This window comes from Oryx dammah, unplaced genomic scaffold, assembly GCF_014754425.2.
Source record: "Oryx dammah isolate SB20612 unplaced genomic scaffold, SCBI_Odam_1.1 HiC_scaffold_19, whole genome shotgun sequence".
Taxonomy (NCBI): domain Eukaryota; kingdom Metazoa; phylum Chordata; class Mammalia; order Artiodactyla; family Bovidae; genus Oryx; species Oryx dammah.
Genome location: NW_024070203.1, coordinates 80792511 through 80864599, shown reverse-complemented (window position 1 = coordinate 80864599; position 72089 = coordinate 80792511). Strand labels below are relative to the sequence as shown.

Below are 72089 nucleotides of genomic sequence, written 5' to 3'. Positions count from 1 at the left end.
TATCACCCTGACAGCTGTATTTCTTTCTTTTTTAAAAAATTGAAGTATAATTGACTTGTAATACTGCATTATTTCAGACGTACAACATACTGATTCATATTTCTATACATTCCTAAACGATCACCACAAGAAGTCAGTTCCCGTCTGTCAGCAATTTACACTCCCACCAGCAGTGCATGGGGACTTCCTTCTCTCCACATCCTTGCCCACACTTGTTATTCCTTGTCTCTGTGATGATAGCCATTGTGACACGTGTGAGGTGTTGTGTCACTATGGTTTTGAGTTGCTTTATGGCTGGATCATGGAAAAAGCAAGAGAGTTCCAGAAAAACATCTATTTCTGCTTTATTGACTATGCCAAAGCCTTTGACTATGTGGATCACAATAAACTGTGGAAAATTCTGAAAGAGATAGGAATACCAGACCACTTGACCTGCCTCTTGAGAAATCTGTATGCAGGTCAGAAAGCAGCAGTTAGAACTGGTTCCAAAGAGGAAAAGGAGTACGTCAAGGCTGTATATTGTCACTCTGCTTATTTAACTTCTATGCAGAGTACATCATGAGAAACGCTGGACTGGAAGAAACACAAGCTGGAATCCAGATTGCCGGGAGAAATATCAATAACCTCAGATATACAGATGACACCACCCTTATGGCAGAAAGTGAAGAGGAGCTAAAAAGCCTCTTGATGAAAGTGAAAGTGGAGAGTGAAAAAGTTGGCCTAAAGCTCAACATTCAGAAAACAAAGATCATGGCATCCGGTCCCATCACTTCATGGGAAATAGATGGGGAAACAGTGGAAACAGTGTCAGACTTTATTTTTGGAGGCTCCAAAATCACTGCAGATGGTGATTGCAGCCATGAAATTAAAAGACACTTACTCCTTGGAAGAAAAGTTATGACCAATCTAGATAGTATATTCAAAAGCAGAGACATTACTTTGCCGACTAAGGTCTGTCTAGTCAAGGCTATGGTTTTTCCTGTGGTCATGTATGGATGCGAGAGTTGGACTGTGAAGAAGGCTGAGTGACTAAGAACTGATGCTTTTGAACTGTGGTGTTGGAGAAGACTCTTGAGAGTCCCTTGGACTGCAAGGAGATCCAGCCAGTCCATTCTGAAGGAGATCAATCCTGGGATTTCTTTGGAAGGAATGATGCTAAAGCTGAAACTCCAGTACTTTGGCTACCTCATGTGAAGAGTTGACTCATTGGAAAAGACTCTGATGCTGGGAGGGATTGGGGGCAGGAGGAGAAGGGGCCGACAGAGGATGAGATGGCTGGATGGCATCATGGACTCGATGGACATGAGTCTGAGTGAACTCCAGGAGATGGTGATGGACAGGGAGGCCTGGCATGCTGCGATTCATGGGGTCGCAAAGAGTCGGACATGACTGAGCGACTGAACTGAACTGAATGGGTTGGCCATCTGTATGTCTTCTTTGGATAAGTGTTTATTCAGGTCCTCTGTCTATTTTTTAATCATGTTGATTTTTTTTTAATGTTGGGTTGTATGAGTTATTTATGTATTTTGGGTATTAACTTCTTCTCAGATATATTGTTTGCAAATATCTTTTCTCACTCAGTAGGTGGACATTTTCATTTTGTTGATGTTTTCCTTTGCTGTACAAAAGCTCTTTAGTTTGATACAGCCTCACTTGTTTATCTTTGGTTTTGTTTCACCAGCCTAAGGAGACCAGAGCTGAAAAAAAATTACTAAGATTGATGTCAGAGAGTGTACTGCCAATGTTTTCTTCTAGGAGTTTTGTGGCTTCAGATTTTACTGTTAAGTCTTTAAGTCATTTTATTTTCGTATATGGTGTAAGAAAGTAGTTCATTTAGATTCTTTTGCATGTAGCTGTCCAGTTTCCTAACACCCTTTACTGAAGACACTGTCCTGTCCCTAGCGTATGTTTTTGCCACCTTTGTCATGGATTAATTGACCATATATGCTTGGGTTTGTTTCTGGGCCATTCTGTTACCTTCATCTGTGTGCCTGTTTTTGTGCCAGTACTATCCTGTTTTGATTATGGTAATATTGTGGTATAGTCTGAAATCGGGCAACATGATATTTCTAGCTCTGTTCCTCTTTCTCAAAATAGTTTTGGCTATTCAGGGACTTTTGCATTTCCATATAAATTTTAGAATTACTTTTTTCTAGTTCTGTGAAAAACGCCATTGGTATTTTAATAGGGACTGCACTGAATTTGTGGATTGCTTTGAGTTGTATGGACATTTTTAACAATATTAACTCTTCCAATCCAAAAACACAGGCTATCTTTTCATTTCTTTGTATCATCTTCAATTTCCTTCATCAGTGTTTTACAGTTTTCAGAGTTTAGGTCTTTCACCTCCTTGATTAAGTTTATTTCTGGGTATGTTATTCTTTTTAATGCAATTATAAATTGAATTGTTTTCTTGCTTTCTCTTTTTTTCTCTTTCTTCTTTTTAAATTACGAAAGCATTTTGATATTATTCTAAACTGTAAAAGCATTTATGATAACATTTTTATAGGAGACTTGGAAAATACAGAACAAAGTTACTATAGTTCCACTATATACTACAATTATTTTTAAGTAGGTAAATTAAGATTTTTGTTGAAGTTCCAGTATCAAACTCTCAAAAATTAATAGAATGAATATACGAAAAGTATAAGCATTTAGCAGACCTGAAAACACCATGAACCAATTCAACATTATTAAGATTTATACAATTTTCACACAACAGTAGGATACAAATTCTATTCAAGTTCTCTTAGACTATAAACGAGGAGATACTGGGACATATCCGGGGACATAAAAAAAAGGTACAAAAATTTCATGGTCTAAAGGTATTGAAATCATACAGAGTCTGTTCTCTTATCACTCTGAAATTATGTTAGAAATCATTATCAAAAGATATTTGAAAATAACCCACATATTTTCAAATGCAATGTGTCATTTACCAAGAGAGATCTTTGACTTAGCCATTGAAAGCCTCAATAAAGTTAAAAGACTGAAAAAACACAGAGGGTGATTGCAGAGAAGAAAGCATTTAAGTGAGAAGTTAATATCAAAGCTACTTTAAAAACCCCATGTATTTGGAAGTTAAATGTCCACTTTTACATAATGGTTATATCTAAGAAGCCATAATAAGTAAAACCAGAAAATATTTGTAACAGAATAAAAATGAAAAGAAAATTACAGAATTTGTTGCATGTAGCTGAAGCTGCTCAATGCAGCTAAATACAATGTGGAATTTTGAATAAAGGATAATGGACACTAGTAAAAAATTTTGTGAAATTTGAACAAAATCTGTACTTTAGTTAATAATACTATATCATGTGTTAATTTCTTATGGTTGTTTTTTTTTCTCTACAGCATAGTATTTCTTTATATTCTCAAAATTGGATTAGAAGTTTCAGGGGGCAGAGTAAATGGGATACTTCTTATTACAGATCCTCTAAGATAGACTTTCTAATAATGTGCTCTGTGAGATTCTGGGTGTTTCACATAAGAAATCATTTGGTCTTCCAGTAGGCTGATCTAAGTCACCATCTACACCTCCATCTCTTTGTTAGTAAGGAAACAGACACTGGTAAAATGAAAAGTGACTTATCCAATATTATGCATGTTTGTCTGTCTCTGCCTCTTTTTATGTGATATTTTGTCTCAGTTGCAAGCAATTCAAAGTTGTGTATCAACATGTTCTTATATGGATTCTTTTCCTATTTTCTTTGAATTATCCTTATCCAATCCCCTGGGTGGCGGTAAAATGCATTCTTATGTATTCAGAAATGGGATCCTAAAGACCTAACATATGTTGATTATGGCTGTGTCATTTCCCCAGTAAGGAGGTCACTAGCCCAATATTACCCAGTAATGGTGACCAGATGTCCTTCGGGCCAGTGGCTTATGCTTGAGAGATGGTTGGAGACTTCGCTTCTCTGCCCTGTGATCTCATTAGCATCTTGCTGCACCAACAAAGCATGCATCAGACAGAACACGCTTCAGTCCAGCTACCATCAGGAGGCCTTCGTGGAGCTTCTATCAGTAGATAAAACTGTAATGCTCTGTGAGCTTTGGTTCATGGGCACCACTTATTTGAGAAGCAAGATAGGTTATCTAAGCAGTTTTCCATGTCAGTGATATACAGTGTTGGATGTATTTCAGTAAAAATAATAATGGCTAACACACATTGAGTTCTTGATACATTCCAGGTACTGTTCTGAGTGCTTTTATATATTTACTCATTTACTCTTCAAAACAACCCAATAAAGTAAGGTACTATTATTATCTAGACTAAGAAGGTATAGAAACTAAGACAAAGAGTGGTTAAATCACTTGTTCAGAAGCATCAGTGACAGAGCTGGAGCTTGAGCTCAGAAAATCTGAGTTCAGGATGTTTGCGTTTTTGAATCTTTACACTATTCTGCCCTGCTCCCCAGTGCCAGGCTGTATGGTTTGATGCAATGGACAACTGTACATCACAACCATATTGTTGTCCTGTCTCCTGAAGGACCTTTTTGGCTTCTTGATGTTTGTTTCATTTTCCTCATCAAGGTGTCATCGGATAATATCCTTTCTGGATCCCAGCATTCAGTGTCAGCTCTAAGATTTGCGTTGCTATGAAAAATTTCTCACTGAGCACAATTTTTCTTATACTAGTTGGTAAATAACTTGTAACTTTTCCAGGCAATGTGTTTCTGGAAAGGAAGTATTATCTCGTCTCTCTGATCCCTACTTGGAGTTGAAACCTGCTGGCTGGCCTGGCTGGTCTGACTTTGAGTGACACGGGCAGGGAGCCTGCTCACCTGTATCTATGAAGGGCAAGCCAGGACTCCTGGACCAGCCAGTGGGCTCAGGAGCTTTATCCTAACAGGTCATCTAAACAAGGTAGAATGGAGGTTGTAGGAGGAATGGGATCAGAAACCAATGAAGAGAGGAGCAGGGAAAGCCAATTCTAAAGGAGCTTCTGGAAGGCATTCTGAGCAATTCTGAGCAAGATCAGAGACAGGAAGCTGTTGCCAGAAGCCCAGATGTGTTGGAATGAACCTCCCAAACTTTACAGAGAAGTTAAACCTTTATTAAAATTTTTAGTGATTTACATATTCCTTAAACACACATGTAATCCATACAAACAGTTCTGTGTACCCTTTGTACTTAGTGTTAATAAAGCATTTTTGGGAATCGACATGATCCACATTTCTGGATTTCTGAAAGTTTCGCAGCATTCCTTCCTATGGCTGTTTGACCATTTCCTTGTTCCTGAATTTGTTCTAGTATCTTTCTCTACGGGACAACACTTGGATAGGAAATCTTGTCTACTAAAACAGCATTACCCCAGGCACACATACACCTGGCCTACTCATCATGGGCATAGAATCTTGACCCAAATAGTCATCTGGTCCACCTTGTCCAGCTGTCCACCTATAATAATAACCAAAGGCATCCTGAGACTCGGGGCTTCACAAAAACTTCCAAAGATTGATTGAGAAAGACCCAAACCAGTTTTCCTACACATGGCCAGCTAGCTTATAAGTTTAAATGTGTTGTATAAGTTGCTTCTAAACTTTAAAACCCTCTGGCCATGGCTAGTCCGTTTGTCTCTGCTATTCAGTATGATTCTTCTGCTTGTATCACAGACTAGTTCTGCTAGTTTCAGTCCCTTCCTTGAAACCCACTGGGTCCTATTGCGCTTAGAATGAAACCCAAGTTCCCAACTCTGGTCAACAGAACAATAACCCCCCAAAATGTTCACATTCTAATCCCTGGAACCCAACTGTACAGAAAAGAAGCTTTGCAGATAAGATTAAATGAAGGCTTTTGTGATAGGGTGATTATCCTGGACTATCTGGGTGGACCCAATAAATCATAAGAATCCTTATCAAAGGGAAGCAGGAAGGTCAGAGTGAGAGAGAGAAGATGTGATGGTAAGTGGAGGAGGGAGTGATGCGAGGCCAGAATCCAAGGAATGCAGGTGGCTTCTAGAAGCTGGAAAAGATGAGGAGACAGATTCCCTGCTAGAGCAAAGCAGCATGCTTCTGGGGAGCATTTCTGGGTAGGCACCAAGGCTCCCACCTCACACTCTTCCATGTCATAGAATTACAGTCTTCTGAAAATTATCAACCACAATGAAGATATGTATCAGCTACAGTGTTCATTAAGTGCCATCTTTGTGCAAAGGCTTCTGCTTTTGTGTATAATTTCAGTGGGGTGATAGTAGAGAATAGTGGCCCCCTCCCAAAGATATGTTCAAGTTTTCACCCCCAGAACCTGTGAATTGAACTTATCTTGAGAAAAGGTCTTTGCAGATATAATTAAGGCTCTCAAAATGAGATCATCCTGGTTTAACTCCAGTGACAGATGTCCTTCCAAGAGAAAGGCCAAGGGAGATTTGAGACATAGAAACTCACCGAGCAAAGCCATGTGAAGAGGAAGGCAGAGATTGGTGTGATGCTGCCACAAGCCAAGGAACACTTGCAGCCACCAGAGGTTGGAAGAGGCAAGAAAGGAGGCTCTTCTAGAATCTTCAGAGGGAGCATGGCCCTGCCAAGACTTGCAGAGGCAGTTTGGACTTCTGACTTCCCAAACTGTAAGAGAATAAATTTCTTTTATTTTTAAGCCCAGTTCACGGTCATTCATAATGGTAGCCACAGAAGGTAATACAACAGTCTTCCTGAGCTTCTCTATTAGGCTGCAAGCCATTAAGATCCTGTTTGCCTATCACGGTGCAGACAAAAGCCACCTTACCATCTGCTCCCTCCCCTTTCCTCCCATTCCTTCTGCTTGCAATTCCTATCTCGCCTTGCCCACACATTAAAGACCCATTAGCACATACTTCTCTAGGTGACTAAGCTTTCGGTACTCACAGTACAACCAGCATGAAGACTGAAAATGTTTGGCAACCATGGATGGTTGCCAACTGATGGATGGTTGCCAAGGTGCCAACTGGTCAGAACAGTCACGAGCTGCAGTGATGGAGCAAAATCCAGGAGGCCCCTGCCATGCCAGGCATTATTCCTTTATGTGTGGGAGTGTGGCTACCAGATATTGGCAAGAGTTCTGGTGTTAATTCTTTTTGTTTTTATTTTTATTGCAGTATGGTTTCTTTACAATGTTTTGTTAGTTTCTGCTGTGCAGCAAAGTGAATCAGTTGTTCATATACATATATCCCCCCTCACCCACCCCTTTTAAAAGATGTCCTTCCCATTTAGGTCATCACAGAGCACTGAGTAGAGCTCCTTGCTGGTTAATTCGCTCAGTCGTGTCAAACTCTTTGCAGTCCCATGAACCATAGCACGCCAGGCCTCCCTGTCCATCACCAACTCCCGGAGTCCACCTAGACTCATGTCCATTGAGTCCATGATGCCATCCAGCCATCTCATCCTCTCCTCCTGCCCTCAATCTTTCCTGGCATCAGGGTCTTTTCAAATGAGTCAGCTCTTCACATCAGGTGGTCAGAGTATTGGAGTGTCAGCTTCAGCATCAGTCCTTCCAATGAACACCCAGGGCTGATCTCCTTTAGGATGGACTGGTTGAATCTCCTTGCAGTCCAAGGGACTCTCAAGAGTCTTCTCCAACACCACAGTTCAAAAGCATCAGTTCTTTGGTGCTCAGTCTTCTTTATAATCGTGTTCCAAAATCAGTGCTATGTGGACTATCTCTTTGAGACCTTACCACAGTTCCATGGGCAAGGAAACAGGCTTAAAGGGGTTCCATAGTGTGCCCGAGACCACGCAGGGAGCAAACCAGTGACAGAGTAAGGTCTGAAGACAGACCGCCTGACTGTGCTCTACTGTGAGCTGTGTGAGCAAAGGTCTGCAGAGAGTTGTTTTTCTATGGAGTAGGGAGTACATAGGAAGATGTATCCTTGGTCTGAGGACACCTTGGAAAAGTGAATTTTCAACTTCAGAAAATGATGTCAGAGGGGATACCAGTTGATTCCGTCATTCGGTCCTGACTGGAACTGCAGGCCCAGGAATGCATCAGCCCTGGGGAGAGGGGGCAGGAATGTGGGGCTCTCACCCGCCCCCCGCCCCACACCAGAGAGAGGTGAGCTCGGGCCTCCTGGCACTGGTCAGTGCCGAGGACTCAGGGTGTGCAGAGGCCGAGGGGTGTCCGGGGGAGCCAGGACTCCAGAGGTGGGGCCCTGGGAAGTTTTCCTGAGCGCTGAGGCGTCCCCACACTTGCTGTTCTTTCCCTGTCTGCTCCCTTGAACCAGTCCTCCGTGAAGCTTTGACTTGGGAAGGACGCGTGTGCTTCCGTGAGCAAGGAGCAGAGACCAGGTGAGACAAGCAGATGTGGACCCTCCGCCTCGAAGGAGCCAAATGGAGCCAGAGATGAAACACGCGGGGCTGGCTGGAAAGAGGAAAGGGCCCGGCGTGCAGGAGAGACGGAAGGAGAGTCCGGGAGGCCGCCCTCAGCCTCAGCAGGGACCCTGGGGCTCTGCCTCTGAACGCCCCGTGCTCGCCAGACGGGTAGGTGGAAGGCAAAGTGAGGGGGACCTCATTAAAGCAAGGGCATCCACCAGTGGGTGACCTCCCTCCCGTTCCCTCAGACGGAGCCATTTTTGCAGAAAGTCAGCGGCAGGTACTACATATGTAGGTGCCCTTGACAGGAGCTGTTAAATAAATCTAGCCCCAAATGATTCAGTGTTCTGTTACATTAGTTGGTTGTTGGCGGACGTGTCATACCACATACAAATGCTGAGCTATTTCAGTGCCTGTACTTATGAGTCATCTTGCCCACTTTCTGTGTATATTTTCCTCCACTGTTCTAGAATCGCCTTCTTTCATTTCATGTATACAGGTGAGGATTATGCTCTTTACCTACATTCTTTTCTTGCTGTGAGATCAAAATACCAATGACAACAAAAAAGGCAGATATGGCTTTCTTTGATAGTTCGTGGAGATTTATAAAACTAACCTTGACACTAGGGCTTCAACTTAGATCTGAAATTACCCAAAAGTTAATATAAATGCCCTTCTGAGATTTGCAGTAAGCAAAAGTGCGGAGATAAGCTTGCATTTGAAGGACCTATCAAATCATGTGCCCATCTTGCAAACTGCTAAGTCTTTAAAAATTCTTTTTTATATTTAATGGATCTGCTTTATCCATCATTACCACAGAAGCCTAGAAAGTTCTTCTTTTAATGTCTTAGTATTTGCCAACACCAAGAAGTAGGGAGGAAAAAAGAAAATATGGTGCTCCAAGAGAAGATGGGTTTGTATGACAAAGGAGACCACAAACCATGTGTTTCATTCACTCTGTAATCTCTGGAAGTTCTCCACTGACAATTTTTATGTTGTTACATCATCCTATCTTGGAGGCTTCTCCAGTTGCTCCAATGTGGTAAGAGGATAGGAGAATTAGAAATATGAATGAAAGGGAGAATAGACTTCATGGATTTAAAAATGTTTCTCCATTTCCCCTTTTTATGTTACCTTGAAGCCTCTAGGTTGATTCAGTCACACTGTTTGGAGCTGCATAGCACATACTCAGACTTCCCCATTCAAACCACATGGCAAGAAGTTAGAAGCCTCTGACTCCACAGGAGTTTTTCTGTCTGCCTGCTCTGGTGGGCTGCCGTCTATGAGGTCGCACAGAGTCGGACACGACTGAAGTGACTTAGCAGCAGCAGCAGCAGCATCTCTCCATTCAGGGGTGGCCAGACCTCGGATGAGGTTTTCACAAGACACCAAGGTTTCTTCTCAGTGGCGTCCAACCCGACTGAGAAAAGCTTGGAGTGCAGAGAGCTGCCCGTGGTCATTTGTCCCGGCAGATGCCAACCAGTCAACACTTGAGGAATGACATTCCTCAGCAGCTGGAAATCTGGAGTGTTCTCAGTTGTGAAAATGTTTTCTAGATGCTGTAGATGGTGATTTTGCTCAACTGCCAGCTGGGTTGTTCTTTTTATGGTGATTATGCTCTATACATTTTGAGTTCAGTTTAACTATATTTTGAAGTAAAACATATGTGTCTTTTTCACTTGAGGTGGCTGGGCCATTGTGTTGGTATTATTAATTAGGAGTCTTTTGGTTGAAAGCAACAGAAAACTCAGCTTCACTGACCTAAACAATGAAGGGGGAAGTCTCACCCATGAAGTGGACATTCTGCCTGGGCCCCCCGCCTTGGCCATTTTCCAAACTGGAACTCCAGATGTGCTGTGACAAGGGACTTCCCAACTCTGATTACGAGAGCTATGTGTCAGAGAAAGCAACAGAGCAAAAATGACAACAACCTTGGAAGAAACATTTTAAATTCTCAAGATGTTCCTTTCCTCTTTGATATATTTTTAAGAAGGCAGTGAAACAAGAATCGACTTATCCTGTTTACCCATAGGAACACAGTGGAAACTTTTTTGAAACTCAAGTTCTTCCTAATACCATTAAGGAAGGATTTTGGATGAAAGGTAACCTGGAACCAACACAGACCACACATGGAGAAATTGCTCACTCTTCTAAGGATCATAAATTTTCTGAATGGTCAGTTCTTTCCAGGTTTCCAGGTGACTTTGATGAGAGCCACTGGAGGAATCACTACTATGATAGTTTGGACACAGTGAAAATGTGGCTACGGGCAAATCAGGAAGAAAATCATCAGAAACAGGATCAACAAGCAACTTCCTCATGAACTTCTTAGCTTTCATAATTATGAGAAATAAATATTAAAGCCACACAGTTTAGGGCATTTTGTTATAGCAGTTTGAACTGAGACAATGTTCAAAACTCAACAATAAACCAATCAAGCAATTTGATGATAGACCAAAGACATGAAGAAATATCTTATTGAAGATGACAAACAAATGGCAAGTAAGCATATGAAATTATTCTCAATATCAATCACTAGGGAAATGCAGATGAAAATGACAATTAAATATCATAATACACATATTAGAGTGTCTACTTTTCTTAAAATGTGAGAGTATCAAACTCTCACAAGGACATGACAAAGCTGAATCACACATACATTGTGGAAAAAATGTAAAATGATGCAGCCCCGATGGAAAATAGGCAGTTTCTTGAAAACTAATACCATACAGCCCAGCAATTAGACTCCTAAGTCCTTATCCTACAGAAATAAAAATATGTTATCACATGAAAACAATGAAAGAATGTGAGATAAAATATACTCAAAATATCCATAAATATTATCCAAAACAAGAAAATATGTCTATTTGTTAAAAGTAAGAATTTTATGGAAATATATAAAAATATTATTAAAGCCCATAACAGAAACTATATATTATTAATATTTCTCCATGGATGTCTAATAAGAAGTAAAAGTCAGTACCATTAAGAGGTCAAGTGTTTCTAATTAAACCATAAATCAGAGTAATCAATCACATTCACAAATGAAATTCAAAAAACTTAACAATATGATTTTGAAATTATTATGGACGATCACTAGGCTATTAATAGCAGAAACTGATGTTTTAATAAAATTTTAAGTATGTTTAGTAATTAAAGCAACATTGTATTGGAAAAGAAAGGGACTAATAGTCACACAAAATAGAATAGAAACCCAGGAACTGTGGAAATTTGAAATTTCACAAAGACAGCATTAAAAAAAAAGTTGACTAGTTAGTTATTTAATTGTTCTAACTTAATCAATTATAAGTATTTGAAAAATAATACATCAGATATAAGTCTCAAAAAACAAACATGCACATACTTTAAGTAGGGTTAATACCTAAACATAAAATGAAAACTTAAAATCCTTTATTAAAAAAAAGTATAAGAATGTGTTTTAATTTTAGAACAGAATTGTTTTTAACCAATAAATAAGGTATTTGTTGAAATTAACAGCTTTGAGGCATTCTGAATAGTAATAAAATCTTATCATAGTCATATGAAGTGAAAATAAAGTGTCAGTCACTCTAAAAAAAAAAATAATAATAAATAAATAAATAAATAAACAATGAAGGGAATTCATTAACTCACCTACAGAGGCCAGAGGTGGTTCAGGCTGTAGATAAGGCTTGTCAGTATCAAGGTCTCATTTATCTTCCTCTCTCTGTCTGGCTTCCACTCTGTGATCTGCGTACTAGGGAGACTTCCTTCATGGTCCTATGATAGATACCAAAAGTCCTGAGGTTATGGGATTCCTTGTGCACGTTCCCAGGAGAAAGTACATCCTTTTTGCAATTATCAAATAAAATTCCTGGGCTTCATTCTTCTGTTGTTGTTCAGTCACTAAGTCTTGTCTGACTCTTGGCAACTCCATGGACTGCAGCACGCCAGGCTTCCCTGTCCTTCACTATCTCCCAGAGTTTGCTTAAACTCATGTCCATTGAGTTGGTGATACCATCCAACCATCTCATCCTCTGTTGCCCCCTTCTTCTGCCCTCAGTCTTTCCCAATATCAGGGTCTTTTCCAAAGAGTTAGCTCTCTGCATCAGTTAGCCAAAGTATTGGAACTATAGCTTCAATATCAGTCCTTCCAGTGAATATTCAGGGTTCATTTTCTTCAGGACTGATTGGTTTGATCTCCTTGTTATCCAAGGGACTCTCAAGAATCTTCTCCAGCACCACAGTTTGAAAGTATCAGTTCTTCAGTGCTCAACTTTCTTTAGGGTCCAACTCTTACATCCACACATGACTACTGGAAAAACTATGAAAGTGAAAGTGTTAGTTGCACAGTCCTGTCTGATTCTTTGTGACCCCTTAGCTGTTTTGTCCATGGAATTCTCCAGGCAAGGAAACTAGAGTGGGTTAGGCAAGGATACTAGAGTGGGTTGCCATTTCCTTCTTCAGGGGATCTTCCCAACCCAGGGATTGAACCTGGGTCTCCCGCATTGCGGGCAGATTCTTTACCATCTGATCCACCAGGGAAGCTTTGACTACATGCACCTTTGTTGACAAAGTGATGTCTCTGCTTTTTAACACACTGCTGTCTAGGTTTGTCATAGCTTTCCTTCCAAGAAACAAGTGTCTTTTAATTTCATGGCTGCAGTCGCTCTCTGCAGTGATTTTGGAGCCCAAGAAAATAAAACGTTTTATCGTTTCCACTGTTTCCCCATCTGTATGCAGGTCAAGAAGCAATAGTTAGAACTGGACGTAGAACAATGGATTGGTTCCAAATTGGGAAAGGAGTGTGTTAAGGCTGTATATTGTCACCCTGATTATTTAACTTACATGCAGAGTACATCATGCAAAATGCTAGACTGGATGAATCACAAGCTGGAATCAAGATTGCCAGGAGAAATATTAATAACCTTAGATATGCAGATGTCACTGTTCTAATGGCAGAAAGCAAAGAGGAACTAAAGAGCCTCCTGATGAAGGTGAAAGAGGAGAGTGCAAGTTCAGTTCAGTTCAGTTTCGTTGCTCAGTCATGTCTGACTCTGCGACCCCATGGACTGCGGCACTCCAGGCCTCTCTATCCATCATCAACTCCTGGAGTTTACTCACACTCATGTCCACTGAGTCAGTGATGCCATCCAGCACCTCATCCTCTGTCGTCCCCTTCTCCTCCCACCTTCAATCTTTCCCAGCCTCAGGGTCTTTTCAAATGAGTCAGCTTTTCACATCAGGTGGCCAAAATATTGGAGCTTCAGTTTCAGCATCAGTCCTTCCAATGAATATTCAGGATTGATTTCCTTTAAGATGGACTGGTTGGATCTCCTTGTAGTCCAAGGGACTCTCAAGAGTCTTCTCCAACACCACAGTTCAAAAGCATCAATTCTTTGGTGCTCAGCCTTCTTTATAGTCCAACTCTCACATCCATACATGACTACTGGAAAAACCATATCTTTGACTAGACAGAACTTTGTTGGCAAAGTAATGTCTCTGCCTTTTATTTTATTTTATTTATTTATTTTTTTTTTACTGAAAAGTTGAAAGCCTTTATTGTGTCTCTGCCTTTTAATATGCTGTCTAGGTTGGTCATAACTTTTCTTCCAAGGAGCAAACGTCTTTTAATTTCATGACTGCAGTCACCATCTGCAGTGATTATGGAGCTGCCCAAAATAAAGTTTCTCACTGTTTCTACTGTTTCCTCATCTATTTGGCATGAAGTGATGGGACCAGATGCCATGATCTTAGTTTTCTGAATATTGAGTTTTAAGCCAACTTTTTCCATTCTCCTCTTTCGCTTTCATCATGAGGCTCTTTAGTTCTTCTTCACATTCTGCCATAAGGGTGGTGTCATCTGTATATCTGAGGTTATTGATATTTCTCCTGGCAATCTTGATTCCAGCTTGTGTTTCATCCAGCACAGCGTTTCTCATAATATACTCTGCATGTAAGTTAAATAAGCAAGGTGACAATATATAGCCTTGATGTACTCCTTTCCCAATTTGGAACCAGTCTGTTCTACTGTTGCTTCTTGACCTGCATACAGATTTCTCAAGAGGCAGGTCAGGTGGTCTGGTATCCCTATCCAGTTTGTTGTGATCCTCACAGTCAAAGGTTTTGGCATAGTCAATAAAGAAGAAATAGATGTTTTTCTGGAGAAAGCTAGTTTAAAACTCAACATTAAAAAAACCAAGATCATGGCACCCAGTTCCATTATTTCTGGCAAATAGATGGGAAAAAAATGGAAACTGGCAGATTTTCTTTTCCTGGGCTACAAAATCACTGTGGATGTTGACTGCAGCAATGAAATTAAAAGACACTTGCTCCTTAGAAGGAAAGCTATGATGAACCTAGATATGTATTAAAAAGCAGAGATACTGGGACTTCCCTGGTGGTCCAGTGGGTAAGATGCCAAACTCCCAGGAAGGGGACTTGGGTTTGATCCCTGGTCAGGGAACTAGATCACACATGCTGCAAAGAAAGCCCATTTAATAAATAAAAAGCAGCCAAATAAATAAATATAAAAAAAGAAAAAAGTGGAGACACCACTTTGCTGATAAAGGTGCATATAGTCAAAGCTATGGTTTTTATGTACTCAAGTACATATGTGAGAGTTAGACCATAAAGAAGGCTGAGTGCCGAACAATTGACACTTTCAAACTGTGGTGCTGAAAAAGACTCTCGAGACTCCCTCTGATAGCAAGAAGATCAAACCAGTTCAATCCTAAAGGAAATCAACTCTGAATATTCATTGGAAGGACTGGTGCTGAAGCTGAAGTTCCAAAACTGTCCACTTGATATGAAGAGCTGACTCTTTGGAGAAGAGCCTGATGCTGGGAAAGATTGAGGGTAGGAGAAGAGGATGGCAGAGAATGAGATGGTTGGATGGCATCACTGATTCAATGGACATGAGTTTGAGCAAACTCTGGGACATAGTGAAGGACAGGGAAGCCTGGTGTGCTGCAGTCCATGGGGTTGCAAAGAGTCGTACATGACTTAGTGACTAAACAACAGCAATAAAGCTGATTAAAAGAATAGTAATTGCAGAAAATATTAGAAAGATTAAAGTAGAACAACAATTAACCTTTCGTAAATTTCCTTATTGTCTTCTGTCCCTAATTATATATAGTTATCATGGCATATAAACAAATTTAGTGTCTTCCTCACATTGTAATATATAGCTACCATCCTTGGGGTACCAAAAGAGTCAGACATGACTTAGCAACTAAACAACAACAACACACTCTCCTGCTTATCACCCTTCAGTTCAAGCCCTTCTGGTTCAGGTAAGAACTCTTATGGCCTTTGTCTACCTCACTAAGCTTGATACATCTGCTTCTCCCTGAGCTATACTGGGCTTCCCAGGTGGCACTAGTTGTAAAGAACCTGTCTGCCAATGCAGGAGACTCGAGAGACAGGTTCTATCCCTGGGTTGGGAAGATCCCCTGGAGGAGGAAATGGCAACCTGCTTAAGTATTCTTGCCTGGGAAATCCCATAGACAGAGGAGCCTGGCAGGCTACCGTCCTTGGGGTTGCAAAGAGTCGGACATGACTGAGCACACACATGCATTTGCCACACTGATCTTTTTTTCTAGCTCTTTCAAGAGCTACCTCTTTCTCATCCTTCAATGCAATTGTCATCTCCTTGCTGCTGCTGCAGCTGCCAAGTCACTTCAGTAGTGTCCAACTCTGTGTGACCCCATAGACGGCAGCCTGCCAGGCTCCCCTGTCCCTGAGATTCTCCAGGCAAGACATCTCCTTAGCGAGGCTGAATGAATCATCCTTTCTAAAATAGCCAATTATTTTCCATTAAAAACTCTATGATGGTTCCAAAATTTTTATAGAAGATTAGTTTAGGGGCACTAATCTGGTTGAGAGTATGTGATGGTGGGAGGAGTTGGTGATGGCTTTCGTCTAAGAAATTTGTCTTAAAGATGTATTTGCACAGTGACTTACATAATATTAAGATGCTTCCAATTGTCCTTTGCAAGGAAGAGTAATGGTGGTGGGGTTGATGAATATTATGAGGTTAAAGTATCCCCCACTGGGTTTCCCTGGTGGCTCACTGGTAAAGAATCTGTCTGCCAATGGAGGAGACATGGGTTCAATCCCTAGGTTGGGAAGATCCCTTGGAGGAGGAAATGGTAACCCAATCCAGTATTCCTGCCTTAGAAATCCCCTAGACAGAGGAACCTGGCGGGCTACAGTTCATGGGGTTGCAAAAGAGTCAGACACAACTTAGTGACTTAACAAGAACAACACTGTAAATAGTCCTGGGTGATGTCATGGTACTTCCCATGTGTATTTCTTTTATTACATTCTATCACTGTCTGCAATTATCATGTTTATTACCTGTCTTTTCTCCCCTTGCTGGAATGTACACGGTCCTTGTTTGTCTTCCCCATATACTCCATGCCATTTTCCACTCTAAGAACAATTCCTCACTTATAGCAGTCAAGAGTAGTTTTTGAGTAAATGAGTGAATTGCCATTTAAATAAATAAGGCTAATTCACTTCCCACCTGGACCATTTCCTCAAGTGGAAGATGTCTGTGGATTATTTTGGTCTTCAAATCTGTGATGATGTACATATTTGTGTTTCTATACATAGACATGGCTTCCCACATAGCTCAGTTGGTAAAGCATCTAACTGCAATGCAGGAGACCTGGATTCACTTCCTGGGTAGAGAAGTTCCCCTGGAGAAGGAAATGGCAACCCATCCCAGTATTGTTGCCTGGAGAATCCCATGGACAGAGGAGCCTGGAAGGCTACTTGTTCATGGGATCACAAGAGTCAGACGCGACTTAGCACTATCTTATACATAGACACAGGTGGCGCTGGTGGTAAAGAATCTGCCTACCCAGGCGGGAGACTTAAGAGATGTGGGTTCTGTCCCTAGGTTGGGAAGATCCCTTGGAGGAGGGCATGGCAACCCACTCCAGTATTCTTGCCTGGAGAATCCCATGGGCAGAGAAGCCTGGTGAGCTACAATCCATGGGATCACAAAGAGACGGACACGACTGTAGTGACTAAGCACGCATGTGTACATAGACAGTACTCGATTTCTGGGAAAGGAGACTGTACCAGGATCCTCCTACAGAAATTAGAGGCTGGGAGAAAAGAAAAAGTTATGCTAGAGATGCTATGGAGGAGAAGTAAGTGGAAAAAAGTTCAGCACTTGGAGGAAGTGAGAAGAAGGTACTGCGTGATGGGATGAGGCCATTCATAACTTCGCATTATCACCAAAAAGCTCTGCAGTGTTTTCCAGATCAAAACATCCTTTCCAACCCTTAGGAGTTTTGACCTCTGCACCAAGTTCTGCTCTGAGCCTGTATCTCTTGCTCTGTTCCCTGCCTCTTGGCTGCCTTGGTTGCCTTGGCACTCAGTTTTACTTCCTTATGCGTGAGTCGTAATGAAACGGGCACTGATTGTGTGTGCTGAGGCCCAGTTGCAGTGGAGCAAGGCAACTGTGCTGCGAGGAGTTTGGACCTTTCCTCTTGGTCCAGCCACCTTGCCTCTCTTCCAGAACCTGTTTCTGTCAGTCCTGCCTGTCCTGGTGCCTACCAGGCCTGGTGGCTGGACTTTAGCTAAGAAGTAAAGAAACCTGTGGGTGGCGTGGGCAGTAGAGGCTGCGAAAGAGTGTTGGGGGCGACTTCACAGAGTCAGAGGGAGACCAGGTGAGAAGCACAGTCTGGTGATTGCAGCTGAATGACCACTTGTCACATAAGATGTATGCTGCTTGTGAACTTTCCTTGTTTGTTCTCAGTTGTAAGTGTATAGAGAGGCACAAATATGGAGGAGCTCTCTTTGCATGTATTCGCCAGGGATCTGTGAATCAGGCATATCAAGGTTTAATATACTACTTCCTGCCTTTTCATGTAAGTGGTAACATTTTGACTTTGTTAATAATTTCAATAACAACTTGAAAATTCCCTTGTTGTCCTCAGTGCTCTCACTGCCAAGGGCCTGGGTTCCATCCCTGGTTGGGGAACTAAAATCTAACAAGCCACGTGGTAAGGTCCAAAAAAAAAAGGGAAAACATCTACTACTACAACTATTAACACCACATTCACAGTGTACTGAGCACCTGTTATTTGCTAAGTGCTTTACTCACATTACCCCTAATCTTTATAGTTCTAGGGAGCAGGGATTATTGTTTACATTTTACAAATTTTACTAATAAGAAAATTGAGGTGCAGAACAGTTAAGCCATTTACACAAGGTTATTTAGTTAATATGTTGCAGTATCAGAATCTGAACCCAGGTCTATCTAGCTCCAAATTGTAAAAGTTTTAATTTTTATTTGAAAATGAATTTTTAATGAATCATGCTTAAATTTTTTCTCTTTATATAAACTTATTGTAAACTATGTTCATGTAAACTATGAACCACCTATTTATACAAGTATTCTGGAAAAAATATATTGCTCTTTAAAGTAGATTCCCTTGATAATATATGGATTTAAACTTTCGGATGAATTTTTTGTTCCAACTTTGCACGTTCTATACTTATTTTGAGTTAGTTCTATAAATGGTAAGCTTACTCGATAACTGCGTGTTGAAGTTAATGTTTTATTTGCCACTTACAGATGTTAATGTTGAGAAATAAGGCATTCGTTATATAATTTCCCACCACTGGCAGAGAAGGTAATATGTAAATCATTTGGGAATTTTTCTATCAAAGAAAGCAGCCATTGTGTCTTTTTGTGTATGAGTATTTGAATATGATTCATACTTCATTCAAATACTTACCCATGACTATGCCTTGAGTGTTTTTTACAAAAATAAAACAATATGTACTTATTATAGAAGATTGGTAAATTACAGAGAAGAAGAAAAGAATCATGCATAATCCTACCTAAGATAGTTAAGTATTTTATATGGCTTTTTAATTAAAAAGTTTAAGTGTTTTACTTTGTAAGTCAGCTTGTGCATAACAGGTCATTTTCCCATAGCCAAGGAGCTGTGTCTTCTTTCCTTATCTTCTGCAAGGAAAGTAAATTTACTTTTTGTTCACTGGTGAATTACTAATAGAAAAAAAAGTATAAAATGCATTGTTTTTTAATTGTAGCTGTCAGTCTAGGCCTATTTTGAGATTGGATATTTAAGACAATTATTCTAGTTTGTCTTGCATTAATCAGTTTCAGTTCAGTTCAGTTGCTCAGTCGTGTCTGACTCTTTGAGACCCCATGAATTGCAGCACAGCAGGCCTCCCTGTCCACCAGCAACTCCCGGAGTTCACTCAGATTCACGTCCATCGAGTCGGTGATGCCATCCAGCCATCTCATCCTCTGTTGGCCCCTTCTCCTCCTGCCCCCAATCCCTCCCAGCATCAGGGTCTTTTCCAATGAGTCAACTCTTCACATGAGATGGCCAGAGCACTGGAGTTTCAGCTTTAGCATCATTCCTTCCAAAGAAATCCCAGGGCTGATCTCCTTTAGAATGGACTGGTTTAGTTTTTTTAATACTTCATCATATAGATATTTTAACTATTGTTTTTTTGGGGGAATAACTTCAAATTTACATTTTGCAAGAACAGAAATCATACCTATATATTCATATACTCTACACAAATTCACCTGCTAATATTTTACTCCATTTACTTTATCACTTACATAGGTGATTTCTCTCTTTTATATTTAACCTCTAAGTTATATATATTAATTTTTTTCTGAATTATTTGCAGATAAGTTATACATATCATAGTCCTTTACCCCTAAATATTTCAGTGTGTATATCCTAAAAGTAGGGATATTCTCTAGTTATTATTCTTAAGTTCAGTTCAGTTGCTCAGTCATGTCCGACTCTTTGCGACCCCATGAATCGCAGCACACCAGGCCTCCCTGTCCATCACCATCTCCTGGAGTTCACTCAGACTCATGTCCATCGAGTCAGTGATGCCATCCAGCCATCTCATCCTCTGTTGTCCCCTTCTCCTCCTGCCCCCAATCCCTCCCAGCATCAGAGTCTTTTCCAATGAGTCAACTCTTCGCATGAGGTGGCCAAAGTACTGGAGCTTCAGCTTTAGCTTCATTCCTTCCAAAGAAATCCCAGGATTGATCTCCTTCAGAATGGACTGGTTGGATCTCCTTGCAGTCCAAGGGACTCTCAAGAGTCTTCTCCAACACCACAGTTCAAAAGCATCAATTTTTCGGCACTCAGCCTTCTTCACAGTCCAAATCTCACATCCATACATGACCACAGGTAATACCATAGCCTTGACTAAATTTAACTCTGATATAACACTTTTTACCTAGTTTTCTGTTCACATTCCAATTTTGTCCTTTGACCCAGTGATATCCTCTGTAGCATTCTCCCATTTCAGTATCAGTTCAGGACCCAGCACATGGTCAGATACAGTCATATTTCCTTATCCGCAGGGGGCATTGGTTCCAGGAAGCCCTCCCTCCCCCATCATGCTGTGCGCACATACTGAAATCTGCAGGTGCTCAAGTCCCTTGTATAAAATGGCATAATAGTCAGACCCCTGTATGCTCAGATTTGGCATCTGCAGATCTAGAGGGCTGACTGTATTGCATTTAGTTGTTACATCTCTTTTGCCCCTTTTAACCTGGAACATTTCTACTGCCCTTTTTCAGAATTCGGCCCCTTCCCCGCCTTTAGAAAATAGAATGGCCATTTTTTTTTCAGGTTTGTCTCATATTTTTCCATGAGTCTAGGAAAACTGTCCCCTGTTATCTGAGCTGCCTGAAGCTATACTGGAGAGAAATGATTTCTCCTTTTCTTCTGCCTTTCAGATCTCACATATGTGTCTCCAATGGCAGATTTCAACCTGGAACCATTCAGGGAAAAGGCCTTGGGGAAAACAGAGTTCTAGGTTTTCTCCCCATCTGCAGAGCAGAGTGTAGAAAGGGGTGGCAATATTGCTAAAATGAACAACCGCTGACCTCCTGTCCTGTTAGGACCTGGGGACAGAAGGACAAGAAGACAGTGAGCGCCCTGCCTTTAGGAGCCTACAGTTCCCAGACAGACCCCCGGGTACTGAGAGGGAAGCACACAGGGTGCTCTCTCAGGGCTCAGAGGCCTGACAGAAAACAGAGGCTGCAGCTCTGTGAAGGGTAGGGTGGGACTGTCTAGGTAGAGAAATGTTCGCTGGAAGGACTGAGGCTGAAGTTGAAACTCCAATACTTGGGCCACCTGATGCGAAGAGCTGACTCATTTGAAAAGGCCCTGATGCTGGGAAAGATTGAAGGCAGGAGGAGAAGGGGACGACAGAGGATGAGATGGCTGGATGGCATCACCAACTCAATGGACATGAGTTTGAGTAAACTCGGGGAGTTGGTGATAGACAGGGAGGCCTGGAGCGCTGCAGTCCATGGCGTTGCAAAGAGTTGGACATGATTGAGTGACTGAACTGAACTGAGACTGAACTGAGATAGAGAAATGGTTGAGACAGTGGACCTCACAGAACAAGATCTATTTTCAAAAAACAGAAGGTCAACATCACTGGAATTTGGTGGAGTGGGGCATCGTTTTAAGACAGACAGACTAGTATAGGCTGGGTTGTGCTAGGCTTTCTAGGACCTGGTGATGAGCTGGCATTTTGTCCTAAGGGAAAGAGAAATGTTATATCTCATATGGCACCTTTGGGCAAATTAGAAGAGGTATCTACTTCTCAAGACATTTTCATCTTGTTGAAAAACTGCGGTAAAATACTTTTATTAGAAGAAGACATTTTACTGACAGCTGCCAGAGGCTATAGGTGGTGAATATAAAATTTACACTGCCTCAGAGGGAAAGGTGCTCTTCCATAAGGCTGTTCCACTACTACAACCTGTACCCAGTACATGGCCGCCTGGGCGGGGCTTGATACAGCCTGTATGGTCTCTGTGCAGAGGGGACACAAAGAGAGGGGAAGAGATCAGGTAAAGTGTTTTGGAAGCAGATCCTACAATATTTTGGAGGCAAAAGGATTGGTTAGAGAAGATGGGAAAGGGGATGGTGTAGTGACGACTCATCAGGTTTGTGGGTGGCGGTGCCATTACTGAAATGGGTACCACTGGGAAAAGACCAGCAGGAACAAAGAAATCCAGTAGTGGGCTTCCTGGGTGGCTCCGTGGTAAAGAATCCACCTGCCAACGCAGGGGACAAGGGTTTAATCCCCGGTCTGGGAGGATCCCACATGCTGCGGAAAAAGAGGCCCCGCGTGCCGCAACTACTGAGCCCACACGCTGCGACTACTGGCGCCCGTGCTCCCCAAGAGAAGACACCGCAGTGAGAAGCCCGGCACCGCAAGGAAGAGTAGCCCCTGCTCGCCGCAGCTAGAGAAAAGCTCTCACAGCAATGAAGACCCAGTGCAGCCAGACAATTTTAAAAAGTAAAAAAGAAAGAAGTGAAAGTGAAAGTCGCTCAGTTGTGTCCGACTCTGCGACCCCATGAACTATACAGTCCATGGAATTCTCCAGGCCAGAATATGGGGTGGGTAGCCTTTCCCTTCTCCAGGGGATCTTCCCAACCCAGGGATGGAACCCAGGTCTCCCGCATTGCAGGTGGATTCTTTACCAAAAAAAAAAAAAAAAGAAATCCAGTAGTAATTAAAATCCAGGTATTTGTCATCGTCCTCTAAATGTTCTGTTTTCAACTAAAACTTAAGCAAACACTTGTCTTTTCCAAAATACATATCCTTGAAAAACTTAGAGTCAAGGATAATATCTTTGCCCTTCAGACTTGTAGAATTGGGTTAAACTCAAATTTTACTAGCATTTCCAAGTTCCTCTCAGGTACTCTGCCAAAGACTTCACACACTCTATCTCATTTTCTCTGTGTGGCAATCCATGAGGTAGTTCCTATTTTTATTTTCATTTTATAGAGATGTGAGGCTCAGAGAGATCTTATCACTCGATTTGAACAGGGTGCCCCAGTTACAAGTTCAAATTAAGAGTTGATCATACTGCCTGAGTTGCTTGCTTTTTCCAGCTTTGTCAGTGTTATCCAATAGGAGTCTCTGCAGTGATGGAAATATTTCTGCACTGTTCAGTAGTTATGTGACCTTTAAGCACTTGAAATGTGGCTGATACGACGGAGGAATTAATTTTTTAACGAAGCGATCTTATTTACTTATTTCTTTTTCGGCCAAGTTGTGCAGCATGCAGATCTTAGTTCCCCAATTAGGGATTGAACCCAAGCTTCCTGCATTTGAAAGCGGAGTTGCAACCATTGGACTGCCAGGGAAGTCCCAGGAACTAAATTTTTTATTTCTTTTTGGTTCGCTGGGTTCTTCTGTTGCTGCACTCGGGCTTTCTTTAGCTATGGTGAGCAGGGGCTACTGTTGGTTGCGGTGCCAGGACTTCTCATTGCAGCGGCTTCTCTTTTTGCAGAGCACAGACTCCCGGGGCATGGGCTTCAGTAGTTGACGCTACAGGGCTCTAGAGTGTGGGCTTGGTAGTTGCCATGCATGGGCTTGAGTTACTTCAAGGCAAGGGGAATCTTCCCAGATCAGGGATCTAACCTGTGTCTCCTGCATTGGAAAGTGGATTCTTATTCACTGTATCACCAGGGAAATCCCCCCAGGAATGAACATTTTAATTTAAATAACTACACTTGGCTAAAGCGTTAGTTGCTCAGTCATGTCAGATTCTTTTCAACCCCGTAGACAGTAGCCCGCCAGGCTCTTCCATGGAATTCTCCAGGCAAGAAAACTGGAGTCGGTGGCCATTCCCTTCTCCAGGGAATCTTCTTGACCCAGGGATTGAACTCAGGTTTCCTGCATTGCAGGCAAATTCTTTACTGTCTGAGCCACCAGAGAAGCACCCTCATGTGTGCATATATTATATATATTATTTTATACATAATTAATTATATATATAATTTACATTTATAACCCTTCCCATGTACCAGGCACTATGCTGTACAAATATTAACTCAATATCTTCATATGACGCTGTGAGGTAGATAATTTAAATATCCTAATATTACAAATGAAGAAACTAAGGCAAAATTTGGGTGTGGCCAAGGACACAGGTTGTTGTTCAGCCCTGTTAGTATCTGACTCTGCGACCCCATGGACTGCAGGCTTCCCTGCCAGGCTTCCCTGTCCTTCACCATCTCCTGGAGCTTGCTCAATCTCATGTCCATGGAGTTGGTGATATCATCCAAACATCTCATCCCCGCCATCCACTTCTCCTTCTGCCCTCAATCTTTCCCAGCCTCAGGATCTTCTCCAATGAGTTGGTTCTTCGAATCAAGTGGCCAAAGTATTGGAGCTTCAGCTTCAGCATCAGTCCTTCCAATGAATATTCAGGACTGATTTCCTTTAAGATGGACTGTTGGATCTCCTTGCAGTCCAAGGGACTCTCAAGAGTTCTCCAGCACCACAGTTTGAAAGCATAAATTATTCGGTGCTCAGCCTTCTTTATGGTACAACTCTCACATTCATACATGACTACTGGAAAAACCATATCTTTGACTAGACGGAACTTTGTTGGTAAAGTAATGTCTCTGCTTTTTAATATGGTGTCTAGGTTTGTCATAGCTTTTCTTCCAAAGAGCAAGGGTCTTAATTTCATTAAGCTTCAGTCACTGTCTGCAGTGATTCTGGAGTCCAAGAGAATAGCATCTGTCACTGTTTCCATTTTTTTCCTATTTGCTGTGAAGTGATGGGATTGGATGCCATGATCTTGGTTTTTTGAATGTTGAGTTTTAAACTAGCTTTTCCACTCTCCTCTTTCACCCTCATCAAGAGGCTCTTTAGTTCCTCTTTGCTTTCTTTCTGGCATTAGAATGGTGACATCTGCATATCTGAGGTTGTTGGTATTTCTCCTGGCAATCTTGATTCCAACTTGTGAGTCATCCAGCTTGTCATTTCACATGATGTACTCTCTGCATATAAGTTAAATAAGCAGGGTGACAATATACAGCCTTGACATACTCCTTTCCCAATTTGGAACCAGTTCATTCCATGTCCGGTTGTAACTGTTGCTTCTTGAAGTACTGCATTTTGGACTCTTTTTGTTAACTATGAGGGCTATTCCATTTCTTCTAAGGGATTCCTGCCCACAGTAGTAGATATAATGCTCATCTGAATTAAATCTGCTCATTCCCATCTATTTTAATTCACTGATTCCTAAAATATTGATATTCACTCTTGCCATCTCCTGCTTGACCACATCCAACTTACCTTGATTCATGGACCTAACATTCCAGGATCCTATGTAATAATGTTTTCTACAACATCGGAACTTACTTTCACCACCAGGCACATCCACATCCAAGTGTCATTTCTGCTTTGGCCCACCTCTTCACTCTTTCTGGAGCTATTTCTCCACTCTTCCCCAGTAGCATATTGGGCACCTACCAATCTGGGAGGGGGTGCTCATCTTCCTATGTCATATCTTTTTGCCTTTTCATACTGTGTAGCTGGTGGCAAAGCCAAACTTTTGGCTGCTAAGTCCATGCCTTTTGTTGTTGTTTACTCACAGTCATGTGACTTTTGCAACCCTGTGGACTGTAGCCCACCACACTCCCCTGACCATGGAATTTCCCAGGCAAGAATACTAGAGTGGGTTGCCATTTCCTTCTCCAGGGAATTTTTCTGACCCAGGGATTAAACCCACGTCTCCTGTATTGACAGACAGAGTCTACCACTTAGCCAGGAGGGAAGTCCCCATGACATTTATGGTAAGATAAATAAATATAATGGGAGGTGAGAGAGGGCAAACATTTTTACTAATAGGTGAGTGATCAAAAATGTTTCCTGTCACTTTAGACAAGACCTTAGACAACTGATCTGACATAGCAATTCCTAATCTCAAACTTTAAAGGAATTTTGGAGGTAAATCCGTCCTTCTTTCCACTGACAGAGGCTGTTCTGTATGCAGAGGAGGAATGAGGCAAAATGAAGTTGGGGTATGGTGATGGTTGAAAGGAACATTTGTATTTGTCTACAGATAACTATACCTAACACTTGTAAAGGTTTCTGTGAAGGTGATTTCCTACTTTCCTATTTTAAAAATTCATCCTTGCCAGTTTTGTTTTAGCCACCAATTTTTTTTTTTTTTTTAATTTTGTTTCTGACATATTCAAACAGAACAGGATGGGAGGAGGAAGATCTGGGGAGGACAAATCCCAGACCAAAAGAAAGTTGGTTGGAACCAAGACCTGTTTTATGTTCCCTAGGTGGGTGCTCTTTCATGTGGTGTGGGTTCTGATGGCTACAATCAAAGGTAGAAAAAAAAAGTTTCTATTTCAAAGAAAAGAAAAACAAACAAAAATGAAGAAAACAGAAAAAGAAAACATATAAAAGAGGTATTTTTTCAAAATCTTGTTGTAATAGATCAATAGGAAAGATAAAATTTACTCAAATCTAATTTCTGCCTGTTCACTTTTTGTTTGAAGTGAATATGCAGTCTTCCCCACCCCCCACCAGGCCCACAGTCCTTATCTACCTTAGGCATCTTTTACGTCTCCACGGACCCACCAGCACATTTAGCTGTGGTGTAAACGAAGGCCACGTTCAACCTTATATACCATCATCACTGTTTCCAGGTGTGTGAAGTACCTTTGTGGTATCACAGAAAATTTTGGGAAAGACCAGAATTCTAAGTCAGAGAATAAAGGCATCACTTAAAAGGCTGTGCGGAGTATGTGGGGTATGTTTTGCCGCCGTCGTTTCCTGTGTTTCAAGCGGTAGGATTTTTAGGGCAAGCAAGTGGAACACGTGAGAGGGCAGGAATGGGCGCGCTGAGAGGATGTAGCAAACACGTTTAGCCGGACGCCTTGGGCAGCTAAATCCAAAGCTTTCATTTCCCGGTCGCGGAAAGTTCCTGAATTCCCCGCAGAGGCCCGTTCTGGGTGAGAGGAAAGGGGCCCAGCCCGCCTTCCATTTTTATAGCGTCGTTAAGCACTTCGCTAGGAGGTGAACGGTCCTTTCGGAGGGCTCGCCTGCGCCCGGCAGCCCAGGTAAAAGACGTCGCACGTGCAGCCAATCCACGTCAAGGCGCGCGCCCTCAACTCCGAGCAGAGGAGCCAATCCCGAGCCCCAGCCTCCCAGGCGGGTGTGGCCTCCACGATGGCCCCGCCCCCTCGGGCCCGGGGCGAGGGACGGCCGGGGCGGGGCGAGGGAGCAGGCCAGAAAGGCTGGGGAGCGAGCGCTGGGGGTGTGATCGCGCCCGCGCCCGCGCCCGCGCGCGGCGTGTGGGTGGTGGCGCGCTTCAGCGCGCGCGCGCAGGGGAGAGGCCAGCCCCGGCGGCCGTTGTGGGCTTCGACAGGAGGGGCAGGAGGGTCACCTGCGAGCGTCTGCGACGCCCGCCCTCCCGCCGCGTCCGGATCGCGCCGGCTGCGCGGGGCCGCTGGCTGCACACCCTGCGAAGCTGGGTCGGGAGGCAAGGAGAGTCCGCGCGCGTCGCCAGGGAAGAGAAGTCGGACCTTCGCCGCTGCGGCCGTCCGCGCCCGGCTGGGTAGGTGAAGCCCTGGCTTGGTCGTCCGGCGGCCCCCCCGAGGGCCGGGAGAAGAGAAGCGAAACTTTCCCTGCGCTTCCCCCGCCGCGGTCCCCGGGCCGTCGGCGGCGCGGGGAGGTGTCGTCGTCTCGGGCGGCGGCGGCGGCGGCGGCGGCGGCGGCCGACGCCATGTTGGGGTCTGTGAGAAACGGGGCGCTCCCGGGCGGCTCCCCGCTCCCTAAGGGGCCGCGGCCGCCCGCCGGAGGGCTCGCGGGCCGCAGGGAGGGCCGCGCGGGTGCTCGTCCGGCTCGCGGGGAGGGGGACCCCGAGGTCCGGCGAGAAGTTGTGAGGGCGTGAAGACGGGTGTCCGTCGTCGCCACTGGCGTCTTGGGGTGCCAGCGTCTTTCTGTCCAGAAAGTTTGCAGGGTCTGGGCATCAGGGACCTTGTAACTTGAACAGCGTCTTTTTATGGGATTTGAGGCAAAAAAAAAAAAAAAAAGGCACCGCACGATTTGCCCTGATAGAAGGGCTGGGTCTGACGCCTTACTTATTTGGAGTCTTTTAAAGTCGTATGCCAAAGTTTTTCTTTAACATATTTGTTGGGAGGCCGACAGCTTGCTGTTCATGCGACTTGAATACCCCGTGCGCTCTTACTACGTTGTAATAGCAACTTGCGAGTGTGCAGTGAAAAGAACGAGTAGTATGAAGGTTACAGATAACCAAGCCCTTCTCTGTAATTCATAGACTCAAGGTTTGTTGTTTTTTTAGTGCGTTACTGAAGAAATTCAGCAAAGCAAGCCAGGACCGTTCACTGAGAGAAAGGCATGTGTTGTTCCCTTAAGAATAAGGTGAAGTGATCGTGACATTGTGAAGTTTTCCCCCTCCGTTTGGTTCTATAAAGATGCATGCCTACCGTGTTCTGAGCATTTACATTTTTCTGTACTCTGGTAGCTCATGGGGTCCTCGGGTTAATTCAGTATTAACGAAGGCTTCTGTTTTTAATCTCTTCGGGTCCTCACAGCATTGGAGGTGAATGGTATTAAGTTACTTATTTGGAAAGCACATGTAATCGCCTCAAAAAATAAAACTGGTGCACTGACCAAGGCATCAAAAAAGATTCAGCTTAAATCAGCCCAGGAAATGAATGTCAGTTACTAGTTTTTAGGGCATCTGGGCTTCCAAATGTCTGTTAATTGTATTGAGAGCATTCTTAATCACAAACAAGATAAATACTTAAACATGTCTTGGAGAATTTCTCTTCTTAATCTGTAGGTAAAAATAGAACTTCTGCTCAGATTTGATTGCTAATATTCTTAGTTTTTGTTTTGTTTTTTCATTGTCAGGTGATTGCCATTATACATATGTGTTTTTCTGGATGAAAAGTTACCCAGAATTGAGGTGATTTAACTAATGTCAAAAATCTAGCGGACAACTTGGTATTTAACTGAGGTCTTATAACTGAAGCCTTCTCATTTTTCTTATAACGTAACTTTGCAGGATACTTAACTCATTCCCGTGGAGCAGTTTCTGTCCATTTTGTTTTCTCTGTCCCAGCTTCTCTTTCTGATTTTAATTTAGTTCCTTAGTGTGTGTGTATTTCCTAGGAATTTCTCTCATTTCCAAGGTTTTATGTACTGAGATTTTTCATCTTAAAAATACTCAGCCTGTGCTCTTTAAAATTTTTTTGCACAGTTGTCCTTATCCCACCCCCTTTTCTTCCCAAGAATAAGTCACTTATCTATCCAGATGTATCCCAGTAAATATTACATTTTTCTGCCATGGCACTTCCTCAACAGCAAGTTACATGAGCTCTGACTTGCTTCTTCATCCTCAGGGTGCTGAGAACATGATGCTCAGAAAAGGCTTGAATGGATGAATACACACACACTTTTTGTAAATATACTTAATGAATTTCTTGTTAAGTTGCATTTCCAAGAGTGAAAGTAGTTAGATCTTTTCTAATTGCCCGCCCTTTTTTTGAGATTCTATCTTAGTAACTCAACTACTTTTGGACTGGGGGTACAGAACTTGAATGTTCATGAAATTTCCAAGCAGATAATGTACTGAAGTATAACCAAAGAAGCAGCAGCAGTGGATCAGCAGAAAGATAGTAATCATACTTCTAAAGTGCACCTGCATTTAGTGTTTGCACTGGGTAGAAATAGTTAACGCCTTAAAATTTTGAAGATCATGTTTATGCATTTAAGTAATTTGGTGGAACACCCTAATTTCTCTTGTCACTTATTGTTTTGCTAGAATTGTCTTAGAGTTTTGTTTTAGAACATCTTGCTTATTGGAAAATGTAAACATTGCTTTTCTGTTTATGAATTTATCTTTGGAACCAGCTTTGTATACCAGCTGCGTGCTTAATAGCAAGGTGTATGTTGGCTTAAGTGAATAAAATGTACTCCGTAGATACACTCTCACAGTGCTGCTTTAAATAGCAAACCCTCCCTAGGTGGTGTTCCGTAATTCTGTAATGAAATTACTGTAAAATTTGGGGTTAATTCCTTGTTCCCATAATTTTCTCTGCATTTAACCCATAAATCACAAACTTTGTGCTTCGCTTGGAGGTGGGAGGAGAGGGGGTCCTGGGAAGAGAACAGAAGGCATTCAAGTAGTTGCTGTGAGTGCTAGAGAAAGCAAGTTACATGTAGGGTGGATTGGAACAAAATCAAACCAAACCTCCATTCTAGCTGGGCTCCATTCTAGCTTGTGACTCTTGTATCTTGAACAGGTCACTTCATTTCTTTAACTTTCACTGGACTTATTTGTAAAATGGACACAGAAACTTTTGCCTCCCAGTGTTTACTAAGATGTTTGTGGAAGTGCTTGGTGCAGGATGTTCAGTAGGTTAAACAGCAAATGAGCACAGTGGCAGTGAGTTATAGGGAAGGAGCCTTTAGAAATACCTAGTTCAGTTCTCAACTTTGGCTGCACATTAGAATTCCCCGAGTAGCTTCTTAAAAATACTTGATGCTTGAACCCCACCCTTCAACAAATTAATTACAATTACTGGCTTTGGAATCAAAGTATAGGTAGCTTTGCCAGTTTTTTTTTTTTTGTCTCTTTGTTTTAATGTGCAGTCAGGGTTGAGAACCATTCATTTCATTCAGTCTCTCATCTCCTTATTCTGTTCATTTTGTGGTTGAATAAAGTGCAGAGAGAGGTTAAGTACCAGCCAAATTCCTGTCAGGTTAGAAAGAATGAATTTGGAAGAAAGTGAAGTGCACAGAGATTAAAGTAATAGTTACCTTTATTTCAGGCCAGAAAGGCCACATTCAGAGCTACAGTTCACTAGAAATGCCACATTCAGAGCTACAGTTCACTAAGTCCAGTGACCTTTATCTCCATTTTACATTAATGACCTGCATGAATGACTGTGTTCTTTAACCTTGTCATCATTTAGACCTCAGGTCTCAAACTGTGACCAGAGATTGTCATTCCAGAGCCTGTCTTTGTATTTCTCCATCCTATCCAGTGAACCAACTTTTTGTCCTCATGGTCACCTGCAGTCCTTCCCAGGCTGTTGGTTTTCTTCCTTTTTCCCAATCTTGAATTCTGTAGTTCATATACTATGAACCCACTAGTACCACACAGTCCTTCTCTCCTTGACCTTATATTACTGGTCAATTTTCAACTTGTAAATAATCACCTTTTACTTTTTCTTTAGTCCCTGCCTAGCACCCCCGAAAAAGGCACATCTGTCATGACTGTTAAATATTTGTTTTCCAGCTGCCTGTGTGTTAGTTCATTTCTAATTTTTTTTCATCCCAAAGTTGACTCATTTTCTGTATTGCCTTTTCACTCCTAACTCAGGTTGCTAAACCCAGTCTTGAAACACTTGACTCTTAACAGATGACCTTGCTTCCTTCTATGGATTTTATGATGTGAATTTTCTGTTTTCTTCTTTGCATCAACTCTTTCATCTTTTTTCTTTACATTCCATTTAATTCTTTATACTTGTTTTGTTTAAACAGTAGTTGAAGAAAAAAAACTTCTTGTATTCTTCTTCTGCATTGGCAGGTGGATTCTTTACCTACTGAGCCACCTAGGAAGCCCCTAATTATACCCATAATTTTGTGTTCATTTTTCTAAATATTCTTTGTATTTTGTTAATTTAAAACCTATTTCTTTGTTTATGAGAATATGTTCAATATAAAATAATTAGGCAGTATCAAAATATTTCACCCTAGTATCAATACTTAGAGATAACCAGTAGTACTGAATTTTTGGTAGGTGTCTTTCCAGACTTTAAAGAAAAAGAGTTATGTTGTATGTGCTGTTTCAGTTCAGTTCAGTCGCTCAGTCATGTCCGACTCTTTGCGACCCCATGAATCACAGCACACCAGGCCTCCCTGTCCATCACCAACTCCCGGAGTTCACTCAGATTCACGTCCATCGAGTCAGTGATACCATCTAGCCATCTCATCCTCTTGTTGTCCCCTTCTCCTCCTGCTCCCAATCCCTCCCAGCATCAAAGTCTTTTCCAATGAGTCAGCTCTTCTCATGAGGTGGCCAAAGTACTGGAGTTTCAGCTTTAGCATCATTCCTTCCAAAGAAATCCCAGGGCTGATCTTCTTCAGAATGGACTGGTTGGATCTCCTTGCAGTCCAAGGGACTCTCAGGAGTCTTCTCCAACAGTTTAGAAGCTTTTATTTCATAAACTGCTGTATTTAACAATTTTCCACTTTAAATATTAATCTGTTTTTTTCTGAAGAGCTATCTAAAAATCCATTGTATGGATTTGCCATAATGTTTTTTGCTGAACGTTTAGGTTGTTTCTGACTTTTCAGCATTATAGACAAAGCTAGAGTGAATATCTTCATGTGAACAACTTTGTACACTGGTCTAATTATATTTTGCGTATATTCTTGGAAGTAGAATGGTGGAAACTTTTTAAAGTGCTTACATTGCCAAAAGTGGCATTTTGAAAAGCTATTCCAGTATACTCTCAAGACTGCATGCTCATTTTCTCCACATCTTAGGTGAATAATACATCATTTAAATTTTTATTTCATTGATTAGCACTGAGAGCCAGTGTTTTCATTTACTGGTGGTTTTCATTTGTTCCCTGATAGCTCATTTGGTAAAGAATCTGCCTGCAATGCGGGAGACCTGGGTTCAGTCCCTAAGTTGGGAAGATCCCCTGAAGAAGGGAAAGACCACCCATTCCAGTATTCTGGCCTGGAGAATGCCATGCTCTCTATAGTCCATGGGGTCCCATGTTGGACATGACTGAGTGATTTTCACTTTTCACTTCATTTGTTCCTTTGGAAATTGCCATTTGTATCTTACCCATTTTGGGGAGGGGACATTTTCCTTTTATCTCATTGATTTATGGGAGCCCTTTATATATTAAAAATGTGATCCTTTGCCACATTGTGCAACAGTTTTTCTTTAACTTTAATTCTCCCCTCCCTCAGTGTTGAAGATTAAAATGTTTTAAATGTTTAAAATGTAGTAAAATGTTTTCTTTTATGATATTTGGGTTTTTAAAAAAAAATTGGCTGCATGAAGTCTCAGTTGTGGCATGCAGGGAACTTCATTGCGGCGGCGCAGGCTCCGTAGTTACAGTGGCAGGCTTTGTTGCTCCATGTGGTATCTTAGTTTGGATTCCTAGCCACTGGACTGCCAGGGAAGTCCTTATATTTGGTTTTTTAAATGTTATATTTAGCCATTCCTTTCTAGGGCTAGAAATTTAGGTTCTGTTTATTGCTGTTAGAGTTGATACCACCGGGAAGACTTTTGTTTTACAGCCCCCTACTACCACCCCCAAGAGTTTTATTTTTCAGGATAAACATCTGTGGTTAAAAATTCCAGGGTCAAAAACTCTGCTTTCTGAAATATTACTATATCTTACCTTTAGTCCTTGATTTTTTTCCCCACGTTTCCCAGTGCTTATTGTGGCCTTTTGGCACAATAAGTTTATTTAGTCTCTGAGACTTGTAGGACATGTGAGAGCATGTTGAAAAGGTGCTTTGTGCTCTCTTGTCTCCTTCTTTCTTCTCTTGCTTCTCCTCCTGCTTTTTAAACGAGGCGTTCCCCAAAGGTTAGTCCCCTGTCCTCTCCTCTCATTCACAGCAGCAACAGTCCTCTCTTCACAGATGACTCTTAAATCCCTTTATGTCCTGGAGCTTCCTGCTTTTCTTGGTGTTTCTGTTGTCTGATAGATGTTTGTCTGATGGATACCCTGAAGGTACTTCAAGATAAGTATGTCCCAGAGTGATTTCTTCTCCCTCCTGGAACAAAGCTAGCATCTGATCTGCCCAATGGCTTATGCTTAAACCTTTGAAGTTATCTTACATTCAGTTTCAGACACATTCACTTGGTAGCTAAAGCCTTTCTGCCTTACCTCAGTAATCTCTCTTTCTTCCATCTTCCCCTTTTTATTTCTGGTGTCAAATTTGTGGCTTAGACTTGTTACCTTTTTTTTAGAGAATATTGTAATAGTCCCTTGCTTTTTTTTTTTTTTTTGCCTTCAGTATTGCGTCTTTGGTAGTCTCATCATGTGTTCTGCCTCTGTGTGCTTACTAATATTTTCCTAGTTAAAAACCTTCGTCTTCCCATTGCCTATATAGTAAAGTCTAAGCTGGTCAGTCTGATGCTTGGTTTCCTTTGTATTTTGGGTCTTCACTATCTTGCCAGATTTCTACTTTACCGCTATACATTCCCCAGACCCTGCTTCCTCCAGCCTGGGCTCAGTTATTTCCTTATTGTATTTGAACACCATCATCTTCTTTATCTCTCTCTCTCATAAATAGTTTGACTTTTGCTCTAAGGCCTACCTTGAATTTCTAGTCATTTAAGAGTTGTTTCTAAATAGTCCCTCTGATCAAAGTTACCTCCCAACCATAATCTTTGGCCTGAGGTTTCATCACTCTTTTTATTTTTCTAATTAAAAAAATTTTATGTTTTGGTTTGTTTTTCCTCTGCTCCTTTAGACTTTGAGTGCACAGATTCGAGGTAATCATATTCCTCCGTTCATAGCACATTATATGCGTACCAAACACTTGCTTGTTTTGTTTCCTTCCTTATCAGTTTCTCCCATCATCCTCTTTCCTTTGGAAACATACCCTAATATTTAACACATGAATTACATATATCTGTGTATGTAAGTTTGGTGACTACTTTTCCTCACAAAAATTGTGAGTTTTGAGTACTTCAACCTTTGTACAAAGTGATCAGTAAATTTTTTTTTTTACTTGAAATTAATTGAAAATTGCTGATTTTACTAGCTTCCATATTGCTTACACTAAGAACCCAGGGATTTAATTTCAGTTTTACTCCTCCACATCTAATTAGTTATGGCAGTCCTGAACCTTCTCAGTTTTTTCTTTTCCTATTGCAAACTTCAGACTTGCCTCAACTTTCCCCTTTTGTAGTAATTTTTCAGCTGGGTTCTGCTTTCAGTCTCTCCCTTCTGAAATCTTTCATTGTTTCCACAGTTATCTTAGAAGAATCCAGATCAAATCAGGCTACTCATTCCTAAGGCTTTGAAAAGAACCCTCAGGAATCAACAAGATCTCTCCCCTGTTTTTCTCCACTATTTTTCCACTAAATAACTTCTTCTGCTAAATAACTCTTATACTGCCTCTTCTGCAGCTGTACATGTAACTTTTTTTTTCCAGGGGCGGTGGGGGGAACACTTTATTTTAAAAATTAGGAGTCCTTACAGTTCTTCTGATTTTAAAAGCAAGGAGTGGAGTACATGTAACTTTTTTACAACACATTTTTACTTGTAGGGCTTTATGCCTTATCATTTTTTTTGTCTTTTGAAGTTTAACTTTTTTTTCCACAACCTGTTTCATTCAAGTGTTCACCTGCTACATTCTTCCTTACCACTTTTTAAAATTATAGTATTTATTTCATTGTGTTTTTTATTAAAACTTTTTGGAAACACGTCTTAATTCCCAGTGTCTGGTTCATTCTTTTTTCCCTTTAATACAAAGCATAAAGTCTTGAATTAATGAGATTGTAACTACTGTTAGGGCTATGATGGGTACTGGCTTTATTTTTCAAATATTGTACAATGATTTAACAGCTGTCAGCACTGTACAGCTGCCCCTGTACAAATACTTTCTGAAATGATGCAGTTTTTTAATCTGAAATTTGTTGATGAAAATATGCATACATCATCATTTTTTATTTGCTAACTAAACAGCTGTGCTTTTTGGCAAGAGAAGAAATCATTTTTATATATTATCATGAGATTGAGACTTTAAAAACAGGATCTGCTATGCTCAACACTTAGAATTCATAATTAGATACTACAGTTAAATAGACCAGAACATTTGCTGTAAATTTAAAATCTGGGGGCCTAGTGAAGCATTTGATGTGTGGGGTGTGGTTCCTGTTTTGTGTGAAAATTAGTACTATGAATGTCAAAAGTGATGTCTTTGATTTTTATAAAACCCAAGATTGAGAAGTTGCTGCCACTTTTAACTGCTCAGTGCACATTGCTGGTATGTATATGCAATCAATTTTGTAGGCACTGTTGGGAATACAGAGTTGTAGGAAATGATGTTCTTTTTTTTCAGGAACCTCCAAATCTGTTGAAAATAAGCAGACATAGACATTTTTATAAAATTTAATAGAATTGTAAGTGCCATAAAATGGTACAGGTGAAACACCACGTGGCAGTGAGGTTACTGAACTGACTGATAAGGTTTCAGAGTAGCAGGTGAAGGGGAGGAAGCCCAGAGTGTGTCCTGGGAATAACTGCTAGTCTGATTTGATTATAAGAGAACATACAGAAAGAGGCAAAACTGAAAAGATAGGCAGGCTGAGGCTTAACTGAAGGGCTTTACATACTAGATTAAGGATTTTGGATTTGATTTAGTTGGCCAGGGAACCTTTAGTTGTTGAATAGAGAGTTACCTGGGCACAACTATAGTTAAAGAATATTAATGTTGTTTTGTGTGATGTGGTTTAAATGCAAGTTAAAGACTAGACTTGTTTCAGCTCGAGGTCATATTCTTCCCCTCTTTAAAATTCATAGTGTGACCCTTCTGGTTTTCTAAATTAATTTTAGAAAATCTTCCACTGTCGCTTAGTTGTTCTTTATATACCATGGTGAGTTTTTCTATCATGCCTAACCTATTTGAAACTGCCTTTACAGAGACATTAAATTAGTCATAGCTTTACTTTTCACTTCCTGTTAGTGTTTGAATAATTATTTTGAGCATATTTAATACTTATTACTATATATTTTAGGTTTCTTGTGTCTTCAATGGCTTTCCCCAAGTGCATAGTAAAGTCCACATGAATGGAATATTTATTTCTGAAGGTAGCAAAGTATAATGGAAAACCATGCATTAAAAAAAAAAAAGGCATCCTAGTGAAAAGGGGAAGGAAAAACTTTGTCTTATTGATAGATTAAGTACATTTTATTAAAATCCCATATTTAATTTGCCACATGTTCAACTGTTTCTTCCTTTATTATCCTAGTTTTTTATTGATCGTCTTACCTAGAATTTCCTGATTGATAATAATTTATTTTTTATTAATATTGATATTATTAATAATCAGGAAATTCTAGGTAAGAATTTATATATAGGTAAATTGATATAGGTAAGAATTGATATAACTTTTGAAAGTAAAACCTTTTTGTCCTTCGCTTAGGTGTGTAGAATAATTGTTCATTAGACTTAGGTGTATTAGGAGAGGGCTAGTCTGCTGTAACACTTACACATTTGCCCAAGGAGGATGTACCTCTGATAGTTGCTGCTTTTTAAAAATATCTTTTTCCTCTCTGCTTTCCTGTTTGTGTCTTCTTTTCCTTCTACATTTGCTGTAGTCTGAATTTAGCAGTAACACAGATTTTAAAATGTTGATTGATGTTAAGACACAGTCAAAAATTTGATTGAAAATTAATTTGTAGGCAAGTAAGGCTTGTAGTGAGCTTCCCTGGTGGCTCAGTGGTAAAGAATCTGCCTGCCAGTGCAGGAGCTGCGGGTTCAGTCCCTGGGTTGGGAAGATCTCCTGAAGAAGGAAATGGTGACCCACTCCAGTATTCTTGCCTGGGAAATCCGATGGACAGAGAGCCTGGTTGAGCTACAGTTCGTAGGGTCGCAGAAGAGTTGGGCACGACTTAGTGACTAAAAACAAAAACAACAGTCTTGTAGTAAACCAGGAGTATGATTTATCTATTATAAAGACAGAAAGGGCTTTGCAGATTATTTTATTCAAGGTGGTGGCTGGTGTGGGTGGGTGTAGACTGATAGCTTGTATGAAATCTCTTATTTAGTGCCTGAGCTGAGATTAGAATCCAGGTCTTTTGGTTCATAGTTTATTTTTTTTTTCTGGTACAGTGCACAATTGAATGAATACTCATTCTCACTGACATCAGATGTCTTGGATTCAAGTAAGAAATTAGATGATTTTTTGTTTTAAACTCACCTGCAAGGGTGAGATACGAAGTATTGGTTTTCAGTAAGAAGAACTGGGCCATAGTATTCTGTGACAGTTGGACTCGCTTCTCAGTTGTAACTAATATTCTTTTTAAGAGAGTTTTTGCCTCATCTAGTATTACATTTTTAACAGGTGGTAGACACTCCATTGAAGAACATATTAACTTTAGAAAAAAGGTTAGCAGAAAACTAGAGTGGAACTTGGACAATTCAAATACAGTTCTTGTCTACAAGAAAACTTTTTTTGAAACTTTGGATGGTTTAATTTTTAACAATTGGTGTATAAAGTTGACTTCTTAAAGGTTAAGAGGATTTCTTTGTTTTGTTTTCGGTATGCTTTTGCTGTTTTACACTATGAATTAAGGCTGTCAGACACCATTTGCTGGGAAAGAAGACAAGGGAAGCCATGCGGAGAACTGTTAGAATGCGTGCTGTGCCGCGCTCAGGCGTGTCCTCCTCTGCGGCCCGTGGGCTGCAGCCCGCCAGGCTCCTCCGTCCCTGGAATTCTCCAGGCCAGGATACCAGAATGGGCTAGAATGTAGAGGTCCCTGAAGTGGCTGGATATAGGAAGAAACTAACAGAAATATCAGTACTTTTCTTATAATGAATTAGAAAATACAATGTGGAAAAGAGATTAGATTCAAAATAGCAACCAAAGTATGAAGTACCTGGGAATCTATGTAAGTAAGTAACATAATAATCTTGTGATATGAAACCTACAAAATTACTGGGCCCGTTAACCCAAGATTTAAAACCTTGGGAAGAGATAGTATCAACCTGTTAGGAACATTTGAAATTGTAAAGATGTTAATTTATTCCAAGTTAATTTATGACTAAAATATGAATGCATCAAAATTTCAGTGGATTTGGTCTGTTTATTTTTTTCATTTAATTATTGTAATGTAACATGGTTCTAAACCTTGGCTGCACAGTAGAATTAATTACCTGGGGAATTTTAAAGGATATCAGTGTAGGCCATACCCCACATACCTCAGACTAATAAAATCAGAACATCTTGGGGAGAGATCTAGATAACCATGTTTCTTTCTTTTTTTTTTTTTTTCAGTTGATAAATTTATTTAAGAATTTATACAAATATTCCAGATTGAGTTTTAATCCTCATCTTCCTCCTCTTCTTCATCTTGATTAATCTGGGAGGTAACGCAATTCGTAACTTTCTTTGCTGTTAGCGACTACGCGTAACCAATCTCGTAGATTCTTCTTCTTCAAATATTTTTTGGTAAGATATTTCAAATACCTTTTGGAAAAGGGCACCTCGGAAGTTACAGTAATCTTGCTCTTGCTTCTTTCGATTGTTACAACACCACCCAGGTTGCCAGCTTTTCCATTCACCTTGATGATCCTCTCCTGAAGAAACTGCTCAAAATTGGCGGCATCCATGATTCCATCTTCTACAGGGTGGGTACAGTTCAGAGTGAATTTTAGGACTTGCTTCTTTTTTTTGACCCCCTTCGCCACAAGCTTTTTCACAGGCGCCATGGCGGCAGTGGAGGCAGAAAGGCCATGTTTCTTAACCATAAAAGGTTATCATCACAGTCTGTTGGTTTCAATTTTGGTTTTTGAATTTCTGTTTTAATCAGTTCTAATTATTTGTAATGATTGATATTTATATATTTTATTATTTCTTAGAGATTTTCAAAACAAAAAGGAAATTTTACTTACTAAACATAGCTTTTGATTACCATATGGGCTTATTAGACATGTATAAATCTAAGATACAGTACAGGATTTTAGTGATCTTATTTTTCCTATATCGTGAAGCATTTTACTATTAGGAATTACTAACAGTGCCCCCCTTAAAAGAACATAGAAGTAATTGCCTAGAAGGATGATACAGTGATAAAATATATCACCACCATTGCACCATTTTTCAGTTTTATTATTACATTAACCAAAGTATTGCATCATTTTTCAGAAAGATACAAGAGCAGTTTGGAGATGCCCTTCTTAGTCTTTTCTGTTTATTTTAAGCTTTCTTTTGACATATTTGTGAATATAGATTTTTTCATTTTACATTTTCCGTATAATGACAATAAAAGGACAAAACTATACATTTCAGAGTGATTAGACAAGTCAGAAGATAAGTGGAAAGAAAAGGCTACACTTAGACTTGATGATGATGGTAAAGCATTATTAGTGAAATCTCAGACTGTAGGTCTTCAACTGATGATTTTCTCGACGATTTCTCAGACTCACAATTAATTAGTAAACAATATTCCTAAAAGCAAATGGAAATATTATAGATTCATGCTTGATAACTTATGAGCAGTTAGCTGCATTTAAAGGATACGTCTTTTATCCTTTGCAAACATACAGATTGTTTTGCATCTGTATGCATTCAGTAACAGAAACATGGAATAAGAAATTTGCTATGTTTAAATTTTTATAAAGATTGTTCTTGAAGTTATTATTTTTTACTATCCCTTCGTTCATATTGCTGTAAGTTAGTTGTAAAATGACTTAATATAGTCAAAGTAAATGAAAAGAATATTTTGGATCCAGATGGTACATTGAGATGACTGTTCTTTCTGGTGTTCCTAAAGGTTAGAGCTTCCCTGTGGTTTCAGGCAGCTAAGTTGGGAACCACTGTTCTGAGTAGATGTCATCTGGACAAATAAGCAGAGGAGATTAGCTAAAACATGTAAAATGTTAAGTCATGGGAAATACTCTAGGCTGATTTTACCAGGTGCATGTTACTGACAAAAGAATTAAAAACAGAGTAAAGGATTAGACCAGACAGCCCTGAAGTAGTGTTATAATACTGTATAAAAATTTAATATGATGGAACATCATGAATCAGTAGATTAGATTATTAGTACCAAAATATAATAGCTACCACATGGTGACTACTTGCTTTGAACATTATTTACCCATCTCCTTTAATCCTCTCCTGACCTAGCTATTATTATTTCCATTTATAAGTGCGGAAACCTGAGGTCACACAGCATTTGATGATTCCAGAGCAGTTAGCATCTTTAGAATGTGAATATTTGAAAAGAAAAAAGGGTTTTTTACCTATGCCAGAATAAATTTCAGGTGTATAAAAGCATTAAATGTAAAATTCATGTCATAAAACAGACTACTAAATAGGAACACCTGATATCTGGATAAGAAAAGTTTAGGAGTAATGGGAAAAAAATCACAAAGGAAAATATATGTAAGTATAACTACTTAAAAACTCCCTCTATGTCAAACACCATAAACAAAATTGCAGAATAATATACTAGGAAAAGCATTGAGTTAATAGCCTTTATGTATAATATACAGATTAATAATTAAATATACGAACATAGGGATACAGATTAGTAAACATATTAGAAAATGACTGGCCTCACTAGGTAGCTATAAAATAAAACATTCGATTAAATTGAAAGTACTATTCTTTCTTGTTTTAGGACCTTTGTTCATAGTATTAGTTCCTTTGTAAAGCTGACTCCTCATCCTTTAAGACCCAGTGTGTAGCACCACCTCAGTGAAGTCTTTCAATTATTGAATAAATGAGTTTTTTCCCTAGATCTTGGCACACTGCTGATTTCCTTCATTGCACTTCACTTTTAGAATCACCTGTTCATTTACTCACTGTCTTTCTTCTCTACTAGACTCTGAGCTCTGAGAGGAAAAGAATAATATCCCGCATTTAGGAAGTATTCAGTAAACAGTTTTTGAATGGATAAACATAATAAATAAAAGTATAAGAAATGAATAAAAAATCTACATTAAAAAAAATTTACCCTGCTGAAATTTTTAAAGGAAAATATTCTGTGTGAGACAAGATGGGTCGGGTACAGTCACTGTGCTATGGAAATCCTGTAAAAGGCAGCCTGAGCTCTGAACATTGGTGCCTTTTGACCCAGTAATTTTTCTTCTTGGAATCTATCCTGAATAAGCCTTCTCTGCCAGAAGATTTATTCTTCCTAGCTCTTACTGTATTCACTGGTATTCCTGCCGAAGAAAAGTAGACAGAAGTTCAGTTGGGCCACATTTTATATTAATAGTTGTCTTCCTTTCCTGCAGATATGCAAGGGGCTCACTCTTTGGCTAGCGTCAGTATTCTTGTATTCTGATACCCTCACAGAACTCTCTGAGAGTTCTTACTGTTTGGGGCACCTCAGGTGGTAGACTTGAATTTGGACCCTGGGAGAAGGTAGAGGTCCTGTTTCGGCCTAGGCCAAAGGGTAATGCCTTATAAATCCAGTTTATTGAGAACCTGCTTTGGGGTATCTGGCAATTATCCAGCGAAAGGTAGTATTTTGATTTCCCGTTTGATAGTCTCGCATCCTCTCAGTCCCTCCCTGTTGTGCCCGGCCAACCTTCTCCTGTGTGTGTGTGGCATTTGTATATTCCTGGGTTTTCAAGCTCAGTGCTTCCCCTTTTCTTGTCAGAAAATATTTCAGCACTGACAGGGATAAGGGAAGGGAGGCCAAAGGTCTTAAGTTCTTTGTGCTCATTGTTTTTCAAATGTATTAATAGGTCACAGTCCACTACAGAAGTCAATCAGATGAGCTACAGCCATCATTAAAATAAATGAAGATGCTAGAATACATCTGGAGAAGGCATTGGCACCCCACTCCAGTCCTCTTGCCTGGAAAATCCCACGGACGGAGGAGCCTGGTGGGCTGCAGTCCATGGGGTCGCGAAGAGTTGGACACAACAGAGCGACTTCACTTTCACTTTTCACTTTTATGCATTGGAGAAGGAAATGGCAGCCCACTCCAGTGTTCTTGCGTAGAGAATCCCAGGGACAGAGGAGCCGGGTGGGCTGCCGTCTATGGGGTCGCACAGAGTCGGACACGACTGACACATCTTAGCAACAGCAGCAGAATACATCCTACATAGTTGAATTATATATGTTTGTAACACTGCAATGTGAAATACATTTCATATCAGTGTCACTGTCAAACTTTGAAAGCTATTTGTTCTAGCCAAGTAACAGTTAATGCCCTAAACTGCACTTTCGTTGCATAATTCTTAAACAGGGGAAAAAATTTATGAACAGAGATTCAGGCTTCATACATTGCAAAATCAGAAGACTGGCCAAATAAATGATGATGACCTATCCTTTCAGGTTATTTTCTCAAATTAGTATTCTTTATCCTCAGTATGTTTAGGGTTCACCGTGAGGGTCTAGCGGTGACTTTCTTAGTTCTTGTAGAGTCAGTGGAGTCTTAAGGAATAATTAGTGTGCCGTAATATATTGGTAACAGCACGGAGGAATCAGCTTTGAGCCCCAGTTCTGTGACAGCCAGGAGCATGGTGCTTAACTCCTTTATGTCCGTTTGCTCATCTGTAAAATGGAGCTAATAGTGCGTCTTCTATTATAAAGTCGATCTGGGTAGGAAGTAGAGTAATGCACGTGAAGTGTTCAGCTCTTGCTTGGGCTCCCAGTGAGTAGTTATCCAGACTTTGCCTCAGTCTCTCTCTCCATGCCTTAGATTCTCCTTCAGCTCACATTTTAGCTAATATTACTAGATGCTTCTTTGGGAGAGAAAAACTTCTCTAGTTATTTCACAGGAGTTTGAGACAGGTAAAATAGGAAAATAATAAATGTGAAAACCACGGCACAAATTTTCTTGATTTTTGGTTATTTTTTTTCCTGTTTACCTCCTCCCCAACTAGGAGGTAAGCCTTGAAGAGTGGGGACTTTGCCTGTGTTATTTAGATTTTTTTCCCCCTATACCTAAATCAGTGCCTAACAAACACTTGTTGAGTGTTTGACTATAATGTAAATTATGAAAAGTTATCCATAATTGTACTTCGCAGAGCTAAATAACCATTGTGGATATTATTGTATATAGTTTTCTAATTTTACATACTTAACTAGTGTCTATGATTATGTGCTTATATCATATTTCATTGAGTCTAAAGATGAACAGGTTTTACTGTATTTTGTGTCTTTAAAATTGGGATGTCTTATAATCAAGAGTTTACTATGATTTAATTGGCAGCATTTTTCGTTCTCAAAGCACATAAAATGAGACTGTTATCTTAAAAATCAATTGGATCTTAGATTTGATGAAATTTGGTATATATTTGAAACAAAAAGGAGATCATTATGTTCAGCTTTCCCCACCTAAATATCTTGAATATTTTCCCATATCACTGTATTTAGATCTGTCATATTCTTAACAGATACTTGGCATATTAATTGTTCAATGCCTTTTTTTAAACATTGGAGCTTTTCCTTTTTTTTTTTCTGTTATAGTGCTGCATTGAATGTCATTGTACATATCTTTATGCACTTAAGTCAGTTTTCTTTTAAGCACCTGGACCTACAGGTACACGTTTTCTGTAGTGTATGAGGGTAACTGTTTCCCTATATCCTTAATAGTACTGCTTCCTAAAAAATTTAAAAAAAATTTTTGTTAATCTGCTGAATGAAAATATATCCTAATGTTTTATTTGCTTACTTAATTACAAATGGAATTGAGCCTCTTTGTTTGTTTAGTGTTTTTCATTTCCTCTTCTGTGATGCACTTGTGTGTAGGACAGTAGACGTTTAATTGGCTGGTAGATTTGCCCTAATTAGAGAGGCCAGCACAGTTTGGAGCCATGCATTGTCATTAATTCTTGGGAATAACTTTCAGGGGCAGAGTCCACCCTTGTGGAAGGCAAGAAGGCTTTATAAGGACCCAAGATTGGGGGGAAAATTAGATCTAGAGCTTAAATCTGTGCTCATTTAAAATTAGATTAATGTGGGTTTTGCATATTGCTAAGATGTTCTTGTCAACATTTTTAAGTGCTTTTGCTGTGCCAGGTGATGTGAGTTTCAAAGGTAGACATCGGATGGTCTCTGCCTTTTAGGTTCCATTGCAGCCTGTGGAGAAGACAGATTTCAGTCCTTCCACAAGAGTGAGTCCAGATGGTACAGAGAATATGAAGAGCACAGAGGAAGGTGTTTAACTGAGTTTAAGGAAGGCTTCCTGGAGTAGGTATGAAATCTAAACTGAGTTTTGAAGGATAATAAGAGTTAGCTGCTGCTGCTGCTGCTGCTAAGTCACTTCAGTCATGTCTGACTCTGTGCGACCCCATATACGGCAGCCCGCTAGGCTCCCCCGTCCCTGGGATTCTCCAGGCATGAACACTGGAGTGGGTTGCCATGTCCTTCTCCAGAGAGTGAGCTGGGGGCAGTGACTAGTACAGGGTGCAGCAGCGTGAGAGAAGATACGGGTGGCTGGAGTGGGCCGCCAGTGACAGGGTTTTCTTAGAACATAGGATTTGAGGTAAAGAGTGACTTAGGATGAGTCTGGGAAGATAACCAAGAACCAGGTAATGAAGCACTTTAAATGCCATACTAAAGAGTCTGCATTTTATAGGTTAAGGGGAGTAATTTTGAGTAATGGCATGATCAGATTTGCATTTGTGAAATTATTGCTGAAGATTGATTTAAGGGGCAAGACCTCAGGCAGTGAGATGTGTTGGGAAACCATTCTGGTAATCCAGGTTAGAGAACTGAGGCTTTAGCTCAGTGGTAAGAGCTTACTGGAAAAATTAGTCATTTCTCTTAGTATATATTATAATATTTGACCCTCTTGTTCAGAATACCTCTGAGATTAAATTTTATGGAACTGTTGACTTATATTAATTTTCTAATTATTTGTTGTTTTATGTCTGTAAGAAGTTTATTCTTTCATAAATACCTTCTTAACCAGTATGGTACTATATAGAGATGGTTAATAAGTGTTTTTGATGATTGTAAAAATTGAGAGATATTAGCTCTTTTGGTGTGCTTAGTGATTATTTTAGAAACAATTGGAGAACTTTGCTTTGGGATAAAAGCAATGATTTGTTAGATTAAATTTCAGTTCAGTCGCTCAGTTGTGTCCGACTCTTTGCGACCCCATGAATCACAGCACGCCAGGCCTCCCTGTCCATCACCAACTCCTGGAGTTCACTCAAACTCATGTCCATCGAGTTGGTGATGCCATCCAGCCATCTCATCCTCTGTCTTCCTCTTCTCCTCCTGCCCCCAATCCCTCCCAGCATCAGGATCTTTTCCAGTGAGTCAACTCTTCGCATGAGGTGGCCAAAGTACCGGAGTTTAACACCCAGGGCTGATCTCCTTCAGAATGGACTGGTTGGATCTGCTTGCAGTCCAAGGGACTCTCAAGAGTCTTCTCCAACACCACAGTTCAAAAGCATCAATTCTTCAGTGCTCAGCTTTCTTCACAGTCCAACTCTCACATCCATACATGACCACAGGAAAAACCATAGCCTTGACTAGACGGACCTTTGTTGGCAAAGTAATGTCTCTGCTTTTTAATATGCTATCTAGGTTGGTCATAACTTTCCTTCCATGGAGTAAGCGTCTTTTAATTTCATGGCTGCCATTTTTAAAAACTTATATGCATTTATAATTTGTATGTGCTAATTTCTCTCTCTCTCTTTTTTTAAGGCTATTAGCAAAAGATGGTGGATCGCTTGGCAAACAGTGAAGCAAATACTAGACGTATAAATATAGTAGAAAACTGTTTTGGAGCAGCTGGCCAACCCTTAACTATACCTGGACGTGTTCTTATTGGTGAAGGCGTATTGACTAAGTTGTGCAGAAAAAAGCCCAAAGCAAGGCAGTTTTTCTTATTTAATGATATTCTTGTATATGGCAATATTGTCATCCAGAAGAAAAAATATAACAAACAACATATTATTCCCCTGGAAAATGTCACAATTGATTCCATCAAAGATGAGGGAGACTTGAGAAATGGATGGCTGATCAAGACACCAACAAAATCATTTGCAGTTTATGCTGCCACTGCCACTGAGAAATCAGAATGGATGAATCATATAAATAAGTGTGTCACTGATTTACTCTCCAAAAGTGGGAAGACACCCAGTAATGAACATGCTGCCGTCTGGGTTCCTGACTCTGAGGCAACTGTATGTATGCGTTGTCAGAAAGCAAAATTCACACCTGTTAATCGTCGTCACCATTGCCGCAAATGTGGTTTTGTTGTCTGTGGGCCCTGCTCTGAAAAGAGATTTCTTCTTCCCAGCCAGTCCTCTAAGCCTGTGCGGATTTGTGACTTTTGCTATGACCTGCTTTCTGCCGGGGACATGGCCACGTGCCAGCCTGCTCGATCGGACTCTTACAGCCAGTCACTGAAGCCTCCTTTAAATGATGTATCTGATGATGATGATGATGATGATAGCAGTGACTAAGGGCATATTCTGAAATATTTAATCGGGTGTGACTATCTGAGAAATCAGCTCTGGGGGAATGTAAAATTCTGAGCTTTCTCTCAATTTTGCTCTTGCCATGAATTTGCCTGAGAAACTTTCAACCTATGTGCCTCAGTATACTCTATAGAAAATAGGTCCTATTATCATCCCCCTCCACCTGCAACCTCTCCTCACCTCCCCTAGCTCCCTGTTCTTCTACAGGGATAGACTATTGCAAATATATCAGACAAATGTTTGGTTTCTTGTTTTAATTCTAGACTACTTTCTTGGATGGTTGGAAAGACGTGTTTAACATATCATGTGTTGCATTGTTGTTTATTATATGTTCTGTTATATGGGAAAACTAAAAGCAAAGAATGATGGAGAAAGGAGTAAGATATAGTTAGTGAATTATGTCATTAGCTTTTTTCTAACCATCCTATCTAAAAGTTAAGATACCAGTAACAGAAATACATGTTTTGGAAATACTTTGACTTTTTCATATACCAGGTGGTGCCTTATCATAATAGCACTGTTGCATGAAATAAGCCCCTACCTTCTCACTTTTTAGTTTTGTTTTAAAAGTACACTGGTGCTTTCTGAGGTAATCAAATGAATGTTATAGATGGATATAATTAGGAAATACTTCTCATTTGACAGCTACAAGTAACTAAATTTTGAGGTCCTTCATTCTGTATGAATATTTTCTCATAAAACATTACTGTTGTGTTATATTTTTACTTTTTATAGGTACCAAATTATAATTGTCATTCTTAGATTGGCTTGAAATTTGCCAAGGACAAATGGTCATTGCATTATATCTGCTGACATATTTTTAGGATATAAATTCATCTGCTTTAACATTGTTTCTAGAATGAAAAATCTTATACAATTTCTTATAAACAGTCTCTTTAAAAAAATCTCATGCTAGAGCACAGATAAAGATTTGGAAGAAATAATGTAGGAGGATGGTCAGTACAGACCAGTTAAGTTTGATAAACTTCATATCTGTGGAAGTATTTTCTATTTCAATGTGAAACTATCTTGAATTTACAAATATAGTGTTATATTTTATAAAATTTTGTAAAGTCCCAAACAATATTTCTATTTTTGTAAAACAATTGTATGTTTTAATATGTTTCTGAAATCATTTTGCAATCTGTGGGAAAAGAGTAGCAATTGATCTTTCTAAATTGTGAACTTTATTGAGTCCGTCTAGATTGCTTTTGAGAAGGGATAATTTTTCACTCTTTGCTTTTGAGGCAGCCATTAGGTTGAAAGTATATTTATCATATAAAACTTGATGCGTTTTGCACTACTCTCTCCATTTGTATGCTGCAAATAATCTTTCAAATAAGAAAAATCAGCCTGAAGTTTGTTTTAAATTCTAAATTCTTTTGTTTTAAAATCTTTAAATCTGGATGTATGGCAAATGTCATGAGAGGTTGATTTAATAATTTGTGACAAATTGTGAAAGCACCTGAGGTAGGTCTCCCTGTAGGAAATGTGAAAGAAAGGCACAGCAGGTATTTTGTTTGTTTTAATATCATATGGACTTTTGTTTCTAAGCAATATTTACACATAATCAATAAACATATCTGAAAAGAACCATAAAACCTGACATGTGCTAATGGAGACTTGGTGGTACATAGGAACCTAGCAAATTCAAGAACCAAGGGGAAATGTTCTGAGATAACATTTATGTTGTCAACCTCTATTGACTCTGTTTTTACAATAAAAAGTATTTTACAACTTTATCTTCTGTTCTGTGCGTGTTGTAACTTGAAGATTTTTTATCCCTTGCTAAGGTTAACGGAGATGTTACGCATGCTAAGTCTGCTGCTCAGTCGCTTCAGTCGTGTCCGACTCTGTGCGACCCCATAGACGGCAGCCCACCAGGCTCCCCCGTCCCTGGGATTCTCCAGGCAAGAACACTGGAGTGGGGTGCAATTTCCTTCTCCAATGCATGAAAGAGAAAAGTGAAAGTGAAGTCTCTCAGTTGTATCCAACTCTTAGCAACCCCATGGACTGCAGCCCACCAGGCTCCTCCGTCCATGGATTTTCCAGGCAAGAGTACTGGAGTGGGGTGCCACTGCTTTCTCCAGATGTTAAGCATATTTTACCTCATTTCAAGAGCTGTGAGTGTCTTCTATGTCAGGGGTCTCCAGCCTCTGGGATCTAATACCTGATGATCTAAGCTGCAGCTGATGTAATAATAATAGAAATAAAGTACACAGTCAGTGTAATACTTTTGAATCATACAGAAACCGTGTCCCCACCCCACCCTGTACCCTGATCTGTGGAAAAATGGTCTTCCACAACACCGGTCCATCCCTGGTGCCAAAAAGGGTGGGGACCACTGTTCTATGGTTCAGGCATTATTTATTCTAGGCACTAGGAGTAAAGCAGTGAACAGAAATTGCCTCTTTTTCATGGAATTTACCTGCAAACAGAATCCAGACTGTTTGCTTCCAGATTTTTTTCTGTGATTTTGGTAAAACTTAAGAATTTTACTTATAAACATGAAATCATTTTGGTCCCAATTTCTCATCCTGTTCTTTTTAATGAAACTTACTTGGACTATACTGGATCCCCAGTACATTAATGAAATTGTTAACTGTGGCATAAAGGAAACAAAATCCCATAGATGCCAAAGAAAAATGTTAAATTGAATACACCTTAATACAGGAGTTCATGCCTTTGGGTCAAGTACAAAAAATGGCCAGTTTTGTACAAAGTCAAATGTTTATATGTCTTTTATGCTGAAATTCTTATAAACAGATAGTTTTGAACTATACCATTATTCCTGAAAGATTCCAGTAGTTGAGCTGCAGTCTTCTTTCTCTTGGATATGCTAACTTGTTCTCAAATATATGTTTTTTCCTTACACAGTATTAGTTATCTACAAATCCACTGGGTTACTGTACATTGTAGAAGATAAAATTGAATAGTAACGACTAGGATGAAAATACATGAAATTGTGTTTATTGATAGTGACTGTAAAGTTTTATTTAAAAGCTAAATTAGAGTCATTCAACATGTATTAAATGTTAAATGAATACCACTGAGATACAAGCTAAATCAAATCCCTTATGATTATACAGTGGAGGTGATGAATAGATTCAAGGGATTAGATCTGGTAGAGTGCCTGAAGAACTATGGATAAAAGTTCGTAACATTGTACAGGAGGCAGTGGCCAAAACCATCTCAAAAAAAAAGCTGAGGAAAGAAAGAGACGTGAAGGCAAAGGAGAAAGGGAACACCCAACTGAATGCAGAATTCCAGAAAACAGCAAGAAGAGATAAGAAAGTCTTAAGTGAACAGTGCAAAGAAATAGAGGAAAAATAATAGAATGGGAAAGACTAGATATCTCTTCAAAAGAACTGGAGATACTACGGTAATATCTCCTGCAAAGATGGGCACAATAAAAGATAAAACCAGCAAGGACCTAATAGAAGCAGAAGAGATTAAGAAGAGGTGGCCTAAAATGTATGGGCTTCCCTAGTGGCTCAGAGGTTAAAGCATCTGCCTGCAGTGCAGGAGACCTGGGTTCTATCACTGGGTTGGGAAGATCCCCTGGAGAAGGAAATGACAACCCACTCCAGTACAGAACTACACAAAAAAAGGTCTTAATGACCCAGGTGACCACAAAGTTGTGGTCACTCACCTAAAGCCAAACATCCTGGAGTGTGAAATCAAGTGGGCCTTAAGAAGCATTACTACTAGCAAAGCTAGTGGAGGTGATGGAATTCCAACTGAGCTATTTCAAATCCTAACAGGTGACACTGTTAAAGTGCTGCACTCAATTTGCCAGCAAATTTGGAAAACAACAGTGGCCACCGGACTGGAAAAATTTAGTTTTCATTTCCAGTCCAAGGAAGGGCAATGCCACACAGTTGTACTCATTTCACATGCTAGCAAGGTAATGCTCAAAATCCTTCAAGCTAGGCTTAAGCAGTGCATGAACCTAGAACTTAACAGATGTACAAGCTGGATTTAGAAAAGGCAGTAGAACCAGGGATTGAATTGCCAACATTTGTTGGATCATAGAAAAAGCAAGGGAATTTGAGAAAAATGTCTACTTCTGCTTCATTGACTACGCTGAAGTCTTTGACTCTGTGGGTCACAACCAATTGTGGAAAATTCTTAAAGAGATGGGAATACCAGACCACCTTACCTGCCTCCTGAGAAACCTATTCAGGTCAAGAAGCAACAGTTAGAACTGGACCTGGAACAATGGACTGGTTCAAAATTGGGAAAGGAGTATAACAAGATGATATTGTCACTCTGTTTATTTAAACTTAAACAGAATACATCATGTGAAATGCTGGGCTGGATGAGGCTCAAGGTAGAATCAAGATTGTTGGGGGAAATATCAACAACCTCAGATAAGCAGATGTCACCACTCTAATAGCAGAAAGCAAAGAGGAACTAAAGAGCTTCTTGATGAGGGTGAAAAAAGAGTGAAAACTCTGACTTGAAACTCAGCATTCAAAAAACTAAGATCACAGCATCCGGTCTCATCACTTCCTGGCAAATAGATGCGGAAACAGTGATAGATTTTATTTTCTGGGGCTCCAAAATGACTGCAGATGGTGACTGCAGTCATGAAATTAAAAGATACTTGCTCCTTGGAAGAAAAGCTATGACAAACCTGAACGGCATTTAAAAAGCAGAGACATCACATTACCAACAAAGGTGCATATAGTCAAAGCTATAGTTTTTCCAGTATGGATGTGAGCTGGACCACAAAGAAGGCTGAGTGCCCAAGAATTGATGTTTTTGAACTGTGGTGTTGGAGAAGACACTTGAGAGTCCTTGGACTGCAAGGAGATCCAACCAGTCAATCCTAAAGGAAATCAATCTTGAATATTCATTGGAAGGACTCATGTTGAAGCTGAAGCTCCAGTACTTTGGCCACCTGATGTAAATAACCAACTCATTAGAAAAGACCCTGATGCTGGGAAAGATTGAAGGCAGGATAAGAAGAGGACGACAGAGGATGAGATGGTTGGATGGCATCACCGACTCAATGGGCATGAGTTTGAGCAAACTCTGAAAAATGGTGAAGGACAGAGAATCCTGGTGTGCTGCAGTCCACGGAGCTGCAGAGTCTGATGTGACTTTGTGACTGAACAACAATATTTATTAAGTATCTGTTATATTTTAAACTTAAGGGTCAAGTCTATAATGGTTATTTTTAATGGCATTCTCTTAAAAATATAAAATTTCTTAAACATTACTTTGGCATCTGAAGTTAAAATTTTTTGCAACAATATACTTAATATACCAAATTTCAACCCTAGAAAGTAGAATTTTTAAGCCTTTTAACCAACAGTATTGCTCTTTGCATCCACTCTAAATGTAGTGTTTGGCAAAAACAAATCGGCAACAGAATTGCTTGGCTTGATGTTATCCTTTTAATTAGTAGTAATAGGAAAGGTAGTGGAAGTTGGTTGATGACGTTGCTAATGCTGTGTTGTCTTTGCCATCCAAACCATTGTCATATTTGATTATTCACATTAGTTGAAATGATTGCTGTAAAGCTTTGATGGTATTAGCTAACAGTGTATCAAGAAAAAGGAGTACTGTAGTCAGTATCGCTTTAATCAGACTTTCCTCCAGTGAGCTTAATGTTTTGAGGAAATAATGTGCTTTACTCTAATGTTAGCTTTATTGAGATATAATTCACTTACCATAGAGTTCATCCATTTAAAGCATACAGTTAAAAAATTAAGCTGAAGTTACACAGTTCAGTGGTTTTTGTTATAATCTCAAAACCATCAGCACCGTTTCCAGAACATTTTCATCACTTCAAAAGTTGCCCTGCACACATTAGCAATCACTCCCCTTTTACTCCCCAATCTCCCCAGCGCCCGACAACCACTAATCTACTTTTCTGTGTATAGATTTGCCTTACGTGGACGTTTCACAAATCAGGTCATACATTATGTGGTCTTTGGTGACCTGCTTTTTCTCAGGGGACCCGTGAGGATGCCCTCCTCACCCTGCCTTGCCATCCCATTCTGAGGCATCCACACACGGGGATACTTGACTCCGCGTGGGCTCTGACTCCCTCTGTGGGTCACTCCCACTCCCGACCCAGCGCCCTCCATCCCGCTTTGACACCAGGCCTGAAGCCTTACCCTTGTGTGAACGCCCTTCCTCCTCACTGTGCTTGGGTGAGGAACTCTGGCTCCAACCGACCCACCTATGCCAGGCTCCAGCTCCCCGCATGTGGACATCTTGCCTGCTCTGGGCTTTGACTCACCGCACCAGGCTGCCTACCCTCCTCACCCCATCAACACCCTCTCCCAATGCACTCTCCTCTCTGGCTCTGGCCCCCTACCCCCACCAGGCTCCTCTGTACAGACCCCTCCCTTCCTGTGGTACACCCAGTGGCTTAAGACCGAATGCTCAGAAGAAGGGAAGGACCTATACACACAATGCACCTCCTAGAAAAAGAAGAAGGGCAGGGTGGTGGTGAAAGCAAGTGAGCGAGCAGGGGACTATCTGAGTCAACTCACCCGATGGCATGTACAGATAACTGAGCTGCTCTGGCTGATGGAGGTGTGGAGCCAAGAAGCAGTCCAACCTTTGGCTTGCCCTCCCGCCACCTTGCTAAGACCCTGGGGGATTTGCAAACCCTGGCTTTAAACCAAGTCAGCTGATATTTATATGTTGCCCAAGATAACCCACGTGGTTTCCAGTTCTTATTTAATGATGATTGGAAAATTGTAAAGTTATGTTCAGGGTTGAAGCTGAAGTTCCAATACTTTGGCCACCTGATGCGAAGAGCTGACTCGTTAAAAAAGACCCTGATGCTGGAAAAGATTGAAGGCGGGAGGAGAAGGGGATGACAGAGGATGAGATGCTTGGGTGGCATCACCAACTCGATGGACATGAGTTTGAGGAAGCTCTGATAGATGGGGAAGGGCAGGGAGGCCTGGTGTACTGCAGTCCATGGGGTTGCAAGGAGTCAGACCCAACTGAATGGCTGAACAACAAATGTTCAGGGCTTTAGTTTAAAGGGCTTTAGTTTAGTAATCAACTTGTTTTTAACAGTGCTGTGACCCTAAACCGAGAACATGCTTGAAGGAGGAGACCTAACACCTCAATTGCAGTGAGGAATCTATGAATGGAATATATTGAATTTTAAGAGAGCTTTAGTGAAAGGAACCAGAGGAATGGGTTTGAAGCACACAATTCTCCAGAAATTATTTGAAAATGTATTTCTTTGATATAAAAAATAAGTGGCTACTCTTATACACAATTCTATATTTATTTGTGAGCCAGGATGGTAAACCATGATATAATTTCAGAAAATTACATGAGTCACATGTATAAAGGTAATGTTGCTAATTAAATGAAAATAATTACACAGAGCAATACATCATCAAGAAATAGAAAAAGCACAAACTGCTGGGGGCAAGGACAATGAGTTTAAAAGAGATTATATTTTTAGAATATCTGGATTTTTTTAAAGACCAGTTTACTTTTAACTTGGTATAGTAAAGCATATTTTGGGATATAATGACTCAGTTTCACAGGTTTCTAGCTTTTAAAAACTCTTCCTGAATTCAAGCAAAATGGTATTTTTCAGGGTCAAATTTACACACCTTTTAATTATTGATTTTGTTACTATTTCACTTTGGGGCCTACGGAAGAACAGTTTATCTCGCTGTGGGATGACAGAAGAAAGCTCTTCTGAGTGAATAAATCGGGCATGCCAGCAGCGGTGATAATGGGAATGCTAGCAAGATGTAGCTCAGCCAGGGATTATTCTCATTTCAAGTCGTTCTGTGTCCTAGTCTGTCGTCAGATGAGTGGCTTTGAAGTCTGCTCCCAGGCTGCTCTGTTTGGCCTTGGAGGATAACCACTAATTAGGACATTGTGTACCTAAAGAGTGCAGCTCTTTCCAAGCCTTCGCCAGTTCTTAGAACAGTGAGCTTTGGAAGGAAAGATTGGGGTTTGCTTCCTGGCTCTGGAGGTTTGGAGGAAACCCAGCTCAATTGTGACTCAACTGCCTGTTTCTTGGGCTCATTTGGGATCAGCTAAGGGCAGAAGGCGGCCTTGCTCAGCCTTTCATCCCCAGTGTCTCACGCCATGCCTGATACGTAGTAAGCGCTCAACATCACTGCCCATTGAACTGAGTGCAGTATGTCTTCCCTGGAGTGTCCTCTCCTGGGAGGGTGTCTCCTGAGTATGCCCGGAACACCAGGCCACCTGCTCCAGCCCAACCGGCTTGTGCTCCCAGGGCCAGGACGAGCCCACGTGGGGCTGCCCTGGGAAAGGAGTCTGTGCTCCTTCACCGTCTGTGCCCCGCCTTTGCTGAGCAAGAGCCTTTCTTGATTTTCACGTTTCTGCAAAAGAAAGTCACATAAGTTTTTCCTTTTGCAAGTGAGCTTTGCAAATCGAATCTGCTCTAATAAAGGTGAAGAACTTGTCTTCTACGCATCTTCACTGTTGTTTAGTCGCTAAGTCGTGGCCCAATTTGTTGCCGCCCCATGAACTGTAGCCCACCAGGCTCCTCTGTCCATGGAATTTTCCAGGCAAGAATACTGGAGTGGGATGCCATTTCCTTCTCCAGGGGCTTGAACCTGAGTCTTCTAAGCCTCCTGCATTGCAGGCAGATTCACCACTGAGCCGCCTGGGAAGCCCCTACTCATTATGACCTCTTTGCTAATCTCTTAGGTTACTCAAATCCAGTATCCAGAGGATAAATACTAAGCCTCAGGCAGACTTCCAGTGGACTTCCACTGCCTCTCAGCAGGAAAAACTTTCCTAGTAACTTTTCTTTGGGAACAATTTGAATAGGTATTTAAATTTAGAGGACATATTGCTGTATTTTCCTATGAAATGAGAGGCCAAGGGCTGTCTCTCTATTGAAGCCTATGGCTGGATTTAGATCAGCAGAGGCCAAGACTGTGATCAACTGATATCTTCAAAATACGGCATATTATAGGAATGTATTGGGGATTACCAGGTGGCACAATGGTAAAAGAATCCACCTGCCAATGCAGGAGATGTGAGAGATTCGGGTTTTGGTCCCTGAGTTGGGAAGAGCCCCTGGGGTAGGAAATGGCAACCCATTCCACGGACAGAGGGGCCTGGTGGGTTACAGTCCATGGGGTCCCAAAGAACTGGACATGAATGAGTGACTGAGCATGCATGTATAGCGATGTATGGTAAAAAATACCATCTTTTCCCAGGTTTCAAAGTTTTAGTCCGTTTCCATTGAAGGCTCTATGACTGAAGAAAAGTTCAAGATCTTATAAATTTTTCACAAAATATTGCAGTGATCTGAGTTTGAAAAATAGGAGTTTTAAAACTTGGTGTCACTCTTGTTTCTAAAGGCAAAAAAGAAAGTTGAGAACTGACTCAATAGGATTGATTTCCTCACAAGTAAACTTCATAAACAAAATCTGGATATAATATATTTCAATAAAAGAAACTATATAATATTTAAAAATGTTTGGAACAAGCATGGAATAATCTCTGGATTATTGGAAAAACCATATGACTACTGGAAAAACCATAGCTTTGACTATATGGGCCTTTGTTGGCAAAGTAATATCTCTGCTTTTTAATATGCTTTCTAGGTTTGCCATAGCTTTTCTTTCAAGGAGCAAGTGTCTTTTAATTTCATGTGACCATCAGCAGTGATTTTGGAGCCCAAGGAAATAAAGTCTGTTACTGTTTTCATTGTTTCCCCATCTGTTTGCCATGAAGTGATGAGAGCAGATGCCATGATCTTTGTTTTTTGAATGTTGAGTTTTAAGCCAGCTTTTCACTCTCCTCTTTCACCTTCATCAAGAAGCTCTTTAGTTCCTCTTCACTTTCTGCCATAAGGATGGTGTCATCTGCATATCTGAGGTTATTGATATTTCTCCTGGAAATCTTAATTCCAGCTTGTGCTTCATCCAGCCTGGCATTTCTCATAATGTACTCTGCATGTAAGTTAAATAATCAGGGTGACAATATACAGCCTTGATGTACTCCTTTCCCAATTTGGAACCAGTCTGTTGTTCCATGTTGGGTTCTAACTGTTGCTTCTTGACCTGCATACAGGCCAATTTTGTATAGTCTTCTTGTGAAAAGAAACTGCAAAGCAAATTGACTTGGAATCTTAGACAAAAAAATTAATTGCCAGAAATAGGCAAGCAGTGTACATGAGATTATCAGGGGAGAGTGGGAAGAATCCAATAGGCATTCAAGAAAACTGACACTTAAGGGAAAGGAGAAAGACATATTGAAAAGGGGGTTTAGGGGAGGGAAATTAAGAGTGTTCCTGAAGCCAAGAGAGGAGAGTGAGGATGTCTGTAAGACAGTGATGTGATGTGTCATGGAGTCTGGGTTTGCTAGGGAAACCAGGAAGGGAGGGATTTGACAGGGAGGAAGTAAAACCAGACGGGGGTTGATAGAGAAGGAGAAAGCAGAGGAGTCGAGATACAGAAGGTCTTGCTGAAATAAAATAGAGATGTGATGATGATGGCTGGAGTGAAAAATGGTGTCTTTTGATCACAGTAAGCTATCGGATTTAAGATGTCATAGGCAGAACAGTTCAGGGTGATGGCAAGGTCCAGGGGTGGCCAAGGGAAGGGCGGCCTAAGTGCCATGGGGTGGATTCTCTTTTGAGAGCAAAGAACTAAGATTGAAGCTACTCAGGACAATGGCAGGACTAGGGGTGGACAGGAAGATTGAGCAAGGTGCCAAAGGCTCCTTGAATGAGGACGAAGAATGATGCGGGTTGGCATCTGACGTTGACAGAGGACAGTATACAGGCTCGTTCCGCATCAGCATGAATGGGTGAGCTGTCACTGGGAGCCGACAGTGTGGTTCTCCTCCTGCTCTTGGGTCCAGTCTGGATGAATGGCATCTCCTTGGGACAGTGACAGGGGAGGAGTGGTGGCCTTGCAGTGATGAGCTGGGACTCGTTTAGCCCGAAGAGGTGAAGGGAGACCCACTGTGACATGGTTGTGGGCAAGAGAGAGTTTATCATGGAATGAAGTTCCAGAGGGCTCTTGGGGAAAGGTTACGGAGAGAAGGGAGCAGGCGTAGGAGGTGATCAAGGACAAGGAAACCGAGAGCTCTTTGGAGGTTAGAGTGGGTCTAAGAGATCCGGTAGTCATGTATGGATGCGAGAGTTGGACTATAAAGAAAGCTGAGCGCCGAAGAATTGATGCTTTTGAACTGTGGTGTTGGAGAAGACTCTTGAGAGTCCCTTGGACTGCAAGGAGATCCAACCAGTCCATCCTAAAGGAAATCAGTCCTGAATATTCATTGGAAGGACTGATGTTGAAGCTAACTCCAATCCTTTGGCCACCTGATGCGAAGAGCTGACTCATTGGAAAAGACCCTGATGCTGGGAAAGATGGAAGTGGGAGGAGAAGGGGATGATAGGATGAGATGTTTGGATGGCATCACCGACTTGATGGACATGAGTTTGAGTAAACTCTGGGAGTTGGTGATGGACAGTCCATGGGGTCACAAAGAGTTGGACATGACTGAGTGACTGAACTGACCGAAGAGATGACAGAGGGACTCCCATTTTGGCTGTTGACCAAAGACGATGAAAACCTGGTGCTTGGAGGGACTGGCTGCTGCAGGTGGTCCCAAGGATGAACCCAGAAGTCCCCTAGGAGATGGCAGGGGGCCTTAGGTCTTTCTGGAGGGAGACAGCCTTCCTTGGATGGGAAAGGAAGAGTTTTTGACAGAGGGAAGGGCATGTTCAGAGATAGAGAGAAGAGGGCACTTCATGCTCCAGGGACCATGATTAAGTAGCTCAGTGGGACTGGGACATAATGAGGAGGGAGGAGGAGAGAGAAGGCGGAGAGAGAGAGGAGACTTTCAGAACATGGAGGTTCTGACCCTTGTTGCACTGACCCCACCCTGCAAGAGGAAGAGGTAAATATTAACATGGACACTAAGGAACAGATCTTTTTGTTCATTTTGCTTTTTTAGGACCCAGCATAAGCCAGTAGATGTAGTTGCTGTTTGTTATCTTTCCTTTTTATAAATGGTGATTATCAGCTGTGGTGTTGGAAAAGACTCTTGAAAGTCCCTTGGACAGTAAGGAGATCCAACCAGTCCATCCTAAAGGAAATCGGTCCTGAATAGTCATTGGAAGAACTAAGGTTGAAGCTGAAACTCCAACACTTAGGCCACCTGATGTGAAGAGCTGACTCATTTGAAAAGACCCTGATGCTGGGAAAGATTGAAGGGAGGAAGAGAAGGGATCGATAGAGGATGAGATGGTTGGATGGCATCACTGACTCAATGGACATAAGTCTGAGTAAACTCCAGGAGTTGATGATGGACAGGAGGCCTGGTGTGCTACAGTCCATGGGGTCGCAAAGAGTAGGACACAACTGAGAGACTGAACTGACTGAACTGATCAACTGTGATAAATCTCTTGTATTAACAATTGAATCTAAGACCCTGAACTCACTTAGACACCTAATATATGCACATCGTTGGTGTTGCTGTGGCTTCACCACGTGACAGTCCTCAAAGGAGACACTGATATTATTAATTAATAAATTTATTCATGCCTGGACTTCTTTAATTAAAAATCCTGGGAATAAGTAATTCAGAAAAACAAGGACAGACTAGAGAAAAGGAAGAAAAGTATGGACCCAAGGTAGGATTTGAGGCTCTGAAGTGCAACAGAGATTGATGCATTCAGTTCAGTTCAGTTCAGTTCAGTTCAGACACTCAGTCGTGTCTGACTCTTTGCAACCCCATGAATTGCAGCATGTCAGGCCTCCTTGTCCATCACCAACTCCCAGAGTTCACCCAAATTCATGTCCATCGAGTCTATGATGCCATCCAGCCATCTCATCCTCTGTCATCCCCTTCTTCTTCTGCCCCATTCCCTCCCAGCATCAGAGTCTTTTCCAGTGAGTCAACTCTTCTCATGAGGTGGCCAAAGTATTGGAGTTTCAGCTTCAGCATCAGTCCTTCTAATGGACACCCAGGACTGATTTCCTTTAGGGTGGACTGGTTGGATCTCCTTGCAGTCCCAGGGACTCTCAAGAGTCTTCTCCAACACCACAGTTCAAAAGCATCAATTCTTCAGTGCTCAGCGTTCTTCACAGTCCAACTCTCACATCCATACATGACCACAGGAGAAACCATTGCCTTGACTAGATGGACCTTTGCCAGCAAAGTAATGTCTCTGCTTTTGAATATGCTATCTAGGTTGGTCATAACTTTCCTTCCAAGGAGTAAGTGTCTTTTAATTTCATGGATGCAGTCACCATCTGCAGTGATTTTGGAGCCCCCCAAAATAAAGTCTGACACTGTTTCCATTGTTTCCCCATCTATTTCCCATGAAGTGATGGGACTGGATGCCATGATCTTAGTTTTCTGAATGTTGAGCTTTCAGCCAACTTTTTCACTCTCCTCTTTCACTTTCATCAAGAGGCTTTTTAGCTCCTCTTCCCTTTCTGCCATAAGGGTGGTGTCATCTGCATATCTGAGGTTATTGATATTTCTCCCAGCAATCTTGATTCCAGCTTGTGTTTCTTCCAGTCCAGCGTTTCTCATGATGTACTCTGCATAGAAGTTAAATAAGCAGGGTGATGATATACAGCCTTGACGTACTCCTTTCCCGATTTGGAACCAGTCTGTTGTTCCATGTCCAGTTCTAACTGTTGTTTCCTGACCTGCATACAGGTTTCTCAAGAGGCAGGTCAGGTGGTCTGGTATTCCTGTCTCTTTCAGAATTTTCCGCAATTTATTGTGATCCACACAGTCGAAGACTTTGGCATAGTCAATAAAGCAGAAATAGATGTTTTTCTGGAACTCTCTTGCTTTTTCCATGATCCAACGGATGTTGGCAATTTGATCTTTGGTTCCTCTGCCTTTTCTAAAACCAGCTTGAACATCAGGGAGTTCACGATTCACGTATTGCTCAAGCCTGACTTGGAGAATTTTGAGCATTACTTTACTAGCGTGTGAGATGAGAGTGATTGTGTGGTAGTTTGAGCATTCTTTGGCATTGCCTTTCTTTGGGATTGGAATGAAAACTGACCTTTTCCAGTCCTGTGGCCACTGCTGAGTTTTCCAAATTTGCTGGCATATTGAGTGCAGCACTTTCACAGCATCATCTTTTAGGATTTGAAATAGCTCAACTGGAATTCCATCACCTCCACTAGCTTTGTTCATAGTGATGCTTTCTAAGGGCCACTTGACTTCACATTCCAGGATATCTGGCTCTAGGTGAGTGATCACACCATCATGTTTATCTGGGTCATGAAGATCTTTTTTGTACAGTTCTTCTGTGTATTCTTGCCACCTCTTCTTAATATCTTCTGCTTCTGTTAGGCCTCTTGAGAAATCTATATGCAGGCCTGGAAGCAACAGTTAGAACTGGACCTGGAACAACAGACTGGTTCCAAATAGGAAAAGGAGTATGTCAAGGCTGTATATTGTCACTCTGCTTATTTAACTTCTATGCAGAGTACATCATGAGAAACGCTGGACTGGAAGAAACACAAGCTGGAATCAAGATTGCCGGGAGAAATATCAATAACCTCAGATATGCAGATGACACCACCCTTATGGCAGAAAGTGAAGAGGAGCTAAAAAGCCTCTCGATGAAAGTGAAAGAGGAGAGTGAAAAAGTTGGCTTAAAGCTCAACATTCAGAAAACGAAGATCATGGCATCCGGTCGCATCACTTCATGGGAAATAGATGGGGAAACAGTGTCAGGCTTTATTTTTGGGGGCTCCGAAATCACTGCAGATGGTGACTGCAGCCATGAAATTAAAAGATACTTACTCCTTGGAAGGAAAGTTATGACCAACCTAGATAGCATATTCAAAATCAGAGACATTACTTTGCCGACTAAGGTCCATCTAGTCAAGGCTATGTTTTTTCCAGTGGTCATGTATGGATGTGAGAGTTGGACTGTGAAGAAGGCTGAGTGCCGAAGAATGAACTGTGGTGTTGGAGAAGACTCTTGAGAGTCCCTTGGACTGCAAGGAGTACCAACCAGTCCATTCTGAAGGAGATCAGCCCTGGGATTTCTTTGGAGGGAATGATGCTAAAGCTGAAGCTCCAGTACTTTGGCCACCTCATGCGAAGAGTTGACTCATTGGAAAAGACTCTGATGCTGGGAGGGATTGGGGGCAGGAGGAGAAGGGGATGACCGAGGATGAGATGGCTGGATGGCATCACTGACTCGGTGGATGCGATTCTGAGTGAACTCCGGGAGTTGGTGATGGACAGGGAGGCCTGGTGTGCTGTGACTCATGGGGTCGCAAAAAGTCGGACACGACTGAGCGACTGAACTGAACTGAACTGTTAGGTCCATACAATTTCTGTCCTTTATCGAGCCCATCTTTGCATGAAATGTTCCCTTGGTATCTCTAATTTTCTTGAAGAGATCTCTAGTCTTTCCCATTCTGTTCTTTTGCTCTATTTCTTTGCATTCATAGCTGAGAAAGACTTTCTTATCTCTCTTTGCTGTTCTTTGGAACTCTGCATTCAAACAGGTATATCTTTCCTTTTCTCCTTTGCTTTTCTCTTTTCTTTTCACAGCTATTTGTAAGTCCTCCTCAGACAGCCATTTTGCTTTTTTGCATTTCTTTTCCATGGGGATGGTCTTGATCCCTGTCTCCTGTACAATGTCACGAACCTCCATCCATAGTTCATCAGGCACTCTGTCTATCAGATGTAGTCCCTTAAATCTATTTCTCTCTTCCACTGTATAATCATAAGGAATTTGATTTAGGTCATACCTGAATGGTCTAGTGGTTTTCCCTACTTTCTTCAATTTAAGTGTGAATTTGTCAATAAGGAGTTAATGATCTGAGTCACAGTCAGCTCCCAGTCTTGTTTTTGCTGACTGTATAGAGCTTCTCCATCTTTGGCTGCAAAGAATATAATTAGTCTTATTTCGGTGTTGACTATCTGGTGATGTCCATGTGTAGAGTCTTCTCTTGTGTTGTTTGAAGAGGGTGTTTGCTATGACCAGTGCATTCTCTTGGCAAAACTCTATTACCCTTTGCCCTGTTTCATTCCATACTCCAAGTCCAAATTTGCCTGTTACTCTAGGTGTTTCCTGACTTCCTACTTTTGCATTCCAGTCCCCTATAATGAAAAGGACATCTTTTTTGGGTGTTAGTTCTAGAAGGTCTTGTAAGTCTTCATAGAACCATTCAACTTCAGCTTCTTCAGTGTTACTGGTTGGGGCATAGACTTGGATTACCATGATACTGAATGGTTTGCGTTGGAAATAAACAGAGATCATTCTGTCATTTTTGAGATTGCATCCAAGTACTGCATTTCAGACTCTTTTGTTGACCATGATGGCTACTCTGTTTCTTCTAAGGGATTCCTGCCCACAGTAGTAGATATAATGAGTTAAATTCACCCATTCCAGTCCATTTTAGTTTGCTGATTCCTAGAATGTTGATGTTCACTCTTGCCGTCTCCTGTTTAACCACTTCCAATTTGCCTTGATTCTGGAGAATCCCAGGGACAGAGCAGCCTAGTGGGCTGCCATCTATGGGGTCACACAGAGTTGGGCATGACTGAAGTGACTTAGTAGCAGCAGCAGCATGGACCTAACATTCCAGGTTCCTATGCAGTATTGCTCTTTACAGCATTGGACCTCGCTTGTATCACCAGTCACATCCGTAGCTGGGTATTGTTTTTGCTTTGGCTCCATCCCTTCATTCTTTCTGGAGTTATTTCTCCACTGATCTCTAGTAGCATATTGGGCACCTACTGACCTGGGGAGTTCCTCTTTCAGTATCCTATCATTTTGCCTTTTCATACTGTTCATGGGGTTCTCAAGGCAAGAATACTGAAGTGGTTTGCCATTCCCTTCTCCAGTGGACCACATTCTGTCAGATGCATTACGAGTTGGTTATTAGATGTGACAGTTTCAGAGTGGTTCACAATTTGGATGTTTAAGCATTCTCAATATCCCCTGGGTTTCTTTGTGACTTCTCAACAATTAACTCATCACTTTAATTTTTTTTGCCCTTTTAAAAATAATAATAGAATCTATAGAAATTGAGCAGTTCAGTCATATTTTAAGTAAAGGATGGATTATTCTACCTCCTTATCATCAACTTGTCCTTGGATGTTCCCTGGGAGTCCCATGCAGTGATAAAAACTATTTATCTCGCTCGCTCCTGTTTGTGAGATATGACTTCCTTAGCCTGCATATGGTATGTGAGATAAAGGCACATGGAAATGTGCGTTTCGATGCGTAAGTGTGAACTGGTCAGTCTTGGGTGGGCTCATGCGTTGGCCAGAATTCAAGATCGATTCTTTTAAACTCCAGTTTTGCCCCTGCTGTGAGGCGGCAGGTGAGCAGGATAATGGAAGTTTGTGGCTGGAAGGGTCAGGTCATCTGACTTACTCTGTCAAGTTGAGAAATTTGGGCCCCAGTGGGGACTTGCCCAAGGTCGCCTAGAGCAGTGAGCTGGAGGCCCACGGAGATCTCAGCTTCCTAGTTTCGTGATGGCCGTTTGCCAGTCAGGAGCAATCATTCAGGCACCAGTGTAACCTTGATTTAAAAAATGCTGACCTGAAGATGCGTCATTCATTTACAATGAATGTTTTAATGAAGAGGACAGGGCGCAGGAGGAGGACTCATCGTTGATACTGGGGAGCGGCCTCTCCTAACGGCTCACCTCCCCTACCTGGATGGTTCTGGGGTTTGGATGCAGGTGGGCAGGGTGTAGAGAGACAGCGGCCCCTCGAGTGTGTCTGTGCATGGGGTTAATTTCTACACTAGCACATGAGGCAAATGTCCAGCAAAGTTAAGGCTTCTTCTGAAAATCCTTTAGGAGTAGACTGGCTCACAGGCTCTCAGTCAAGACAAACAGGCTCAGTTTCCCCCGGCATTGGCTGCTTCTTCCTTTAAGCACTAGATGAAGTCCCTGGGTTGCACTCGGCGGGGCATGGTGTACCCCAAACACATATTTCAGACTGTGAATCGTGAGATGTTCCCCTAGGGAGGCGTCGGGGGTCTGAGCCTGAGGAACAAGGAACAGCAGCCTCAGGTCCTAGAGAGGCAGCAGCATCTACAGGCAACAAAGGTGGAAAACTATTTAAAGGTCTTTAAATCGTACAGTTGACTCTGACTCATTTGAAAGCATATTTGCTCATGTGATGCCACCTGAAACCAATATATTCCAATATGACAGTCACATAAGTTAAACTGTCCCACTCTTTAGTATATTTCTTCCTCTCTTCTCTCATGTTCTCCCTTTCCCCTCTTCACTTTTTGTCTCCAAACTTAGCTTCCCTCCCCGACCTTCCGCATTCCCTGCCCCGGCAGAATTCTTTTAACTCTCTCTCCCCTGAAAATTAGAAAAGACCCTGAGGCTGGGAAAGATTGAAGGCAGGAGGAGAGGGGGACAACAGAGGATGAAATGGTTGGATGGCATCACCGACTTGACCGACATGAGTTTGAGCAAGTTCCGGGAGCTGGTGATGGACAGGGAAGCCTGGCGTGCTGCAGTGCATGGGGTTGCAAACAGTCAGACACGACTGAGGACTGAACAACAAAACCACTAAAAATGGTGTCCATTTTCTATATCCTTCTTCTTTTCCTTATCTCTCTGCTCCTCCAAACTTATTAATTACAGCTTATCTTTTAGATGTAAGGATAAGGTTCTTTTTTTTCAATTAAATTTTTTGAATGTGCTTAATTTGTCTTCTTAGGCAAAAGAATATTGGGTGAATGCCCTCTCCTTTATTTTTTCCTCTCTTCAGTGGATGCTAATTTCCCAGCTGCTCATTTATTGGCTGTGTGACAGGACACAATTTTCTTAACCTGCTCCAACCTATTTCCTCTAGTGGGAAGAAGGGATAATAATAGCACTTTCTGGACAGAGTTGTTTTTAAGAAGTTTATCGTTCAGCAGATGTTTAATGAATAGTTAAGCACTAGATGATCAGTGCTTTAATTCACTACTTGTATTTTAAATATCATGCAAATATCTGCTGCCTAATGATAAAGAATATTTTTATTGTTCATTTAAATTTCACTTTGTTTCATTCCCACAGTATATGTTAATAAGGTTTGGCTAAGAAAACTATTTTAAATAAATAGATCTCCTCATGGCTTTTAGTTTTTAATGGATTATATGTTTTGGAGTGTTTTAGGTTCAGAGAAACATTGAGAGAAAGTACAGTGATTTCCTATATGCCTCCTTCTCCCCACCATACACATTCTCTCCCACCTTCAACATCCAGCTCTAGGATGGTATCTTTGTTACAGCTGATGGACCCACATTGGCCTTTTATTTTTTTAACTAGGATACTTGTAAGTATAAATTGTTTCTTAAGGTAGTCATTTCTGTGTTCATTGAGGCATCCTAAAGCCTCCCTCATCCGGCATTTAAGGGAAGGGTAGCGGGTCAATGGGGCCCAGCTGCACACCAACCTTTTATTATCTATTCAAGATGCAGGAGCTTCTTGGAATTGGATGGATGGTAAGAATAGTACAACCAGTGTATCCTGTCTGACTGCCCCCTTTTTTTTCTCTTCTACTTCGTAAGGTTCTTTAAGGGCCTTGAAATGCAGAAATGCAGCCCAAACCCAACAATGGGTGGGAGACAAAGCCAGCTTCAGAGATGCCAGTGTGTAACGCCGAGGGGGCGCGGGCAGAATCCGCCAACAAATAATAACACCAGAGGCCATTCAGACTGAGTTCCGCGTGGGAGTGGTGAATGGGTAAGTAGTGTCCCCACCAGCCCTCTTCATTCTGCCTGAGAGCACAAAGCCAACCAGGCCGGTCTGGGGAGCATCCCGGCCTCCCGTTACTGTTTCCTCAACCAGGCTACGCACTCCGCTCCCCTTGCCAGCCTGTGCGGACATGCTTGGAAAACCAGGCAGGAAGATCTGGCTAGACATTAACTTTCACATTAAACTCTGCCCAGATTAAAAAGGGGACATATGGCCCTGTGTCTAGATGGTTAGCATATTTGATGCTGACATTTTTTTGCACAGTCACTATGTTTTAGAAGTGATAAGTTCTTCTCCCCAAACCAATGGACATCTTAAAAATTAATAGAAGTGGAATTTGAACCTGAGATGTGAAAATGACTCAAGATCAAGGTCCCGAGAGCCTCCTGATTATCTTTGTTGATTTACTAAAAGAGGGAGACAAACATCATACAAGTGAGGGATAAAGAGAATATCTTCATATTTTCCTAAAGCTTTCCATCTTAATGTCCGAAGTCGCTCTTTGTGACCCCCATGGACTGTCCATGGCATTCTCCAGGCCTGAATACTGGAGTGGGTAGCCTTTCCTTTCTCCAAGGGATCTTCCCAACCCAGGGATGGAACCCAGGTCTCCCGCATTGCAGGCAGATTCTTTACCAGCTGAGCCACAAGGGAAGCCCAAGAATACTGGAGTGGGTAGCCTATCCCTTCTCCAGTGGATCTTTCCAACCCAGGAATCAAACTGGGGTCTCCTACATTGCAGACTCTTTACCACCTGAGCTATCAGGGAAGCCCTATTAATGCCTATTGTCAAATATTATAGTTGTCAAGAAATGCATTACAAATTCATTTTTAAAGTGATCAGAAGTTAGGAAGCAATTCTCTTGGAGAGGAAACTGAATGGTTTCTGGAGATGTTCAAAAAAGAGGCTGACAAGTAGTGTTGTGGAAGGCCTGGTGTTGGTCTGGGTTCAGCTGGCATAGTAAAACCCTGGGGGAATATACTTCATCCTCTTGCTTTCACTTAGACAAATTGGACGTCTGATTTACAGGCTGGAGGTGGGGAATCCCCTCCACTTTTGGCCTAAGTTATGGCACCTAATCAACCGGCTCATTTAACCATAAATGTGAAAGCTTTGACTGAAAAGCTGATTTAAATGTAGTCTACTAAACTTTCCCTTATGATTATACAGTGGAAGTGAGAAATAGATTTAAGGGCCTAGATCTGATAAATAGGGTACCTGACGAACTATGGGATGAGGTTCATGACATTGTACAGGAGACAGGGATCAAGACCATCCCCATGGAAAAGAAATGCAAAAAAGCAAAATGGCTGTCTGGGGAGGCCTTATAAATAGCTGTGAAAAGAAGAGAGGTGAAAAACAAAGGAGAAAAGGAAATATATAAGCATCTGAATGCAGAGTTCTAAAGAATAGCAAGAAGAGATAAGAAAGCCTTCTTCAGTGATCAATGCAAAGAAATAGAGGAAAAGAACAGAATGGGAAAGACTAGAGATCTCTTCAAGAAAATTAGAGATACCAAGGGCACATTTCATGCCAAGATGGGCTCGATAAAGGACAGAAAAGGTATGGACCTAACAGAAGCAGAAGATATTAAGAAGAGGTGGCAAGAATACACAGAAGAACTGTACAAAAAAGATCTTCATGACCCGGATAATCATGATGGTGTGGTCACTCATCTAGAGCCAGACATCCTGGAATGTGAAGTCAAGTGGCCCTTAGAAAGCATGACTATGAACAAAGCTAGTGGAGGTGATGGAATTCCAGTTGAGCTGTTTCAAATCCTGAAAGATGATGCTGTGAAAGTGCTGTACTTAATATGCCAGCAAATGTGGAAAACTCAGCAGTGGCCACAGGACTGGAAAAGGTCAGTTTTCATTCCAATCCCAAAGAAAGGCAATGCCAAAGAATGTTCAAACTACCGCACAATTGTACTCATCTCACATGCTAGTAAAGTAATACTCAAAATTCTCCAAACTAGGCTTGAGCAGTACGTGAACCGTGAACTTCCTGATGTTCAAGCTGGTTTTAGAAAAGGCAGAGGAACCAAAGATCAAATTGCCAACATCCACTGGATCATGGATAAAGCAAGAGAGTTCCAGAAAAACATCTATTTCTGCTTTATTGACTATGCCAAAGCCTTTGACTGTGCGGATCACAATAAACTGTGGAAAGTTCTGAAAGAGATGGGAATACCAGACCACCTGACCTGCCTCTTGAGAAACCTGTATGCAGGTTAGGAAGCAACAGTTAGAACTGGACGTGGAACAACAGACTGGTTTCAAATAGGAAAAGGAGTGCGTCAAGGCTGTATATTGTCACCCTGCTTATTTAACTTCTATGCAGAGTACATCATGAGAAACGCTGGACTGGAAGAAACACAAGCTGGAATCAAGATTGCCGGGAGAAATATCAATAACCTCAGATAATGCAGATGACACCACCCTTATGGCAGAAAGTGAAGAGGAACTAAAAAGCCTCTTGATGAAAGTGAAAGTGGAGAGTGAAAAAGTTGGCTTAAAGCTCAACATTCAGAAAACGAAGATCATGGCATATGGTCCCATCACTTCATGGGAAATAGATGGGGAAACAGTGGAAACAGTGTCAGACTTTATTTTGGGGGGCTCCGAAATCACTGCAGATGGTGACTGCATCCATGAAATTAAAAGACGCTTACTCCTTGGAAGAAAAGTTATGACCAACCTAGATAGCATATTCAAAAGCAGAGACATTACTTTGCCGACTAGGGTTTGTCTAGTCAAGGCTATGGTTTTTCCTGTGGTCATGTATGGATGTGAGAGTTGGACTGTGAAGAGGCTGAGTGCCAAAGAATTGATGCTTTTGAACTGTGGTGTTGGAGAAGACTCTTGAGAGTCCCTTGGACTGCAAGGAGATCCAACCAGTCCATTCTGAAGGAGATCAGCCCTGGGATTTCTTTGGAAGGAATGATGCTGAAGCTGAAACTCCAGTACTTTGGCCACCTCATGAGAAGAGTTGACTCATTGGAAAAGACCCTGATGCTGGGAGGGATTGGGGGCAGGAGGAGAAGGGGACGACCGAGGATGAGATGGCTGGATGGCATCACTGACTCAATGGACGTGAGTCTGAGTGAACTCCGGGAGTTGGTGATGGACAGGGAGGCCTGGTGTGCTGCGATTCATGGGGTTGCAAAGAGTCGGACACTACTGAGCGACTGAACTGAACTGAACTGAAACTTTCTTGAGGCTGTAAGAGCTCATCCTCTGTCCAGCCATTGCATTCAGGGAAACAGTCTTTTAATGAACCTGATTTCACACTTGCACAGACTAGACCAGCTTGGCTGGAGGTGGCAGGAAGCTCCCTGTGCAGGATCCCTGCCCAAGGCTGGGTGGAGTGGGTGGGGATTTGGGGATGGGGTCTGTGTGAGCACAGCCCAGCGCCTCCTCAGAAAACCTTTCCTGTCTGTGACTGCCAGCACCTGCCAATTCCCCATCAGCTTTCTCCTGCAATATTTTCTCTGTTCTTCACTACCGCAGTAAACAGCTGTAAAATGTTAAGTATCCACACCCTCAATCCCATCCGTCCTGCCCCTTCCCTGGTTTATTTTTTCCTTTCTTAGCTACCATCCAACAAAGTATTTGATTTTGTTTACACATTTTGTTTGTTGTCTCTCCCGCTGGAAGTCAGCTTCTTGAGGTAAGGGCTTTTCCTTTGTGTTTACTATCTTATCTCCATCACCTAAAACAGTGCCTGGTACATAATAGCTGCTCAGTAAACATCTGTGGCCTGAAAAGAATAGCGGCAGGCCCTACCGTTCAGGCCCTCTTCGGAGCTGTTAGGACACTGGCTCAGAATCGCTGAACACGGGCCTCGCTTGTTTCGTGGCAGAGCGAAGGTGGAAGGCAGTGGTGTCACAGGGCGGGCTCCCTGGGCACGCGCTGTGCCATTGCAGGGACCTGTGCTCGCTGTGCCGTCACCGTTCTCAAAATCGCTCATAATTTTTTTCTTTGAACATCTGCTTTGTAAGGGAAGTCCAAAGGGAGCACGGAGCGTGCCCGTGCACTGCGAGAGCCTGTCGCACCTTTCCGCAGGGTCCCGGGCGCCTGTGGACCGGCGCGCCAGCATGCACGCTGGGTGAGAGGCGAGCCGCGGCGGGGTGAGCGCGAAGCATCTCTGCCGGGGTCCGCAGAGGCTCCCACCGCCTGAGAAGCCGTCTGCATCAGAACCGGCTTGGAAAACAGAAAGAGGGCAGGGAACATGCTGGTTATCCTGTCTCAGTCCTGTTCGTCTCCTGGTGAGCCGACTGCTTTTTCTGACAACGACACTGTGGAAGGAAATGGAGACAGAGCCCGCCATGCCACTCCTCCTTGCTTGTCAGTCAGACGACGGTGGGCGGGCTGGCACTCTGCTCTGTATTAAAGAAGGAAAATTAAGATTAGTTGAGTGAGTGACCTGCAGCATTGCCACGGTTCTGTGAAGAACACAAGACCTTTGCCAGTACCAACTCTGAAATGGGGGTTTTGTCCAAGGCACCTGTGTTTGCATTTAAAACAGGCTTTGCACACTGTAAACAGTAAAATTCATGCTGATACTTTAAAAGTTTACCTTACCTTTTCTGATAACATTAACTAGCAAATAAAACATCCAGGAAAGAAAGGGAAAAGCTTTATATTTTAGTACATTTAATGACACTTTTTCCTGCTTTTTGAACAAGTACAGTTCAGTTCAGTTGCTCAGTCGTGTCCGACTCTTTGTGACCCCATGAACCGCAGCATGCCAGGCCTCCTGTGCCTCACCAACTTCCCTAGTTTACCCAAACTCATGTCCATTCAGTCGGTGATGCCATCCAACCATCTCATCGTCTGTCAACCCCTTCTCCTCCTGCCCTCAATCTTTCCCAGCATCAGGGTCTTTTCAAATATCAGTTCTTTGCATGAGGTGGCCACAGTATTGGAGTTTCAGCTTCAACATCAGTCCTTCCAATGAGCACCCAGGACTGATCTCCTTTAGGATGGACTAGTTGGATCTCCTTGTAGTCCAAGGGACTCTCAAGAGTCTTCTCCACCACCACAGCTCAAAAGCATCAATTCTTCGGTGCTGAACACGGGAACCCACAAGTGGGTCCCACAAATGAATTAA

At 41.4% G+C, this 72089-nt stretch overlaps 2 protein-coding genes and 1 long non-coding RNA gene across 4 annotated transcripts; 2 read left to right on the top strand and 1 right to left on the bottom strand.

The window, feature by feature from the left end:
* The first annotated feature begins 27472 nt into the window (after positions 1-27472).
* On the top strand, positions 27473-49012 carry PLEKHF2 (pleckstrin homology and FYVE domain containing 2). Of its 2 annotated transcripts, XM_040261041.1 has the most exons (3): positions 27507-27687; positions 44901-45028; positions 46492-49012. In XM_040261041.1, exon 3 carries the CDS (start codon positions 46506-46508, stop codon positions 47253-47255), a length of 750 nt encoding a protein of 249 aa, XP_040116975.1. In that variant the 5' UTR covers positions 27507-27687; positions 44901-45028; positions 46492-46505; the 3' UTR covers positions 47256-49012. The 2 variants fall into 2 exon arrangements, with proteins under 2 accessions (XP_040116974.1, XP_040116975.1); XM_040261040.1 differs by lacking the exon at positions 44901-45028 and having other exon boundaries at positions 27473-27687.
* Positions 39127-39603, bottom strand: LOC120878471 (60S ribosomal protein L22-like). Its single transcript, XM_040261042.1, has one exon. The coding sequence runs from the start codon at positions 39576-39578 to the stop codon at positions 39225-39227; it is 354 nt and encodes a 117-aa protein (XP_040116976.1). The 5' UTR covers positions 39579-39603; the 3' UTR covers positions 39127-39224.
* Positions 49013-65769: 16757 nt separating the features above from the next.
* On the top strand, positions 65770-71549 carry LOC120878468. Its single transcript, XR_005724553.1, has 3 exons — positions 65770-65806; positions 66787-66961; positions 70978-71549. It is a non-coding gene; the product is annotated as an uncharacterized LOC120878468 (long non-coding RNA).
* Positions 71550-72089: the final 540 nt, after the last annotated feature.

Bases quoted from the DNA above. Each gene is read 5' to 3' on its own strand.
- PLEKHF2 (XM_040261040.1), top strand. From the start codon at position 46,506: ATGGTGGATCGCTTGGCAAACAGTGAAGCAAATACTAGACGTATAAAT.
- LOC120878471 (XM_040261042.1), bottom strand. From the start codon at position 39,578: ATGGCGCCTGTGAAAAAGCTTGTGGCGAAGGGGGTCAAAAAAAAGAAG.